The sequence below is a fragment of the Haliotis cracherodii genome, unplaced genomic scaffold (assembly GCF_022045235.1).
Source record: "Haliotis cracherodii isolate W230 unplaced genomic scaffold, xgHalCrac1.p SCAF_10, whole genome shotgun sequence".
Classification (NCBI taxonomy): Eukaryota; Metazoa; Mollusca; class Gastropoda; order Lepetellida; family Haliotidae; genus Haliotis; species Haliotis cracherodii.
In genome coordinates this window covers 33,745,932-33,818,020 of record NW_027266265.1, presented here as the reverse complement: position 1 = coordinate 33,818,020, position 72,089 = coordinate 33,745,932, and the positions used below count along the sequence as shown (strand labels likewise).

General features: G+C 41.3%; 3 protein-coding genes across 4 annotated transcripts in view; all 3 read right to left on the bottom strand.

The window, feature by feature from the left end:
- The window catches only part of LOC139449540 (eukaryotic elongation factor 2 kinase-like), an 8,753-nt gene extending 3,971 nt beyond the window's left edge, over positions 1-4,782 (bottom strand). The window contains exon 1 of the mRNA XM_071230983.1: positions 4,676-4,782. The gene's annotated coding sequence lies outside the window, so the exon portion shown is untranslated. The remainder of the gene's footprint in view (positions 1-4,675) is intronic.
- Positions 4,783-15,018: 10,236 nt separating this feature from the next.
- Positions 15,019-18,702, bottom strand: LOC139449527 (alpha-protein kinase 1-like). Of its 2 annotated transcripts, none has more exons than XM_071230961.1 (2): positions 18,481-18,702; positions 15,019-16,656 (listed from the first exon to the last, which is right to left on the bottom strand). In XM_071230961.1, exon 2 carries the CDS (start codon positions 16,344-16,346, stop codon positions 15,402-15,404), a length of 945 nt encoding a protein of 314 aa, XP_071087062.1. In that variant the 5' UTR covers positions 16,347-16,656; positions 18,481-18,702; the 3' UTR covers positions 15,019-15,401. The 2 variants fall into 2 exon arrangements, with proteins under 2 accessions (XP_071087062.1, XP_071087071.1); XM_071230970.1 differs by lacking the exon at positions 18,481-18,702 and adding an exon at positions 18,175-18,247.
- Positions 18,703-45,488: 26,786 nt separating this feature from the next.
- On the bottom strand, positions 45,489-47,870 carry LOC139449518 (uncharacterized). Its single transcript, XM_071230948.1, has 2 exons — positions 47,816-47,870; positions 45,489-47,340 (listed from the first exon to the last, which is right to left on the bottom strand). The coding sequence occupies exon 2, from the start codon at positions 47,328-47,330 to the stop codon at positions 46,296-46,298; it is 1,035 nt and encodes a 344-aa protein (XP_071087049.1). The 5' UTR covers positions 47,331-47,340; positions 47,816-47,870; the 3' UTR covers positions 45,489-46,295.
- Between the last annotated feature and the right edge of the window lie 24,219 nt (positions 47,871-72,089).

Below are 72,089 nucleotides of genomic sequence, written 5' to 3'. Positions count from 1 at the left end.
GGGTAGAATAGGTCTTCAGCAACACATGCTTGCCGTAAATGGCGACTGTGCTTGTCGTAAGAGGCGACTAACGAGATCGGGTGGTCAGGCTCGCTGACTTGGTTGATGCATGTCATCGTATCCCAATTGCGTGGATCGATGCTCGTGATATCAATCACTGGATTGTCTGGTTCCGACTAGATTATTTACAGACCGCCGTCATATAGCTGGAATATTGCTGAGTGCGGCGTTAAAGAACAAAACAACCAACTTGAAATCAGGAAAGGATGGGGTATCATAATGGCCCTATTGGCCTTTTTGAAAACTTGACATTTTAAAGTTGCACAAAACATTGAAATATTGATATAAACATTACAAGACAACTAGCCTTTTTTCCTTCTTACACTTCCACTTTTTTTACTTCTGGTATGGCCAAATACTGGTATATAACACAGAATGGCCAAAATGAGAGAGAAAACTCGATGTTTAGAACGTCTGGAAAAAAATAAGTGTAATCAAATCTGTGACCAAATATGAATCTTGTACCACATGTTTGTACCAACCTTTTCCATATCCCAAAATAAATAAAAGCGAGAAAACACGTTCCATATGCAAAAGAAATCTCCGTCAAAAGCAGAGTTGATTGTACGATTTCGACTACATCATATCATGGGTTTTTTTATGAATCACTATCAACTCGTGATGATACCAGGTGTTCACGCAAAAGTGAGTTTATCCTGCCACATACATGCAAAGTCAAGTCAATTGTACACCTGGAAAAACGCGAGAACATATGGTACACTTCAATATATGGAACTATATTTCAGGGGTCATCATTTTTGTCACTGATGCGTCAAATTTGGAAATGCCCAGACAAATCAGCCAGGGTCAGAGACTTGCTCTTGTTCAAATGTTACAAATAGGTTCCTATGACCCTCGAAACTCAGCCTCTTTAACAAAGTTAATCTTATTGATTGTTGTCATAAATCGGCCCTGCCGCGTCATACCTAAAAAACGTTAAAATATGGTACGTGTTGTTACCCTGTCTGGCGCTCGGCATTAAGGGGCTAAAACAAGGACTGGTCGGCTTGGAGTCAGTATACTGTGTCTGAGTGGGGTATTCATGTTAAACTGCGGCATGATATCTAAGTGGGCTAGCTCTATAAATCGGCATCAGTCCGGACTAGTACAAGCAGCCACGCAAACAAACACACGTACATGCACGCCGCTATATAAGTGCAATAATCTTGGATGCGACGTTGAACCCAATTTCATCTCACCTCACCTCATAAATCCGAAGCGTGCAACAGTAAAAATGAACACACTTTACTTCCCACTTACAGGAACTTAAATAATGATTTGAACATATTTTCCTCCTGTCCTGAATTATGCATATATCGTGGGCCAAAATGGGCCCAAACTTTGCCCTTTAAAGCTACATTTTCTATGTTTTATCAGAAAAAAAACCAGAATAAGTTAGGAGTACCTGTCCCTTTTCAATAAATGCTGAAAGTTCCTCGCCAAGGCTTACTTCCTCTGAAAAGATAATCTGTAATTCCTCGAAGCACGCAGGGCTGAACAGTTATCGACGTCCTAACATTACTGTAAATATCCTATACAATAATTTACAAAGTGTAGGTTAGACGGTATTCTGATGAATGTTGATCAGACTAATAGTACAAAAGTAGCCTTGCATTGATTGCTCTTGGAACGTTCAAACGCTCTTTCAGAGAAGACCATTAGGTTTTCCGGAAATCTTGTTTACTATATGACGCATCCTTCTAGCGTGTAAATACACGCACGCAATACCTGTCAAAACGGGCATTTCGAAAGTATTGATCAATACTCTAGAATGTGTAGGCTCTCATTGTAAATGCGTTAACAGTAAAAACCCATATTTGACTGTTCATTCATGCCCATTGTCGTTACATATTGTAAGGGGAAAATATTTTTGAAACCCTATTCATTCTGTACCTGACAAAAACATTATATTCTCTCGTTTACGACTGTACGTTTTAGTGCTTTAAGTTATATGGAGAATTCTAAGCTAAGAGTTCTGGTCTGAATCTTCGGACCCGTGAAGATCCGGAGTAGAATAGGTAAAAGGCAGCTTTGCTTGTCGTAAGAGGCGACTAACGGGATCGGGTGGTCAGGCTCGCTGACTTTGTTGAATAATGTCATCGATCCCAGTTGCGATCGATGTTCATGACATCAATCACTGGATTGTCTGGTCCAGACTCGATTATTTACAGACCGCCGTCATTTGGCTGGAATATTGCTGAGTGCGGCGTAAAACAACAAACAAAACCAAATCTGAATCTTCGACTGGTAGGAGAGGCAAGATCTATCCACCAAACATTTTGACTGAAATATTGTCAGTTTCTAATTTCAAGAAAACTTTCATGTGACTGTACTATGGTTTTATGATAATTAATCATGATCAGGGATAGTGGATATATGTCACATACATCAAGTACTTCAGTCTGTAGACAAATGAGTTAGGACCATTTAAACCATGTTTGCTTTAATAAATTGTGTAAGACAATTAAAGTCAAGTATTCACTTATGAACTACGTTTAACAAGCAAGTGAATACTAAACAATAATAAGATTAAATAAGAAGCATACATGTGTATGGAGTATATACGAGTGCGTTGTTTGTAAGAATGCTTTGAACCGTATTTCCGTCATATCACCGCGTGTTTAATAGGAAGGGGGAATGGTGAGACGTTGACCACGTGTGTGAAACCTCGAGCTGACATGACAGGGTAAATCTGGGATTCGAACCCACGAATTGTTTGTTGCATCAATTGCGGCGCCCGAGACCACAGTGCTTTTCACACTAACTGTAGTAAATGTAGTAGAAATAATATGTAATCGTTATCAGTAAGAAATTCGAAAATACCAGCATGATCAATCCAATTTAAAAAAAACGGAAACGGAAAAAAATAAACGCTTCTATTGCAATAACCATGTTATGAACAGGAAAATAAAATACATGAAAGGAAAATCGTCAATAGACAGACTAGTTTATCAGTTACCAGTTTTTCAATTTAATATTCATGTCGAATCTATATATGTAAGTCATTTAGTCGTTTTTCAATTCACCTTGAGGTTTCACTCAACCCTATTGAACCTATTGAGATGCCAATCGTTCCGTTAACGTCATATGAATAACGACTAGTATTCATTGAAAATATTACTTTCAATAGAACGATATGTCAATAAAATGCTTATGGCACATGTTGATTTTCCGTTTTGTGCATGAGTGTAATAATAACAATAATAGTATGTTCATTCATACTGTCATACGATTCAACAAGTGGATGTTCATGGTGCTAAATCATTATTACCCCGGTCACTGGATCAGTGTGCACTCGCATTTCATTCTCTCCTGGGACGTATACAGCACATGTTAGGTTAATGGCGCTAGAAGGTTTACAGCCACATTCTACCGGGTACCCATTCATTGCTGGGTAAATAGATGCAAACAAAGGTTTTTTCCTGTCGCTTATCTGTATTTCAGTGTGGGGCAGACCAAAGCCTCAGTAACTCTAAAAAATCAACCGTGCTGAAAATGGTCACCCATTCATCTTTGACAAAAGTCTATTTCAAATAGTTTTCGCCTTTGTCTAAAATGTTGTGACCTTTCAAGATTTAGATTTCCATTTTAAATAATAACGGAAATAAACCAGCTATTTGATTCTAACGCTTTAACATGCAGTGTTGGTTACCAGAACACTTGAAGTTTGACGACCGCGTCCGTGGTCTCCTGGTAGAGCGTCCGCCCGGAGAGCGGAAGGTCCGGGGTTCGATCCCTAGCCGCGTCATACCAAAAGACGTTAAAAGATAGTACTTGTTGTTTCCCTGTCTGGCGTTCGGCATTAAGGGGCTAAAACAAGGACTGGTAGGCTCGGATTCAGTATACTGTTTCTGAGTGGGGTATTCATGTTAAACTGCGTTCATGGTATCTCAGCGACCTAGCACTATAAATCGGCATCAGTCCGGACTAGTACAAGCAGCCACGCAAACAAACACATGTACATGCACGCCGCTACATAAGTGCAATAATCTTGGTCGCGACGTTGAACCCAATTTCACCTCACCTTACCATGAAGGTGCACAAGGCTCAGGTAAATTATCAGTCCAAGCATATTCGATTCAAATCCCAAAACATCACTTTGTCTACTCGTTCAATGTTGATGATGCATGTGTATATCAGTTTTGGGTTTTAATTACAGTGTCTAGAACTGGACATAAATGGGCTTTAGACGATAGGTCATTAACACCCTGCGATAGAAATGTTTGTCAATATACACACTGAAACAGTGTAGGAGTCTTCAAACCTACAACACTCAACCACCTGTCCCTAGACTCTCGCCAAATAACACCCACTACCATTTGTCAATGTAGTAATTCATGTAAAAAGAAAAACGAAAAGCCAAACGTAATCTCAAGTATCAGAAATATTGCAGCAGTCTTCCCAAACCCACAATACTCAACACTTCTCCAATAACACCCGACGCCTTTATCTATGAAGTAATTCGTGGAAACGAAGAGAGAAACACCAAACGTAATCTCAAGAATTCTAAGACACATCTAGAAGTACAATGCAAGCAGTTCCACAGTTATGTTGATATTGTTTAATATATTAAGTATTACCTTTAGTAAAAAATTAAATTTCGAAAAAAACATACCTCTGTCAAGGAGTTGATCAATTAAAGAACGTCCAAACAGCATACCAAGGTGTTAACTGGTTTGCGATCTTTGATTTTCTCAAGCTGTCACACTCCCACCTCTCTTTCTTACCCTGCCCAATATACTGACAAGCTAAACCCTACCGCGGTGTCTTATTCAACGGATTTCAATGGAATCTCGGGAATCAGGGATAACGGTATATCCCCAACAACAAGGTGTTGTGTACCGAATGAATAAAGCTATCTATTGATTGCATACATTAGCGTTTTGTAAAGCGAGAAGTTATAAAAAGCACAAGTGTTAAGATTCGCCACAGACCGATATTATTGTCATGTACACGCGTTGCACAAAGAGTTGCCACCTCAGAAGAATGTTTGTGTTCGAGACGTTAGAAGATTAGATCTTCGTTCCATGGAATGGCCATTATCTGTTCTTGTGGTAGGTTAAGCGCCACCTTTGCTACACCTACGGCTCCCTGATGAACAGGCTATGCCATTGCAATGGGACACCGTGCTCTATTGACGTGATCATGTTTTATGTTATTAGGTCACCATTCATGGTTTAGGACATTGGTATTTATACTTGAACGAGTGGTATTATTGATATATCATTGTCACTTAACCAATGAATTCCTTTTTTATAGCGCTGGGATGAACATCTGATAGATCCAATACTGCTGTGCTTTATACGTATGTTAACGCTGTCTCATACAACCTGGCTTCTAAATAACATGGCTCTTGGTAAACACGAGTCATGTCAGAGTTAAAACTAACCAATTCTCTTCATATGGCACTAATCTTCTCATAAATCTATGTATTACTGAAATTGATAATAATTTGCAGGGTTGATAAATTATTTTACGTTCCTATTTCTACTACTATGTGTCAATGTCCGATTGTGTGTGTCTAGAATGTATGTTGGCTCCGTCTTGTCAACCTATACTTTTCTGACATATCACTGCCTTTCTATTGTGTATGTACACTATGGACTACGTGACACCATGTGAAAATAGGCTATTTTGGTTATAACCTATTTGGAACTCCTCCGTGGTCTAGTGGTAGAGCGTCCGCCCAGAGAGCGGAAGGTCCGGGGTTCGATTGCAATATCGCGAGGAAACTAGTCTGTGTACTGAATTATGAATCAATTATCAATTACATGTTTTTGTTGTAGTTCATTTACTTCTGAAGATCTGGGGGTTTTTAATTTTAATCTGCCTTTTTGATGTACATTTTTTATGAATGCATTAATTCTTCTCGTCTTCGTATGGCCTCGGGTGTCAAATTGCTACGACATCATTTCCAATAAATATACCATCGTGGTATCTCGATGAACGGTTTTGTACGTGAAGATTCGGATGAGATGGTCTTCAGTAACCCATGTTTGTCGTAAGATGTGACTAACGGGATCGGCTGGTCAGGTTCGATGACTTGGTTAGTGCATGTCATCGTATCCCAATAACGTAGATCTATGTTCAAGATGTCACACACTTTATGATCTGTTCAAAAACTCAGACTGCTGTCATACAGCTAGAATATTGCAGAGTGCGGCGTTAAACAACAAACAAACATTTATTTACACAGAGGCAAATTCACAGTTTAACGCAAAAAAAAGAAACTTGAACGTGCATGCATCTTGCTAACGCATACATTTCTCTTAGTCAACAGAATTATTGTATAAAAATTGACATTGGAAATAAAGACTTCTTGTAAGAAAACTCTTTGTACCAGTTCAGTATTATGCAGGGACATTTCCAAATAGGTCAAGGTGTACGTGATGCTGCTATGTACTGTCTCCATTGACAGTCCACTTAATCATGTTCCAATTATTTTTTAAAACACAAACATCTCCTATACATGTCATATGCCAGTGTTGTTTATGACGTAGTAATATCACATAAATAACACATACTTAATTGACACACATTTTGGATGTACGATGTAAGAGGTCAAGTATGTCTAGACAGTTACAAGCATATATTTAGACACATATGCACGTTCCTGTATCTCATCGATGGCATACAGAAGAGGTTTACAACCCACTATCTGATACTAGAGAGTGAACGATTGTTTCTTATCCAGAAAACTCTTGAGCACTCTTAGGTAGGTCTCAAGCACGACTCAAGTTCTGGTTTATGATGGGTCAAAAACGTTGAAATTAAAAGTCAAATATTGTTAAGCAGTTGGAGAGCATCCACTCCTACCTACTAACATACAATTCAGATATACAGACGTATTGTCCTCACAAGAACGATGGGTTTTGACCTCCATAGAAGTATACAGCGAGGGTATCGAAATGGCTTATTTCAAAGAGAAGAAGGGTCATCATATGCATCTTGTTGGAACAACTCACACAAACTAAATGGTTGTCAAAAGGACATAACGATCGTTAAGGTTGCTTTGAACCTTTATTATTGGAAATGTTGTTGTATTTCTTCAATGAATAACCAACTGGGTAGATAAATGATGTTTTTTCATATATTTTGAATCCTTGACGTTTTCACGTTGTGAAAACGTCAGTTACTGTAAGAAATATTCTCTTTTACTCTTTTGGACATAAAACTGTGAAAGGAAACTTTGGATAAGATTGTTTAACAGTTAGCTCTATGTTGCACAGAAACAAAGTCCCTGAGCTCCACATGCATATATATATATATATATATATATATATATATATATATATATATATATATATATATATATATATATATATATATAAGAGAGAGAGAGAAAGGGAGAGGGAGAGAGCACATTTAAGTTCTAACTCTCAGGTGGAGTAAGATTGAACACAGTTTTAATTGACTAGCGCTTTCGCCTAGTACAACGTATCAGGCCATAACTGAATAACGGGAATGAAGTAGTAACATATAGTTACGTGACGTCATAACATTTAGGAGAACTATGACGTCACAATACCAAGGTAATATATATGTAAGTATTGTGAAATATTGTACATAGTGGGATATACTGTTTCGTTTGTTGATGCACTAGCCCGTCCATCTATTGAACAGCAGCCTGTATATATGATCGATTCTGGACCAGAAAAACCAGTGATTGATATTATGAGCAACGTCCTACGCCGCCGACGTACTATTAGTGCAGCCGTTTTGTGAAAAATTGTGTTTGGTGATAAAAGCGTGAAACGCATGCATGTCTTTCTTTTTCGACATACCTTTAAGACATACATCATAAAAGCGAAATAGTGAGTGAGTTAAATTTAACGTCACATCGGCAATATTTCAGCCATATCGTGACGAGAAGTTGCTATATATTATCAATAAATTGAACCGAAATAACAACACCAATTTTGTATTCTCATACGTTAAATAACAGAATGTATAAAGAACAGAATTTGTTTGACTGAAACATGCTGTACATGGCTAATGGTTTGGCTTTTGACACATAAGTGTGGTGTACAATTAGTGTACTACGTGAATATGGCACAACACAGACGCGCCCTACGCTGCAACCTCTCTCAAGCTTACAACTACATCTCAGATGCTATTGCCATGACTTATAAGCCCATGATAGTGTAGTCCAGGAAGGCTCATAGCTATGTCCTACTGATATTACCCATCGGCATCCAGTCTTCATCCCCACCAGCGGCCTGAAATGCAGCTCTTTTGGCATGTTGGTAAATAGCAGCTGATGGAGGAATGGAATCAATTGCGCTACCTTTCTAAGATCATAACCTTTTGTGTGTCTCATTAACTCCTGCTGGTCCGACCATACATTAAGTCCATGATGACTGGCATCACGTTCATCACATTCTGTTGGGTTGGTACGTCCCAAATATGGCCAGATATCTAAATTGTTTGTCAGTTCCAAAAACTATCCAGAGGTGAGACACTATCTATACTGTCAAACAATTCAATGGCAAGGATAATGACATCAGTACCAACCGTTCGAAACGAACCTGTCTGGCGAGATTTGACATGTGCAAAAAGAGTTTTGTGTCAGTTTCTTTATCTGAACACGGATGCAGATCATTGACAACACTATTGTTTTGCACAAAACCTGTTTGCTGTGTGTGCTTATAATTTGTTTATAATTTATACCCACATTCAAATGAAATACTGTGTTCAAGTTCTGTCTTGTTCTCGTCAATTCTCAGAAATACCTCCCATGTGTGAATAATTTTGCTGTTGGTTGAACGTAGCGTCTGATTCCTTTTCCTTATTTGCTTCTGGCTCTTGATGTGAGACTGTACACTCATCCCAAACAATGTCATCTCTGGATACAATCTCAAGCTGTGTTTGTGCAAATGGAATAACGTCTTTTAAATAATCTTCAAAATTCATATCCCGCTAGGTCTTAGCATGATCGCCACTGCCGTCCCATCTAATAGCAGTGTATAAAACTCTGGGAGATAATTTGTACTGTTGAGAGTAAATGCAACAATAGGGATGATGGGCTGCTTGTTATATTACTTCTTCGGAATTATCTTACCATGACCACTGATTTTGAATCATCCGAAACATCCTACTGTGCAAGAGTAATTCAAGAAAGGTAACTGTGTTGTGTAAAATAAAACATAGCAAATCGATCAAGCACATGATCAACACAACAAATGCGGTGGGTAACAGAGAATTTACTAAGAGATTTACTGAGAAATAAATTAGGACCAGATGTTAGGCATCAAGAACAGATGAGAACTGTTCAACAAACATTCAAAAGACTTTGAGATGTATTTGAGGATATGGGTAACCCCTTTCTGGAGGATAGCCATAGGCTATTGGTGTTAGATATGAAAGACGTCATTGCAAATAATACAGTGGACACATTTCAAAAAGTAGAAGAATGTGTATGGCAGTTTAGCAACTTTGGAGAGGAACGTCTCCATCGGAAAACTGGGACCCTTTATGAACCAATCTCAAACTCTCACTGTTTATGTGCCCACATCCATGAGTCATAGCTAAAACCAAACAAGAAATTGGCCGTCAAACACGCAGTGGCTAGCTTGAGTACTTTAAACTCATGAAAATTAAACCTGTCCACCATCAGTTTCAAAGTTTGACAAACAACGGTCTCACAACATCTTTAGAAACACTCTTTACAGGAACGAATATGCACTACTCTTGGAGGAGGCGGCAGTAGTAAACATGCAGAAACCTGGTAGGACAGGCATGACTTCTGACCATTAAAAGACGTTTTCATTCTATTTTTCCAAAAATAGCTTGAGAGTGTGTCCAGAGTTGACATTGTTTGGGATGAGTACATAATCCGACAGTTTCAAATCAACAGTAAGATGTTCAATCAAACAGAACTGGGAAGCATTTCTGAGAATTGACATGAGCTGAACATGCTATTTTATTAGAATTTTGGGATAAACAAATTATAACCTCTTACTGTAAACAGGTTCTGTGCAACAAAGGTCAGAATTTGTCATGGATCTTCACCTTTGTTCAGATGATGAAAATGACATGTTTGTATCAAAAAGTGCACAATTGGCCCAAGATTTGTCACGAAACTGTTGCACTGTATGGCATGCATTCAACCAAGAGGAATGACCACAAGGTTTATCGTATCTAATCACGATAGGCGTTATGTGTCGATTCCCAAATTGAAAGAATATATTAACCCAAAAATCTGTACGTACAAAAACCAAGTTTGAAAGCGAAAAACAACCAACAAATTGTATACAATCAACAAATGTATTACAAAATTCAATAGGTTCACAAATCAATACAACTTAATGCACAGCATTTACAATGGAAGTACACAATAGAGTGGTAGTACAATATTCAATGGCAATAAATAATATGATAGCAGTGGTCAGTATCAAATACAAAAATACAGTCATGAAAGCAAAAGTCAGGGATAATAATACATGTTCACACAGCGACGGCACTGATCAGGCTCCCGAGATGGGCTAGGCAGGAATCAGGGATGATGAGCGATCCTCACATGAAAGCTGGTTCCGAAGGGATTAAAAGCGTTAGAGATACGTAAACTCGCTTTTATCCCATTATATACAATCTACCCAGCGACTGGAAAGTTCCACACAGTGTCCTCACCACTAGAACATTAAAGGCATTTCCATAACATACTATCCCTTTCCGCGGTATACCGGACAGAAATTTACACACCACACTAGCATCTAAATATAGTAACTTCCTGATGACTGATCATTGAACACAATGTAATGAGCGTCTACCGAATCCCAACAGAAACAATGCAACACATCTTCAAACACTGCTAAACAATAAAATACACTTCCTTATAACAATAGGAATGACACGAACTACAGCACTACCCACACTACATACGCCTATGCAACCAGAAGCATAATTTACTACACATTAACATGATCTCCAGCACATTGAAAAAAGAAACTTTGAATATTCACTTTCTGCCTGAAATGATACGAGGTACACAAGCGATTCTATACTGTTTAATTTCAACTCATGTGACCATATGTTTAAAGTTTGGATATAGATCATTTAACATATTTAAAACATGTGGTATTGGTATCATAGATCGCTCTAATGTAGGCGTGTACAAACAAGATACTAAGAGATAAGAGTGATTGATACCGGTGAGAATACGTATGTAGAGCTTAATCTTAACGTGGGCCGCCAGTCTCAGCATTTTTTTCCATACACAAGTGATATATAATATTACATCAGATTTCAAGTCATAGAGATAAATTGTAATCTGTATGTATGTTTTACGCCAAATTTCGTAATATGTCCCTAACCTTATAACACACCAAACAAGCGCTGTCATTCCCAACATCGTGTATCCCATCAGGCATCCACCGACCGGCTTGGTTTTGGATAGATAATGTTTTTCATATGTTAAAGCTTGAATTTGAATTTGACATTAATTAGACATTTTGTACAATATCATGAAGAGTCTTAAAAGAATATTGATGAATCTACAAAATCGTTACAATGTTGGGTTTTGTCTTCGCAGGTTTGCAGTAAGATGTTATTGTGAAAGATATATGAACATACTTATACCTGCTAAATGGGGGCGTTGTGAATGTCGTTTCTTAAGGGTGTCTACTCCAACTGTCGTGAATTCGGAGTTTGTTATTCTGGTGCCAAAGTTGAAACTGTGCAGCTGAGTAGCATAGACGAAAAGTACTATCGTCACAGAAACAATAAGTGAAATCATTCCCAATTTACGACATGTCGCGAATGGCTTACGGCACAAGAGAATGACGTGCAACGTTCTTTAAACTGTGACGTCGATGAGTTGTAATATCGCTGCTTGGCGATTTTTCGTTTGCATTTGCTGAAAAAATAGCATACTAACCTGTAGAAATATCGATGTTGTCCTTCAGATGAACGTTTATTTCAGAGTGTTTGTGCTATATGCCTCTAAAGTGTGGAGTAGTTTGAAAGTACGCCGAGCGCAATAAAACGCACACGAATCACATTCGTTTTATATTTTTCAGGTATAGATTTTGAAAATACTCAGAAAAAGTATCCCACTTGCGTAGATCGATGCTCGTGATGCCTTTACTGGATTATCTGGTCAAGACTCGATTATCTACAGACCGCGCCACATAGCTGGAATATTGCTGAGTGCGGCGTTAAGCAACAAATTAAACAAATATACATGATGATGTATTATCACGCATGGGACGAAGAGGTGCGCACGAGTATGTAATCATGTTATGTCCATCATATGCGAAGCTGGGTCAAGAGGAGGTTGCTGACCTCTCACAGCTCTTTCCGTCGGTTTACTGCTCTGGCTTAGTTCATCGAGTACCCTTTCACAGTCACGCACTTGTTATTCGAATTGTTTCCCCTATGATGGTCAAGTGAGATAAGCGTGAGGTCTGTGATCTTACAGTTGTCTTACAAACACGACTTAAAAGCACAGCAGCCATAGTAAATAGTAGTCTAAGAGTATATGGTGAGTGAGTGAGTTAGATGTATCGCCAGTTTGAACAGTATATCCCGCATATGACGACGTGTCAATTTAATAGTAGATCAATAACCAATGTGATGCATATCTTCGACTTTCACTACCGTGGAGAAATCTAAAAACACGGGTATGGTGCTGACAAACCTAAATACATGATCAGGGCGAATTGGGGATTCGAACCCACGAACATAGGTTTCTGGTACACCACACACACACAAACACAAACACACCACACACACACGAACGCGCGCACATACACACACACACACGAACGCGTGCACACACGCACGCACGCACGCACACACACGCACACACACGCACACTAACGTGCGCACGTACACACACCACGCACAGAGGAACGCACGCACACACGCACACACGCACACTAACGCATACACACCACACACCACACACACACAAACAGACGCACACACACAGACGCAAAACACACACACGCGCGCGCACGCACATACACACGCACACACATGTTGTGCAATGTAAAGCTGCCACTTCTGGTGTAATCGTCCTCAACTTGTTTATGAAAATGGCAGGAAGTATTTCGTCTGACATTCTTGTCATATTCAACTCAGATTCAGTGTATGACTTGTGCGGAAGAGACCCTCCTTTATCGAATCCATTGTGATGAATTCTGTCTGTGTTTTCAATGAACTGTTGTCGGTCACTATTATCAGGTACCGAGAACTTCGATCGTACTAAAATCTGACTTAAAGGGGCACCATGCACATCACGCAGTCAAGACCATGTTTAAGAGAGACAATGATCCATAGCCGGGAGACAATTTCCAGTCTCGGTCAAAACGTTGTTACTAATGACTTTCGTTAAACTGAGACAGTGTAACGCAGAACTCAGTAATATTACAGTAATATGACGTGGTCTGTAAATAATCAGATCTGGTCCAGACAACCAGTGATTGATATCATGAGCAACGATACGCGCTGTCGGTTGCACGATGATATGCAGTCAACAAAGTCACCGAAACATCAGGTAGTCTCCAATATCCTTGGTACATGTAATGTGTGTCTGTTGCTGTGTGTGTCTGTCTGTGTCTGTCTGTCCTTGTCTGCCCGTGTCTGTATGTCTGACTGTGTGTCTGTCCGTTCGTGTCCGTATGTTTATCCGCGTCTGTCTGTGCCTGTGTCTGTGTGCCTGTCTGTTTGGCTAAGTGTCGTGTCTGCCTCCGTGTATGTCTGTGTCTGTCTGTCTCTCTCTCTACGTCTGTGTGTCCGTATGTCGCTGTGTATCTGTCTGGCCCTGGGTCTGTTTGTGTCTCTCGGTGGGTTTATCTGTATGTATGTGTGTCTTTTTCGCGGCCTCTCTGTCTGTCTGTATCTGCCTCTGTGTATCTATGCAAACTAGTGATCAATAGTATGAGCAACGATCCACGGTGTCGTGGTACGATGACACGCAATCCAGGAGTCGCTATATAAGTACAATAATGTTAAAGGTGTCCGTGCCTGTGGCTGTTTCCCTATGGCTGTGTCGTTCTGTCTGCGTGTTCCTTTCTGGGCCCCTGTCTCTCTGTCTCTGCCTGTTTGCCTGTAAATGTTTCTGTCTGTCTGTGCCTGTGTCTCTCTCTGTGAGTTTGCTCCAACAAAGTGGAATAACTTAAATCCCAACTGCTAGTACTGCATCACCCTGGTGTAATTATGATAATCATTAACTGGTATAGTTGTTAAAATTTGTGCTCAATAAATTTTGAATTAGCAAACCAACAAAGTGTTGACTCAAACGTGCCAGACCTGCCTACTGACCTGAGCAATGTAACCCTTAAAATCAAGCACTCGCACAAACTGACAACAATTTAATATCCTCATAGCCTAAATTGAAACGAATTTTAAGAATAAGATACGTCCTTGTCCCATCCTGACTATATATGCTGATCACAGCAGGGGATTACTATTAACGATGGAAGTCCTTTCACTTCATAAATTAAAAAGCATTTGCCTTCCACAGAGCAGCATTAGCTTGACTGCTTTCGCTCAACGTGACGAGGCGCAAGGTTCGGTGAAGAAACAGCGCATTTTTGTGAACTCCCTCACGTAATAATTATTATTCAGCATATTTCAGTACATAATACTTTAATGGGTAACAAATGGACATTTATTTATCTCAACGTAGGCAGTTAGTGCATTTAAGGAGGATGTTATAACACAATACCAACCGTGTATAAGTTGTCTCTTCTATTTTCATTGCTTGTAATTTACGAAACAGAATTCATTATTCATAGCTACCCTTACAGTGATAGTTACAGCGTAATGGCGTGATGTATATCTGACCTCTACTCAAGGAACGTATGCTGTACACAGACGGGTCATTGTCTACCTAATTATGCTCGAAGTTGGGTTGTAACTATAAGAGATAGCATCTACAGATGCTGGGAGTGAAGCAATTGCCATTGGAAACAAACAGAGCGTTGCTTGGCGCATAACAGAATACATTAAAGTCACATCTTGTATTCAAATGTTTTATATATGGCTATACATATGTTTCATGTCTTTTTTGTAACAAACAAAGATCTAGTGTTCGATCAAAAAAGCAGAACATAGGTTAGTCAGTCAATGCTTCAAAAGCTTCTTGCATGTACATGATATGTTAAGGTGTTAAGAGATCCAGGTGCAGAACCGGTCCATTTTCAACACATGACTTATTTTGCGTGGTAGTATGTTGATTATAACAACATGGTGTTGTCCTGTGAATAAGAGAACAGAGCATTTTGCACAGAAGCTGAATCTATGTGGAACCTTATAGTTCTTAAGCGCTTGTAATTATAACCTCTACTTATCCTCCATGTACAATTCCAGCGTTCGTAACGCTCGTGTTGGAATGTTTATTTCTTGAAAAAAGTTTCATCATCACAGCTGCCGAACGTTCCCGGATCACTCAAATAAAAGAATGTTTGTCCCATGTTAGCAAACGGTTGCTGGAAGTAGGGAGGGGGTGAAGGCAGATAGCCTTGCATCATGGGAGACAAAGGGTCACAGAACACTTCCGGGTCAAAAGGTGCACTTGGCTGTCTCTGGAACATGGGAATCGGTGAACTTCGGTTATGTTCAAGTCTTGGACTCAGTTCACCAACCGTCATTCTTTGAGCCAGGTTTGGTAGCTGCATCCCCTCGCAGATGTAGTTGCATTCATGTCTACTAAACACCTGCATTATCCCACTCTCACCACAGTCCGACAAGCCGTACTCCTGCTTAACAGAATGGATGGTGGGTATCTTCAATGTCCACCCGGCTTCATCAGCAACACCTTTGAGTCCACACACCAAGAGATCCCCACCAGTGTGATGGTAACTGAAATGCATAAACGCGGGTAGCAACGGATGTATGGTCCTGCTTACTTCACCGTGGCGTTTCACAAACACTTGGAACCTCTTCCCCATGTTCTGTTCAATAAGCACCCACTCTCTACCACTGAGCCTTCTGCGGCTAAAGGAAAACACGTCAATCAAAGCTATCTGATCCATAAGCGCTTTCAAAGGTTCTGCAAAGGCGATGTTTAGGTTGTTTTCGGAGAATTTCCTGTTGAAAATCTTTGCAAGTTCTTCAGCCTTTTCAGACTTGGCTATTTCTGTATCACATCTGCTTTGTGTTCCTGGTTCATTCCTAAATGCTTTAACTATGGCTTTTTCACCAGACCTAGGTCCCATTCCGTTAAGAATTCCTTTATGGGCGTGGGAAGTAGACCCTTTCGCGAAGGAAGAGTTCGAGAAACTGACCCAATACCGATGACCAGTTTCATCCAAACTTGACGACAACGTCTGGGACTCCATTATAGTTGAACGTCGATAATTTTGTGAACAGATTAAGACCACATGTTGACGAGAAATAACACACTGTACGAGGTGCACACGTACAAATAATTCAATAACATGACCATTGGGCAAACACTTGAAATACGACCTGTCTTCGTCAGAGTTCACACACTGAAACCGATGTTCAGTTTAGATCAACAACAAGCGATGCCGTCAGAACCTCCACATTAGCATTTTGTCCTCAGCTAGCGGTTGCTCCCCTTTGTCCCCAGTTCACCATCTGTCATCACGGTCGACGGCCGCTGTGGTGTACGGGCTGGTGATTTGTCTGAAATGACGGAAGTAAATCAACTTTAAGCGGACACCTCTGTTTCCCTTTTCCCGATGAGGACTGGCGTTGTCAGTAGACGTCCAATTAGGACAGCAATATTTTGTTTACGCTGTTAAGCTTTCATCTATCAAAGTTTTTTTATTTATCAAATGTTAGGCTCAATTCATTTAATGTATGTGTATTAGTAATTCACTATCTATTTATCAGAAAATCAAGATTTAAATTAATAATGGTGCAATTATATTTTTTGTTGGTTGTTTGACTCCGCAGTCAGCAATACTTCAGCTATATCGCAGCGGTCTGTCAATACTCAAGTCTGGATAATATACCCGAGTGATTGACAGCATGCGCATCACCCACACAGCCTGACCACCCTATCCTGTAGGTCCCTTATACAATAAGTATAGTTTGTTGGAGTACATATTGCCTCAAATGGATTCCCCACTGGTCGATTACATGCTGACACAGAAATAACTTCATTATAAAACAATGAATAATCTACTATTTTATGACGTGAAATATATATATATATATATTACACACAGGACAATGAAAGTGGTACTTTATATATTTTTTTGTATTTATTTTAATTGGGCTGTCATAGTTACATGCACGAAACTAAACAATGGATTAATCTGGGGTTTTCGACACTGTTTTCACACAATGAAAACGGAAGTAGCGATTGCGTTACCCAACACTGAGTGGCTTTCCTATATTTGTCAGATAAGTACAAGCACTCTGGTGAACGGAAACCATTGCATTTTGGACCTACCTATACCTTCGAGTAAATGAGTGAGCGAGTTGGTTTAACGACGCTTTCAACAGTATACCCGGCATATCACGACGTGTCAGCCTACTGTGGGAGGAAACCCCGAAGCGTCTATTAACAACTTTGGTGAAACCCACGATCACAGTATGGTGCTGACAAACCGAGAAGCATAATCGCGGGGTACAGGTATTCCAACCGTCGACCAAAGGTTTCTTGCGTACCCAGGGACGCATCTTTACAGGGAATTCAGGCCCCCTAGACGACTGGGCCACCCGCCTCAGAGCCAAACGGACGTGTATAAGATCGCAGCGAGATTTGAAAGAGGACAGATATGTTGTATAATCGATAGCCAGGCAAACAGCCAACACACGGCCTAAAATGTATACTACACAAGGAAAATTAAAGAATAGTATGCCGTATTTTGAGTAGTATATGACAAATCAAGGTAACCCCACCTGACCAAATTGGAGGCAACAGTGACGAGAAAACGATGTCCGATTCCTTATTTTAATCCGTGGTTTGTTTTTTAGGTGAATATTTTCCTTGCCTTTACATGTGTTTGTGACGGGTGAGACGAGACATGATACGCTCACGTTTTGGGGAACATTTGGTATTATGACTAATTGAAACTTATTCTTAAACACATGAAAAATGATACAGTCGAAAACGTACAGTGGACTCTGCTATAGCAAACATTTCTTTTGATAGTGGAAATGAGTGTTTTCGCTTTTATTTCCAGCTCTTACTTTTGTAATGGCTCGTCGATGCGGTAATCCGGACGTGTTCACTGGTAAGAGTCCAGATTAACGAGGTCTCACTGTAATTTGCAACAGCTATTGAAGGGTTGCGTAAAACAAAACGTTAACGAAAATGATTTTTAAATGACAACGGAACCCAAAGTTCATACTTTAGGACTGAATCATGGTTACTATGACATACCTAACTGAAATTCTAATTTCTCTTGGTACAGAAACATCCACTTCCATAGAATATACAAACTTTTTCAACAGGAGATATATATATATATGAAACCGCACAAGGAACTAACTTACCTGATGGCGGCTACTGCTGATGTTTCTTGGAGAGTACGAACACAAAGTAAAACCAGCTCAAATACAATCTGTTGCAAACACGATAAATACACATCTATGAAACAAAGTTATATACGATAAAATACATTCGCTGTGGTTACAGCGAGACCGCAAACCAGTCCTTGTGAATTAGGGAAATGAAAAGCTATCGCAGACGCGTACGGTTCATAGTCAGTGCCCCGTTCAAACATTAAGCCAAGCTGCGGACTAGGGGTATCGCGGATTGTTAAAGGGGAGCAACTCTCTCGATCTCCGCCAACAATGTTCAGATCACTATGCACTTAGCTAACAGTAACTAAACTACTGCACCTCGAGTCTACAGGTCATATTCGTCTCTGATTTTAGGATACACGTGTTCAGTGCGTTGTCATCTATTTTGTCATGTTGAGATGACTTGTAAATACATGGAAACCCGTAGTACATCGTCAAAGTAGACGTGCTATTACATATGATCATAAGATTACCTTAGCGTACTGTTTAAATTAGATATTGATCATACACACACATAACCTATTCAAAATCAGATTTGTTAAGCGAGTTGGATTGTAGGTGTGTACGGGGAAAAACCTGTTGCTGTGGTTTATTTACAAGATGTCAAGATTATTGCACACTATCTTGACTCGAGGCTATAAAACATTGCTTTTTCCTCATGTTTCCAAACAGCATTCACAGAGCCACGCTGGCGTGGGATTTCCTTATCAAAATGGTCGTGTAATAGTCACTGTAGTAATAGTTGTTGTTGTTATCATTATTATTATTATCGTTGTTGTTGTTAATAGGCATACCCATGGTGCTATATACAATTGCTATCCCGGTCAACAGGCCAGTGTGTATACATTTTCGATAATCAGTTCCCCGGGAACCTGCAAGTTATGCGTCAGAATGTTCACATACAAAATTCCATTCTCAAACTACCGGGTACCCATTAACTGTGCTTAAGCAAAGTTCGACCAAGAGGACACTTGTGGTATAGCATGTGAGTATAGCCATATCGTGACGAGTGGTATAGCATGTACGTGTGCTCAATACGGAGCAGGGCCGAAGCGGTAAGATCTTGTTTATTTCATTTTGTTTTTAACTCTGCTTTCAGCAACATTCCGGCCATACGGCTGCGGTTTGCAAATAATCGCGTCTGGGCAGCTAATCCAGTGATTGACATCATGAGCATCGATCTACACATTTGGGATACGATGACATGCTTCAACTAAGTCTGACCACCCGATACCGCTGTCACTTCTTACGACAAGCGTGGGTTGCTGAATACCAATTTGAAGCTCCTGTATCTCTCGGAAGACATTCTTGCCCTGCCGCCAGCGTGCCATAACTAGATTTGCAATCAGAACACCAGGCACGGGATCACGTGCCGTCACAGTCAAGAATGATAAGAGCAGAATATCAGCGTACCGTTTTCAAACATCATCTCTTCCGTGAATTCTGGGTGCAGCTTGAGGTTCGGAGTAAAGGTACGTGTATGTTTTCAAGGCGAAATCATGATGCATATTCATGGGTCTTTGCTTGTTTGTTTGTTTGTTTGTTTGTTTGTTTGTTTGTTTGTTTGTTGTTTAACGCCAGAGTCAGAAATATTCCATCTATATGACGACGGTCTGTAAATAATCTACTCTGGACCAGACAATCCAGTGATGGACATGATGGTGAGTGAATGAGTTTTGGTTTTACGCCGCTTTTAGAAATATTCCAGCAATATCACGGTGGGGGACACCAGATATGGGCTTCACACATTGTACCCATGTCGGGAATCAAACCCAGGTCTTCGGCGTGACGAGCGAACGCTTAAACCACTAGGCTACCCGGCCGCCCCGATGGACATCGTGTGCATTGATCCACGCAATTGGGATACGATTGCATGCATCGACCAAGTCAGCTCGCATGCACAGTCGCCTTTTACGGCAAGCATGGGTTGCCGAAGACCTTTTCTACCCCGGAACATTCACGGGTCGAGTCTACGCATTAATGCGGAGCATTTAAGCATGCAAAACTGAAGGACACTCGGATCTTAAATTCATATTTCTGTATGTATTTGGCTGAAAAATGAAAATAATGTTTCATGTCAATGTTTCCAATAAACTGGAGGAACAAGAAAAAAAGTATACTCGTATGTGTTAAACGTTAAAGGGTTAAACGTTTCAAATAAAATCAAGTGGCCTGACACCGCTTGTAAGCGTCACCAGTTATCACTAGGTTGAATAAGGCAATAAACCCTGAGTGAACATCCCCAATTTTATACCACAATACATGCAATGAAAATAGTGCTCCAACCTGTTTGTGCATGTTTAGTGAATACTCGTTTACTCGACCGGCAGTAACTCGTTATGTCATTTAAGTCGATGTAAATGAATGGTTGTGGCAAAATCCGTATCGGCGTTGTGGTCTCATACTTACACTCCGCTTATCTCGAATTCCGCATACAAGTAACTCGAGTCTTTATGGTGTCTATGACTGCAAGTTATAGAACTATTACAATATGTGGTATTCTGCTATGGGAACGAAACGAACACGTGTAACTACATTGTGTGTGCATAGCTCTTAAGAACAAATATTAATATTGTCCAAGCTATATTATTATTTATTATTCTATATTTAATTTCATTCATTAAACAATAAAATACGAAGTGAAATTGAAAATAGGTGTCAATCACGTCAAGATCTAAAGATGTTTTTGCTCTTAATTCTATAACATTTACAAGAATTTGTACGACTGGCTACACCACAGTGGAGATTCCAGGTTAGAAATGGTCCCAACAACAGAGCCATGTCGTCCGGGTAAGACGAGGCCGAGGAAGGAAGTGAGGATGGAGTGGTCGGGTTCGGTGACTTGCTTGGTTGCATCTCATCGAGTGAAAGAGCGGGTGGAGGGAGAGAGCGGAGAGGGAGAGAGAGGGAGGGAGAGTGAGAGAGGGGGAGAGAGGAGAGGGAGGGAGAGTGAGAGAGGGGGAGGAGGGAGAGTGAAAGAGAGGGGGAGGGAGAGAGAGGAGAGGGAGAGAGAGGGAGGGAGAGTGAGAGAGGGGGAGGAGGGAGAGTGAAAGAGAGGGGGAGGGAGAGGGAGGGAGGGAGAGTGAAAGAGAGGGGGGAGGGAGAGAGAGGAGAGGGAGAGGGAGGGAGGGAGAGTGAGAGAGGGGGAGGAGGGAGAGTGAAAGAGAGGGGGAGGGAGAGAGAGGAGAGGGAGAGAGAGGGAGGGAGGGTGAGAGAGGGGGAGGAGGGAGAGTGAAAGAGAGGGGGAGGGGGGGGGAGGGAGAGTGAAAGAGAGGGGGGAGGGGGAGAGAGGAGAGGGAGGGAGAGTGAGAGAGGGGAGGAGGGAGAGTGAAAGAGAGGGGGGAGGGAGAGAGCGGAGAGGGAGAGAGAGGGAGGGAGAGTGAGAGAGGGGGAGGAGGGAGAGTGAAAGAGAGGGGGAGGGAGAGGGAGGGAGGGAGAGTGAGAGAGGGGGAGGAGGGAGAGCGAGAGAGAGAGCGGGAGTGAGTGAGAGTGAAAGAGAGGGGGAGAGAGAGAGGGGAGAGAGAGGGGGAGGAGGGGGAGGAGGGGAAAGAGGAAGGGAGAGAGAGAGAGGGAAAATGGGAGGAAGAGAGAGGGAGGAGGGGAGAGAGAGCGAGAGTGAGAGAGAGGGAGGAGGGGATGAGAGAGAGAAGGAGGAGGGGAGGGAGAGTGAGAGGAGGGGCAGGGAGAGTGAAAGAGGGGGGTGAGGGAGAGCGAGAGAAATGGGAGGGAGAGTGAGTAAGAGAGAGGGAGGCGGGGAGAGAGAGGGCGGAGAGGGAGTGAGAGAGAGAGGGAGCAGGTAGAGAGGTGGAGAGAGAGAAGGAGGGAGAGAGAGTGAGGAGGGATAGGGAGGAGGGTAGAGAGAGGGGAGTGAGAGAGGGGGAGATAGGGAGGAGGGGACAGGGAGGAGGGGGAGGAGATAGGGAAGAGGGGAGAGAGAGGGAGGAGGGGGCATGAATGCCATAAAAATGTGATCCAGGGTTCGAATCCCAGATTGTGTTTCTCGGCTTGTCCCGTTTCACCAAAGTGGTAAACGCCTAAGACCGGTTCCTGCATCACTTCGGGATTTCCCATCACATCAACCACTGTATTTTACATGGAAATACCAGCTGGATAGCTGGCGTTAAAGGTGAAAGAACATCTACACCCTAATCGATTTCATGCGTGAACCTCTTACAGAATCCACGTGGGAATAAACCTGTTTCTCAAGTTCAATCGTTTCATCTTTCATTCTCAATAACGTCACGTCTAGTGCATGTTCATGTATGTACTGAAACACGTCCTTTGCTGTGAAATGTGGAACAAGGCCACACCAAGATAGCGATCTAGAAACCACATCTACCGTGACACGAACACAATGAAGCTGAACAATATCTCTACCTACATACATAATATATGTCGTTAGAGCGACGGTTCTAATAACTTAGTTTTTGACACGTGTATGCGCTGACGTGAAATGAATTGTTTCCTAGGCTGATGGGGTCAGCGGTGTGTGTATGTGTTTATGTGCGCGTGTGTGTGAGATTGAGATTGATTTAACACCTCTTTGAGCAGCATTTCAGTTACATCATGACGTGGCAGCTTAATGTGAGAGGAAAGCCCAAAGTGATGCAGGTCTCAGACGTTTACCACTTTGGTGAAAACCCAAAAGCATGGGTATGGTGCTGCCCGAACTAGAAACATAATCGTGGCGAACCGGGATTCCGATCCACAATGATAGGTTTCTGGCGCATCCAAGGGAAGCAACTCTGCACAGCGAATTGCGGCGCCTTAAACGACTGGGCTGCACTCGTAGAACCAAATAGAATAACCTTACACAAAGTCATTACCATTAATCAAAGTTAAACGTTTATGGCTTGTATGAAATGTGCATCCTAATCTAATTGTGAACGCTTTACGAACGCCCTATCACGGCCTCTGTCACTCAAACGGGCTATAACAACAACTTTACTCGCTCGTTAACAATGTCCTGTGTGTGACTGTATAAAGATGGCCTTGTATAAACCTACAAAGGTTTCTCTTGAACCAAGTCATCTTAACAATATAACCCTGGTTTCAAGTGACAAAGAACCACACATGAAACACAATTCACAACAATAGGGTCTTGAAAACAACACAAGACAATCAACATTGATGCATGTACAGCCATCCCTTGTTATAATGCCAACCTTCGTCTTGAAGGAAAATGGCATTATAACCAGGGTGGCATTATACCAAGGAGGTGAAAACCTCTTTTGTGCCGCACACAATTAATTAATAAATTTGTGTTCAAATATGTCGTACTGTCCTGAATTTACAACACTTCCACTGACAAATTTGAAACTATTTTGAACCCCATGCCGTCCATATGCTAAAGGTACTGGCGATATTGGAATGTATTTAAGTCTTATCAAATAGGTGTTTACTTAATGGAAGGTATGTCTACTAGATGATATAAAACGTTTGGTAATATCCTACTACATGTCAGGCAGTGGCTTACTGCTTACTGCATGGCTTCATAGTGTTGTTCCTAAGTCCATCGATCACAGACCATCGTGTTCGGGAAGTAAATTATAGTTTACCGACTGTGAGTCCATTTCAAACACATATTATACTTTTGGCATAAACGACAACCCCCCTACATACAACAAGTGCTGCACAACGACTTGCATTCAAACACTGTCAAACCTACAATGACGTGAAGAATGTTATTTTCTACCCTTTATTTTACCCTATTTCCATAATGTTTCAAAGTTTAGGAGCCGGGAGCATCCGGGTAAGAATAGGCCTTCGGCAACCCAAGCGTTTCGTAAGGGGCGACTAAGGGGATCGGGTTGTCTGGCGCGCTGACTTGGTTAATGCATGTCATCGTATCCCAATTGCGTGGGTCGATGTTCCTGATATCAGTCACTGGATTTTCTGGTCCAGAGTCGATTATTTACATACCGCCGTCATATAGCTGGAATATTGCTAACTCCGGCGTGAAACAACAAACACACAAACTTTCCAAGTATGGAAAGGGAGTGTTTTGTTTCAGTGATGCAGTCCATTGATTAATGTGATATACCAACTCGACGGCATTTCGTGGTTAGGGTATTTAGTATGACAACTTTCCAAAAAGCATTTTCAAATATGAGTGGCTGAGTTGGGATTTAATGCTACTTTGTTCAGTACTTCAGTGATATCACAAACCAGGCGGGATTTGGGATTAGAAAAGATCCCAGCAACCTAGCTTGTCGTACAAGACAACAAAATGGATGGGATCAGTGTCTTAATCTTCTCAAAAAACGTCTTTCTTGCTGGTTCGTGATTTTGTGCATTAGCGTCTGTGAACAGCCTTACGTCTGAGCAGCTTAATGTGTTGTTTTAAAGTGAGTGAGTGCGTGTGGTTTTACGTCGCTTTTAGCAATATTCCGGGAATATCACGTTGGGACACCAGAAATGGGCTTCTCACATTGTACCCATGTGGGGATTCGAACCCGGGTCTTCGACGTGACGAGCGAACGCTGGTAATTTTCAGACTTTAAAGAGGACCTTTGTTCCACTCCCTTGCGTCTGTCCAGCCGAGGTCCGGTCGTTGTAACCTATGCTCTTTACCAATGAAGATTCCAGGTTAGAATAGACCACCCGGGTTCCGTTATACAAAACAATCTTAGCGCTACGACTGTCGTAAGTCTATGATAATGTATGGGAGTTACGATCACCTTACCGCTAAGATGGCTTTTGTACAACGGCACCCTGTGCTTATCGTACGAGGTGACCAAATGGATAAGCCAGTGGTTTAGTTGATTGCGTATCATCGTACCCCAGTGACGTTGGACGTTGTTCATACTAACACTCAGTGGTTTGTCTGTAACTAGTCGCGTGTGGCCCAGACAAACCAATCACTGATATAATGAGCAACGTCCAACCCAGTCGAGATATTATAACATGATATGAACCATGTCACCGAATGTGACCACCGGATCCATTTAGTCGCCTCGTACGACAAGCATACTAGGTTTCTGGGGATCTATACTCACACGCAAAAGAAACGCAAGTCGAGTATGCAGTGTACATGTTATTTATTTTCACCAGTAAAGACAAGAAATACTAATAGGGTAAGATTGACAAAAAATTGACTGAAGACAGTTTAATGGATTTAAAGGCAGATGGCATAACTGTTTTTTTTTCAAATGTTAAGGGCTGACACAGTTTCGGGTCAGTACCAAAAATGAAAGTTAATACCTGGTGTGACCACCATTAGCATTGATGACTGCCACACATCTCCTGTACATTGAGTGGACCAGACGATTTGTGAAGGCCCTATGGATCCTCCTGCACACATCCGGAGCAGTTGTGCGTAGTTCATCGGCAGTTGTAGGGACTGGGCGCACATTGTGCAGACGCCTTTGAACCTCATCCCACAAGTGTTCGATGGGGTTCAGATCAGGGCTGAGGGCTGGCCACGGTAGAACACGGATGATGTGTTTTTGCAGAAAGGCCATGGTAGGTCTGGCAACATGGGGACGAGCGTTGTCCTGCTGGAAAATGTGTTGTTGATGTTGTGCAAAAAATGGAACAACATGGGGTCTGATCACTTGGTCGATATACCGCTGAGCAGTGACGCCGTGTCCCCGACATTCAGAAGGCACATGGGTCCAAGTCTCGTATTAAGTCCAATCCCTGCCCATATCCTGACGCTAGGTCCACCCCATGGATCCCTTTCCACAACGTTTCTGTCAGCGAAACGATCACCTCTACGCCGCAAAATTCTGACTCTTCCGTCTGCATGGGAGACACAGAAGCGACCTTTATCAGAGAAGATGACACGCCTCGAATCACGATGATGCCATTTGTGATGACCCTGTGCCCACTGAAGTCGTGCTTGTCGATGCCATGGTTGGATAACAGGACGACGTGCTGGTCGGCGACATCTGAGGTTGTTGGAACGGAGACGTCGGATCACAGTGTCCCGGCTAATGTGTCGATTATGTGTTCCTATGGTCTGTCGAGCACTTTCACTTGCATATACTTGGGCGGTTCTTTGTATGTTTAAACGTTGCTCTATAAACTGAACGCAGCATGCATTCTAAGATAAATCTCAAATTACACAAACGACTTCAACAGACACAGTACATTCAATTGCCTCATCATAGTGCCCTTTCACAGCAATTGTAAAATACAGGATATAAGGTTTTCGAATGAGTACAGAAATACAGACAGCTCATTTTGAAACATCTTTATAGTTTTCGAATCATTGATGGCACATTTGACAGCATTTGAAAAGTCCAATGCACATGTGCAATGACGTTGCGCCATGTTGTGATTTAATTTGTACAAAAAAACATCTTTTTCAGTGCTCCCAACTACTTAACCCACACTTTCGATAAAGTGCTTGATTTATGTTATTCTCATAAAAGGTTGTGTAAAATTAGTCCATCCCTGTGGATACAACATTCCTTGTTCACCGTCACCTGCAGGTAGAAAGGGTGGTATTTTGTATAATGTTTTAAATTATGTGCAAGGCACCATTTAACTATAGTAAGGCATGAAGATTAGCATTAGATTACCATGATAATAACCATCTTCCCGAGGCAAGCGTGTCCACTAGTCTATATCAAAGTGTACTTTCTAACCTTGCCACATCAAGGCCACTTTTCGTGGCTCGACCATGGCGCCACCACGCGTAGATCATGAGCTATGCGATATCCAATCAGATCGCTTTTCCTATCTCATTTAGGCCATTTCACCTCACTTTTTAATTAATGAATTTGTGTTCAAATATGTCGTACTGTCCTGAATGTACAACACCTCCATTGACAAATTTGAAACAATTTTGAACCCCATGCCGTCTATATGCTAAAGGTACTGACGATATTGAAATATATTTAAGTCTAATCAAATGTGTATTAACTTAAGGAAGTGTACTTTCTACCCTTGCCACACCAAGGCCACTTTTCGTGACTCGACCCTGGCGCCACCAAGCGTAGATCCTGAGTTGTGCCCCTTGTTATGAAAACGCGATATCCAATCAGATCGCTGTTCTAATCTCGTATGGCTTCACAACGATGGCGACTGCGACGAGCAAGTCGGTCAGATGACGAAAACATTCGCGATTTTACCAAACACAGGCAACTGCTGAGATGGAAAAGATATATTCATGTCAACAAAGACAGGCAGCGGTAAATCACTTACGTACGAATATGTACAAGTCTTGGATGTTGATTTTGTGAAACGTTCTCTGATTGGATTATCAATATGTGCGATAGTCCAGTCATATTTAGCACAGGAACGTGGGCTTGATGTGGCAAGAGTGGAAACAAGACTTTGATAAAAAGGCTAGTGGGCGCTTTTGCCTCGGGAAGATGGACAATAACATGTAACTTTCTATGTCAGCATAAAGTACAACTTGTACCGAGTAGCACTAAACACTGGAATTTGTTGATGGACCTATGCTGGTTTTCGTTTCAATGACCGATCATTTGTGTGGTGTAGGTGTGGTGGAGCTTTCAGAAAATCAGTTTTTTTCCGGAAGATACGGACTTAATATAACTGGCCTTAGTTTTATATCCACAATGATAAATTAAATCGTACACTGGACTGGTGTCTCATTTCCCAAAACTTTGTTAAACTACACCTTAAACGAAAACAATTCTTGAATGAGTGATTGAATTGGGTTAAACGCCGCTTTGAACAGTATTCCAGTTACATCACGACGTGTCAGCTTATTGTGGGAGGAAAGCTCCATGTGACCTTGGTGAAACCCACGAGCACCGGTATGGTGCTGCCAAAACTAGAAACATGATGCGTTCGGGATTCGAACCCATAATCATATATTTCTCGCGTGCCCTAGGATCGCAACTCATAACAGCGAATTGCGGCGCCTTCGTCGATTGAGCAGTTACCGCAAATATTATTCATCTTTAAGTTTAATAATACTATTTAGTCACATACATCCGGTTTACAATGTTTGTCAGCACTATTCACGTCATCACGGTTTGAGACAAGTCTGACTTTTCCACATTATTCTTTCATTTAGATACACGTAGCTGAAAAACTGTTTGTTTGTTTATTTGTTGTTTAACGCCGCACTCAGCAATATTCCAGCTATATGACGGTGGCTGTAAATAATCGAATCAGACAATCCAGTGATTGACATCTTGAGCATCGATCTACGCAATTTGGAAACGATGACATGCATCAACCAAGTCAGCGAACTTGACCACCCGATCCCGTTAGCCGCCTCTTACGACAAGCATAGTCGCCTTTTACGGCAAACATGGGTTCCTGAAGACCTATTCTATCCCGGATCTTTACGGGACAATATACTGTAGGTAATATGTCACATTGGTCAAGCGCAGTCTTTCATTCCATATACCAACGGTGGGGATCCATTGGTAAGATATGTCCCCAGTAACGCATCCTCGTTGCATATGTCATATAATTGCGACGAGGGGGTCAGACGTTTAACGTGGATGATTTATCATAGCACTAGGGCGTGGGACGGTGTTCCTTCAATTAACCACATGGTGTTCTGACCTAGATTCGATTTAATATGATAAAGGTCCTCAAGATACCTAACTACGGCGTAAACCACCCGACGAGCATGTTGTAAAATAGAATTTCGTAAAATTGAGAGTCCCAAACTGGATAATAATTCATTCAGTCATCACACTTTTCTGAAAACAGATTGACTTATAACAAATGTTAAACTGTATACACTTACATAAAAGACACGGTATAGTACAGCGTTCGCTTGTCACGCCGAAGAACCGGGTTCGATGTGAGAAGTTTATATCTGCGTCATTCGCCATGATGTTGCTCGAATATCGCTAAAAGCGGCGTAAAACCATACTCACGCACTTGCATATGAGGATAAACGTTCACAAAAGGGGAGTTGGGTAGTTGGGTGATTGCAACGCAGGCACGTCACATGGGTGTAACTTTTGTCATGGGCTCAATGCGTGGGGTCGTATAGTGTGTGTCCCCCGCCGTGATTTTGCTGGTAGCCATGCACGTTCGCTCAACTGTAACGTAAATAAGGAGTATATGACTCGAAATATTGTGCTCATTTCGCAATAACTAGACACTTGCAGCCTCCCCGAGGGGATGAACTTCGTATGTGCACTTACGCCTGAACTTGTGTGTTGAAACGAAATGTAAGGGGCTCCCCCCTAGCTAGCCTGGCCCCTAGCAACAACCATTATTTCACCGAAACCGTCACCTGGATTCTGTCACGGTGTTGACAAGGAAATATAAATTTTCCACAGCTTGGATTGTTTGCTAACACAAGTAGGTCATGTTTATAATAATATCAAGGCTAAGTAATGATCACATCTCTCTATATATATGACCTCCCGTTATGGTGTTTCTGTGGTGTCATCACCCCCATTAGTAGTAGTAATAGTAGTTGTAGTAGTAGTAGTAGTATTTGTAGTGACAGTAGTAGTAGTATTTGTAGTATTTGTAGAAGTAGTGTAGTAGTAGTATTTGTAGTGATAGTAGTAGTAGTATTTGTAGTAGTAGTGGTGGTAGTGTAGTAGTGTAGTAGTACTCGTAGTAGTAGTAGTAGTAATAATGGCAGTAGTAGCTGTAGTAGTAGTGTAGTAGTAGTATTTGTAGTAGTAGTGGTGGTAGTGTAGAAGTGTAGTAGTAGTGCAGTAGTAGTAGTATTTGTAGTAGAAGTAGTGTTTGTAGTAGAAGTAGTGTTTGTAGTAGAAGTAGTGTTTGTAGTAGAAGTAGTGTTTGTAGTAGCAGTAGTGGTAGTGTAGTAGTAGTATTTGTAGTGGCAATAGTAGTAGTATTTGTAGTAGTAGTAGTAGTGAAGTAGTAGTAGTATTTGTAGTGGCAATAGTAGTAGTATTTGTAGTAGTAGTAGTAGTGAAGTAGTAGTAGTAGTAGTAGTAGTAGTAGTAGTAGTATTTGTATAAGCAGTAGTAGTATTTGTAGAAGCAGTGGTAGTAGTAGTATTTGTAGTAGTAGTGTAGTAGTAGTACTAGTAGTAGTAGTAGTAGTACTAGTAGCTGTGTTGCTAGTGTAGTAGTGTAGTAGGAGTAGTAGTAGTAGTAGTAGTAGTAGTGGTAGTATTTGTAATAGCAGTGGTAGTATTTGTAGTGACAGTAGTAGTAGTAGTATTTGTAGTAGCAGTGTAGTAGTGTAGCAGTAGTAGTAGTAGTGTAGTAGTACTAGTAGTAGTAGTAGTACTAGTAGTAGTAGTAGTAGTAGTAGTAGTAGTAGTAGTGTAATAGTAGTAGTGGTAGTATTTCTGGTAGTATTTGTGGTAGCAGTACTAGTAGTAGTAGTAGTAGTAGTAGTAGTAGTAGTGTATAGTAGTAGTATTTGTAGTGGCAGTATTAGTAGTATTTGTAGTAGTGTAGTAGTAGTAGTATTTGTAGTAGCAGTAGTATTTGTAGTGGCAGTAGTAGTGGTAGTATTTGTAGTAGCAGTAGTAGTAGTAGTAGTAGTAGTAGTAGTAGTAGTAGTAGCAGTAGTAGTAGTAGTAGTAGTGTAATAGTAGTAGAAGTGTAGTAGTACTATTTTTATAAGCAGTAGTAGTATGTGTAGTGGCAGTAGTAGTATTTGTAGTAGTAGTAGTGGTGGTGGTATTTGTTGTTTTTTGTAGTAGCAGTACTAGTAATTGTAGTATTTGTAGTAGTATTTGTAGTAGTAGTAGTAGTAGTAGTGTAGTAGTACTAGTAGTAGTAGTAGTACTAGTAGTAGTAGTAGTAGTAGTAGTAGTAGTAGTGTAATAGTAGTAGTGGTAGTATTTGTTGTAGTATTTGTGGTAGCAGTACTAGTAGTAGTAGTAGTAGTAGTAGTAGTAGTAGTAGGGTAGTAGTAGTAGTGTATAGTAGTAGTATTTGTAGTTGCAGTATTAGTAGTATTTGTAGTAGTATAGTAGTAGTAGTATTTGTAGTAGCAGTAGTATTTGTAGTGGCAGTAGTAGTGGTAGTATTTGTAGTGGCAGTAGAAGTATTTGTAGTGGCAGTAGTAGTGGCAGTAGTAGTAGTAGTAGTGTAGCGGCAGTAGTAGTAGTAGTAGTAGTAGTAGTAGTAGTAGCAGTAGTAGTAGTAGTAGTAGTAGTGTAATAGTAGTAGAAGTGTAGTAGTACTATTTTTATAAGCAGTAGTAGTATTTGTAGTGGCAGTAGTAGTATTTGTAGTAGTAGTAGTAGTAGTAGTAGTAGTGTAGTAGTACTAGTAGTAGAATAGTTGAATACGCAGTGATTTTACTTCGAGACAACCGCAAGTTCGACACGGTGTTTGACTGTGTAACTCGTGATGTTAATCATATTGACATTGAGTCCGTCAAACGCGACGTCAGACCCCATTTCACCTCACCTCTTAACTTTATAATATAAAATACTTAATTCAACGTCGTTTTCACATTTTCCTTTCGCGTAACATTATAGTCACATATGATGCGTTTGATGCGTTAATGTATCTCGCCTAACAATGGCGTTTCACATGGTCAAAGTATGTATTAATTATTCAATCAATTAACTCTTTTTTATCTCCTTTTATTTCACCCACTTTCACTTCTCAACATCTGTCTATTTACAGCTGTCTTAAAAAAGATCTCACTCATTGTTGGAAATTTCCACAACGACTGTCCTGTACAAGCTGTGTATAGCTCGCCACAGGGCATGAGTGAGTATCATTTACTGATCAAAGGATGTATGTTTAGCTGTGGCATTACCGTTGCTCTATAGATGTGGAGTAATTCTATCCTTAGAAAAAAGGCAAGGCCAGATAATCTTAGGACGCCAGTCCTTTATGAGGGCAACTCGTTCTTGTTATGTATAATTTAAACATTATGACTTAAACTGGTAAGTATTGCCTCAGAGACTTGTGTGCAAGTCTGCCGTGTATTATACATCATAAAACGAAGGGGAGAGTATGCTGTATTCTGATTGGTTCACTGCGTATGATAACATTTCTTGATGAGTATATTTTTTTCTCAATACCAATTCTAACAAAAAGTGTCATTCGGTTTGGATTAATGGATACCACGTTAATAAAATATTCTGCATGACAACGTAGTGCACGTCGCTTAACGCTAAACGCGATGTAAAACTCCATTTCACCTCATCCCACTCAAAGGCATGGCCATGGCGCAGATTTATTATGCCTTCATAACACAGTCCGATTTCTGGCTCCAATCCACTTTTTACTGTAGTTCCGGTCTGGTTGTCTTCAAATGCATGAATCACAACAGTTACAAAATCAGTTTACGGTCGGCTTCAGATTCATAATACAAGAAGATATGACCCTCCTCTTCGAGACCTGTGATTTCCGCGAACTGCATACACCCGAGGAATCTGTATGATGTGTACACATTAGCTGTATGCATACAATGTTTCTTGCTTACCTGTGATGTACATATCTATACGTGGTGGTGGTAATATGAGCTCAGCTTAACACATGGTAATTGAAATATGTATAAAGAGTTTGCTTCAGAACATGACCGAACATTGTTTGTTTGTTTGGTTGCTTTTACACCGACACATTTCGAGCCTTGTCGGAATTTGCCAACTTCAGATACTACGATAAAAAGTTTGTTTGTTTGTTTGTTTGATCCACGCCATCGACTGAGCCACCCGACCCATATGGTCTCCTCTTACAGTCGGCGGTCGGGAAGTCTAGTGGTTAAAGCGTTCGCTAGTCACGCCGGAGGCCCGGCTTCGATTTCCGACATGGGTACAATGTGTGAAGCCCATTTCTGGTGTCCCCCGCCGTGATATTGCTGGAATATTACTAAAAGCGGCGTAAAACCATTCTCACTCGCTTACTCCTCGTACGACCTGCATAAGTTGCTGAGGAGTCTATTCCAACCCGGATTCCCACGAGATGCAGCCGTCATTTAATTAAGCGTAGTATCATAGAGTAGTATAGGGTTGTTTCGAAGCCAGCAACATCCCAGGTGTATCATTACAATCGATTATTGACCCGGGGTCAGACAAAACCAGTGATTGGATTTATGAGCAACGATCCAGACTGTCCGGTGGTGTTATGGAAATGACATTTGATAGTATGGTTATGCTTTGCAACCGTGATGTGTGTGTGTATGTGAGTGTGTGAATATGTTTATTTCACCTCACCTCACCTCCCCTTATCGATAAGGAAACTACTCACAAATCAATGGACCCGTGAAGATTCCGGGGTAGAATAGGTCTTCAGCAACCCATGCTTGCCGTAAAAGGTGACTATGCTTGTCGTAAAAGGCGACTAACGGGATAGGGAGGTCAGGCTCGCTGACTTGGTTGATGCATGTCATCGATCCCAATTACGTGGATCGATGATCATGATATTAATCACTGGATTGTCTGGTCCAGACTCGATTATTTACAGACCGCCGTCATATAGGTGGAATATTGCTGAGTGCGGCGTTAAAAAACAAACCAACCAACCACAAATCAATTTTATATTACAATGAAGACTCTGGGTGCTCAGTCAATGGGTGAGCATTTCCGAAAGGGCCAAGGTCATTTAGTAGAGAGTGGTGAAGTTGGTTTGAGCTAGCACCGTGTTACAGCTGCACTGACAACGTGTCAGCTTCATGGGAAAGGAAAGGCTAACGTTCTGCAGGTCATATAGAGCACCAAGGATGATATCTAGACGAATGTTGGATTCGAACCCACGACCCTGGCACGGCTAAGTGATGTAGTTAACGTATGAAAATATGGAACGTATATATCGGTTTTAGCCTACCATGTCAAGAGACATGAACGTAATATATAACATATCGTCGCATTTACAAAACTTCTAGAAAGGTAAACACTCATTTCATACACAGAACGTGAAAATAGATCACTCTCGAGTTTGGTGCGGCGGTGTCCTCAATTCGCGTATTAACGCAGGTGTGAAGCGAAACAAATAACTTTGCAGTATAAAAGGGAGCACAGCTAGTCATTTCTTTCAATGCCTGCGTTGTTAAGCAAATGCTGTACGACAATGCAGACGGTTGACAAGCATATTCAAAGAAGTCTATTTATGTAATCATTTCCCGGAGAATGATAAAAATGTTCACATGAATCATATTGCTATACAAGTCACCCAACCACCACTACCACCCAAACAACCTCCCCCCCTCACCCCCTCCCCCCCCCCCCCCCAACGACCCCCCACCGTCAGCCTCACCAGCAGCCTCCGAAATACTGTCGTCCTGGTGACATGTGTTATCCTTAAGTCATACTCGACTTTGACTTTATCCAACATCGTTTCATCCGATATTTTAATTTTATGTATTTTCGTTTTCTTTGACTTTATATCTTTGTATTATGTCCATCTTTATCGTATTCTTGTCTCGGTCTATTTCCGTCTTTGTCATATTCTTGTCGCTGACTATGTCTATATGGGTACAAAAGCTGCAGTGCTGCAATTGCTTTGAGCAATTGTGTTTTGATTATTAGACGCTAAAAGACTGCCACCAATATGCTCCTCGTCACACATTATCGACAAACTTAAATTATAAACCTACTACAACGTTTGCCTATCGTACTGTACTTTATCGTACTGTACTTTATCGTACTTTGCTATCTAAAAGTAACCTTGTGAGAGGTACTACTTTCACGTGAGACCTGCTGAGAGGTTTTACATTGGAGTTGGAAGAACTGTTTGGAGGATTACATGAAAGAGAAATCTGGACATTACATGATGTCATAGAAGTAGATCCACAAAAACCTGAACCCATTGAGCAAATTGTTTCGCTCTGAAGGTCAGTAAAATATGCAGGGGTCTGTGACCTTCGGAAAATAGATAGACTTGAGGAAAGTACGGTTATCAAGTACTTAGCAAGCAGAAAATGGGCTCAACGTCAAGAGTTGAGGCGAGCCAGGGAGAGCTTTAAAGACCTCCCCTGTCCTGGAAGGCCTGTGAAGGCAGCAACACCAGAAGTGACATTGTAATGATCGACCGGCGTCCTATTGCTAGACATTTTCTAGAAGAGAATGCATTCCTTTATCACTGAAACTTTGGCAAAGACGACCGCATCAACTATTATAGGTGTGCCCCAGATCTTCTCATAACAATGTGATAATGAAAATAAAAGTGGTCAAACCCTTTCCATATTCATAAAAGATCTCTGCCAAAGATTTACAATGTACGATTCCGACTGTATAATGAACATCAAGTAGTGATGATACCAGATGTTCACGAAAAAGTTAGCGTATCCTGCCCCACCGATGGCACCCGTCACATGCAAAGGCAAGTCAATTGTTCACCTGAACGCGAACAGATGGTGAAAGTCAAAATAGGGAACTGCGTCGGACATATTTTTGTCACTGGTGTGTCTAATGTCCTCCTTATGTCTACCTTAACACATTTAAATAGCTTTACTGGGTCCTTTAACGTTTTAACTTTGATCAAACAACTTCTGAGCAAAATGTAAATAATCGAGTCTAGACCAGTGATTGACATTATGAGCATCGATCCACGCAATTGGGATACGATGTCATGCATCAACCAAGTCCGCGAGCCTGGCCACCCGATTCTGTTAGTCGCCTCTTACGACAAGCATAGAGAGCTTGGTGGTTCGATCACACTAGAAGACGTTGAAAGATGGAATTCCTTGTTACCCTGCCTGGCACACGACATTAAGGGTATAAAACAAGGTTTAGCCGACTCGGAGTCAGTATAATGTGTCTGAGTGGGGTATTCAAGTTTAACTGTTGTATGATATGTCAATGGTTAAGCACTATATAAGAGACAGAAGTCGGGACTAGCATAATCACATTGCTACATACATGTAGGGGCGGTCGGGTAGCCTAGTGGTTAAAGCGTTCGCTCGTCACGCCGAAGACCCGGCTTCGATTCCCGACATGGATACAATGTGTGAAGCCCATTTCTGGTGTCCCCCACCGTGATATTGCTGGAATATTGCTAAAAGCGGCGTAAAACCATATTCACTCATACACATGTAAGTGAAATAATTTTGAACGTAACGTTAAACCCCATTTCACCTCACCTCACCTCACCTCCCCTTATCGATGAGGAAACTACTCACAAATCAATGGACCCGTGAAGATTCCGGGGTAGAATAGGTCTTCAGCAACCCATGCTTGCCGTAAAAGGTGACTATGCTTGTCGTAAAAGGCGACTAACGGGATAGGGAGGTCAGGCTCGCTGACTTGGTTGATGCATGTCATCGATCCCAATTACGTGGATCGATGATCATGATATTAATCACTGGATTGTCTGGTCCAGACTCGATTATTTACAGACCGCCGTCATATAGGTGGAATATTGCTGAGTGCGGCGTTAAAAAACAAACCAACCAACCACAAATCAATTTTATATTACAATGAAGACTCTGGGTGCTCAGTCAATGGGTGAGCATTTCCGAAAGGGCCAAGGTCATTTAGTAGAGAGTGGTGAAGTTGGTTTGAGCTAGCACCGTGTTACAGATGCACTGACAACGTGTCAGCTTCATGGGAAAGGAAAGGCTAACGTTCTGCAGGTCATATAGAGCACCAAGGATGATATCTAGAACGAATGTTGGATTCGAACCCACGACCCTGGCACGGCTAAGTGATGTAGTTAACGTATGAAAATATGGAACGTATATATCGGTTTTAGCCTACCATGTCAAGAGACATGAACGTAATATATAACATATCGTCGCATTTACAAAACTTCTAGAAAGGTAAACACTCATTTCATACACAGAACGTGAAAATAGATCACTCTCGAGTTTGGTGCGGCGGTGTCCTCAATTCGCGTATTAACGCAGGTGTGAAGCGAAACAAATAACTTTGCAGTATAAAAGGGAGCACAGCTAGTCATTTCTTTCAATGCCTGCGTTGTTAAGCAAATGCTGTACGACAATGCAGACGGTTGACAAGCATATTCAAAGAAGTCTATTTATGTAATCATTTCCCGGAGAATGATAAAAATGTTCACATGAATCATATTGCTATACAAGTCACCCAACCACCACTACCACCCAAACAACCTCCCCCCCTCACCCCCCCCCCCCCCCCCCCCCCCCCCCCAACGACCCCCCACCGTCAGCCTCACCAGCAGCCTCCGAAATACTGTCGTCCTGGTGACATGTGTTATCCTTAAGTCATACTCGACTTTGACTTTATCCAACATCGTTTCATCCGATATTTTAATTTTATGTATTTTCGTTTTCTTTGACTTTATATCTTTGTATTATGTCCATCTTTATCGTATTCTTGTCTCGGTCTATTTCCGTCTTTGTCATATTCTTGTCGCTGACTATGTCTATATGGGTACAAAAGCTGCAGTGCTGCAATTGCTTTGAGCAATTGTGTTTTGATTATTAGACGCTAAAAGACTGCCACCAATATGCTCCTCGTCACACATTATCGACAAACTTAAATTATAAACCTACTACAACGTTTGCCTATCGTACTGTACTTTATCGTACTGTACTTTATCGTACTTTGCTATCTAAAAGTAACCTTGTGAGAGGTACTACTTTCACGTGAGACCTGCTGAGAGGTTTTACATTGGAGTTGGAAGAACTGTTTGGAGGATTACATGAAAGAGAAATCTGGACATTACATGATGTCATAGAAGTAGATCCACAAAAACCTGAACCCATTGAGCAAATTGTTTCGCTCTGAAGGTCAGTAAAATATGCAGGGGTCTGTGACCTTCGGAAAATAGATAGACTTGAGGAAAGTACGGTTATCAAGTACTTAGCAAGCAGAAAATGGGCTCAACGTCAAGAGTTGAGGCGAGCCAGGGAGAGCTTTAAAGACCTCCCCTGTCCTGGAAGGCCTGTGAAGGCAGCAACACCAGAAGTGACATTGTAATGATCGACCGGCGTCCTATTGCTAGACATTTTCTAGAAGAGAATGCATTCCTTTATCACTGAAACTTTGGCAAAGACGACCGCATCAACTATTATAGGTGTGCCCCAGATCTTCTCATAACAATGTGATAATGAAAATAAAAGTGGTCAAACCCTTTCCATATTCATAAAAGATCTCTGCCAAAGATTTACAATGTACGATTCCGACTGTATAATGAACATCAAGTAGTGATGATACCAGATGTTCACGAAAAAGTTAGCGTATCCTGCCCCACCGATGGCACCCGTCACATGCAAAGGCAAGTCAATTGTTCACCTGAACGCGAACAGATGGTGAAAGTCAAAATAGGGAACTGCGTCGGACATATTTTTGTCACTGGTGTGTCTAATGTCCTCCTTATGTCTACCTTAACACATTTAAATAGCTTTACTGGGTCCTTTAACGTTTTAACTTTGATCAAACAACTTCTGAGCAAAATGTAAATAATCGAGTCTAGACCAGTGATTGACATTATGAGCATCGATCCACGCAATTGGGATACGATGTCATGCATCAACCAAGTCCGCGAGCCTGGCCACCCGATTCTGTTAGTCGCCTCTTACGACAAGCATAGAGAGCTTGGTGGTTCGATCACACTAGAAGACGTTGAAAGATGGAATTCCTTGTTACCCTGCCTGGCACACGACATTAAGGGTATAAAACAAGGTTTAGCCGACTCGGAGTCAGTATAATGTGTCTGAGTGGGGTATTCAAGTTTAACTGTTGTATGATATGTCAATGGTTAAGCACTATATAAGAGACAGAAGTCGGGACTAGCATAATCACATTGCTACATACATGTAGGGGCGGTCGGGTAGCCTAGTGGTTAAAGCGTTCGCTCGTCACGCCGAAGACCCGGCTTCGATTCCCGACATGGATACAATGTGTGAAGCCCATTTCTGGTGTCCCCCACCGTGATATTGCTGGAATATTGCTAAAAGAGGCGTAAAATCATATTCACTCACTCACTCATACACATGTAAGTGAAATAATTTTGAACGTAACGTTAAACCCCATTTCACCTCACCTCACCTCCCCTTATCGATAAGGAAACTACTCACAAATCAATGGACCCGTGAAGATTCCGGGGTAGAATAGGTCTTCAGCAACCCATGCTTGCCGTAAAAGGTGACTATGCTTGTCGTAAAAGGCGACTAACGGGATAGGGAGGTCAGGCTCGCTGACTTGGTTGATACATGTCATCGATCCCAATTACGTGGATCGATGATCATGATATTAATCACTGGATTGTCTGGTCCAGACTCGATTATTTACAGACCACAGTCATGTAGGTGGAATATTGCTGAGTGCGGCGTTAAAAAACAAACCAACCAACCACAAATCAATTTTATATTACAATGAAGACTCTGGGTGCTCAGTCAATGGGTGAGCATTTCCGAAAGGGCCAAGGTCATTTAGTAGAGAGTGGTGAAGTTGGTTTGAGCTAGCACCGTGTTACAGATGCACTGACAACGTGTCAGCTTCATGGGAAAGGAAAGGCTAACGTTCTGCAGGTCATATAGAGCACCAAGGATGATATCTAGAACGAATGTTGGATTCGAACCCACGACCCTGGCACGGCTAAGTGATGTTGTTAACGTATGAAAATATGGAACGTATATATCGGTTTTAGCCTACCATGTCAAGAGACATGAACGTAATATATAACATATCGTCGCATTTACAAAACTTCTAGAAAGGTAAACACTCATTTCATACACAGAACGTGAAAATAGATCACTCTCGAGTTTGGTGCGGCGGTGTCCTCAATTCGCGTATTAACGCAGGTGTGAAGCGAAACAAATAACTTTGCAGTATAAAAGGGAGCACAGCTAGTCATTTCTTTCAATGCCTGCGTTGTTAAGCAAATGCTGTACGACAATGCAGACGGTTGACAAGCATATTCAAAGAAGTCTATTTATGTAATCATTTCCCGGAGAATGATAAATATGTTCACATGAATCATATTGCTATACAAGTCACCCAACCACCACTACCACCCAAACAACCCCCCCCTCACCCCCCCCCCCCCCTCCCCCCCCCCCAACGACCCCCCACCGTCAGCCTCACCAGCAGCCTCCGAAATACTGTCGTCCTGGTGACATGTGTTATCCTTAAGTCATACTCGACTTTGACTTTATCCAACATCGTTTCATCCGATATTTTAATTTTATGTATTTTCGTTTTCTTTGACTTTATATCTTTGTATTATGTCCATCTTTATCGTATTCTTGTCTCGGTCTATTTCCGTCTTTGTCATATTCTTGTCGCTGACTATGTCTATATGGGTACAAAAGCTGCAGTGCTGCAATTGCTTTGAGCAATTGTGTTTTGATTATTAGACGCTAAAAGACTGCCACCAATATGCTCCTCGTCACACATTATCGACAAACTTAAATTATAAACCTACTACAACGTTTGCCTATCGTACTGTACTTTATCGTACTTTGCTATCTAAAAGTAACCTTGTGAGAGGTACTACTTTCACGTGAGACCTGCTGAGAGGTTTTACATTGGAGTTGGAAGAACTGTTTGGGGGATTACGTGACAGAGAAATCTGGACATTACATGATGTCATAGAAGTAGATCCACAAAAACCTGAACCCATTGAGCAAATTGTTTCGCTCTGAAGGTCAGTAAAATATGCAGGGGTCTGTGACCTTCGGAAAATAGATAGACTTGAGGAAAGTACGGTTATCAAGTACTTAGCAAGCAGAAAATGGGCTCAACGTCAAGAGTTGAGGCGAGCCAGGGAGAGCTTTAAAGACCTCCCCTGTCCTGGAAGGCCTGTGAAGGCAGCAACACCAGAAGTGACATTGTAATGATCGACCGGCGTCCTATTGCTAGACATTTTCTAGAAGAGAATGCATTCCTTTATCACTGAAACTTTGGCAAAGACGACCGCATCAACTATTATAGGTGTGCCCCAGATCTTCTCATAACAATGTGATAATGAAAATAAAAGTGGTCAAACCCTTTCCATATTCATAAAAGATCTCTGCCAAAGATTTACAATGTACGATTCCGACTGTGTAATGAACATCAAATAGTGATGATACCAGATGTTCACGAAAAAGTTAGCGTATCCTGCCCCACCGATGGCACCCGTCACATGCAAAGGCAAGTCAATTGTTCACCTGAACGCGAACAGATGGTGAAAGTCAAAATAGGGAACTGCGTCGGACATATTTTTGTCACTGGTGTGTCTAATGTCCTCCTTATGTCTACCTTAACACATTTAAATAGCTTTACTGGGTCCTTTAACGTTTTAACTTTGATCAAACAACTTCTGAGCAAAATGTAAATAATCGAGTCTAGACCAGTGATTGACATTATGAGCATCGATCCACGCAATTGGGATACGATGTCATGCATCAACCAAGTCCGCGAGCCTGGCCACCCGATTCTGTTAGTCGCCTCTTACGACAAGCATAGAGAGCTTGGTGGTTCGATCACACTAGAAGACGTTGAAAGATGGAATTCCTTGTTACCCTGCCTGGCACACGACATTAAGGGTATAAAACAAGGTTTAGCCGACTCGGAGTCAGTATAATGTGTCTGAGTGGGGTATTCAAGTTTAACTGTTGTATGATATGTCAATGGTTAAGCACTATATAAGAGACAGAAGTCGGGACTAGCATAATCACATTGCTACATACATGTAGGGGCGGTCGGGTAGCCTAGTGGTTAAAGCGTTCGCTCGTCACGCCGAAGACCCGGCTTCGATTCCCGACATGGATACAATGTGTGAAGCCCATTTCTGGTGTCCCCCACCGTGATATTGCTGGAATATTGCTAAAAGCGGCGTAAAACCATATTCACTCATACACATGTAAGTGAAATAATTTTGAACGTAACGTTAAACCCCATTTCACCTCACCTCACCTCACCTCCCCTTATCGATGAGGAAACTACTCACAAATCAATGGACCCGTGAAGATTCCGGGGTAGAATAGGTCTTCAGCAACCCATGCTTGCCGTAAAAGGTGACTATGCTTGTCGTAAAAGGCGACTAACGGGATAGGGAGGTCAGGCTCGCTGACTTGGTTGATACATGTCATCGATCCCAATTACGTGGATCGATGATCATGATATTAATCACTGGATTGTCTGGTCCAGACTCGATTATTTACAGACCACAGTCATGTAGGTGGAATATTGCTGAGTGCGGCGTTAAAAAACAAACCAACCAACCACAAATCAATTTTATATTACAATGAAGACTCTGGGTGCTCAGTCAATGGGTGAGCATTTCCGAAAGGGCTAAGGTCATTTAGTAGAGAGTGGTGAATTTGGTTTGAGCTAGCACCGTGTTACAGATGCACTGACAACGTGTCAGCTTCATGGGAAAGGAAAGGCTAACGTTCTGCAGGTCATATAGAGCACCAAGGATGATATCTAGAACGAATGTTGGATTCGAACCCACGACCCTGGCACGGCTAAGTGATGTAGTTAACGTATGAAAATATGGAACGTATATATCGGTTTTAGCCTACCATGTCAAGAGACATGAACGTAATATATAACATATCGTCGCATTTACAAAACTTCTAGAAAGGTAAACACTCATTTCATACACAGAACGTGAAAATAGATCACTCTCGAGTTTGGTGCGGCGGTGTCCTCAATTCGCGTATTAACGCAGGTGTGAAGCGAAACAAATAACTTTGCAGTATAAAAGGGAGCACAGCTAGTCATTTCTTTCAATGCCTGCGTTGTTAAGCAAATGCTGTACGACAATGCAGACGGTTGACAAGCATATTCAAAGAAGTTTCCCGGAGAATGATAAAAATGTTCACATGAATCATATTGCTATACAAGTCACCCAACCACCACCCCAACAACCCGGTCTATTTCCGTCTTTCTCATATTCTTGTCGCTGACTATGCCTATCTTTGTCATATTCTTGTCCTTGCAATGTCCATCTTTGTCATATTCTTGTCCTTGACAATGTCCATCTTTGTCATATTCGTGTCCTTGACAATGTCCATCTTTGTCATATTCCTGTCTCTAACAATGTCCATCTTTGTCTTTTTCGATCTTTGATTTTGTCCATTTTGTTATATTCGACCTTTAATTTATGTCCAGCCTCGTTATCTTTGACCACAACCAGCTTCGTTACATCCGATTTGTTACAATATACGGAATCGTTATATCCAGGGTCGAAATATGTCCTATTCCCTGCGTACTTTGGGATATCACAAGCTGCCTATGGTGTAAGGCATTGCTGCTGGTATAAATAATCTCTGTGACTACAGACGTTAGTAACATAACGATTTATATTTCTGAAATTCCTATTCTTTGTAAATGTAGACCTCATTTCATGCTAAAGACATCCACATTTCAAGGATTGTGGCCTCTCTGTGTACAGTGAAGCCTTCTTTATCCGGAAACCTCGCCTTCCTGGCGATTAACGTTGGGGGCGATAATTTGTTTTCAGGGTCATGTGCTACGTTTTTATGGTTAGTTGAGGTGAGGTGAAATGCCATTATGGCCATGCGCATGTGTGTATGCGTGTGCGTGTGCGTGTGTGTGCGTGCGTGCGTGCGTGCGTGCGTGTGTGTGTGTCTGTCTGTGTCTGTGTGTGTCGTGTGTGTGTGTGTCTGTGTCTGCTTGTACATGTCCAGACTAATGTCGGTTTAGCAGCGCTCGCCCACTGAGACACCATACCACATACACAGTATACTATGAACCAGTACTTGATTTATTCCCTAAATACCGAGTCAGGCAGGGTAACAACAAGTACCAACTTCTAAGCGGCAGGGATCGAACCACCGACCTTTCGTTTACCCGGAAAGACGCTCAATCCACTAAACCACCAAGACGACCAAAGCGGAAACTCTATCCACTACACCGCGGAAGCTGTCCTACGTATTTATGATCAGTTAATTCTGAAATTTGAAAAACCCGGACGGTTTCTCCAGGGCCCCGTTCCACAAAGCGATATTAGTGCTAAGTTGGTCGTAAATCTATGATAAAATATGGGAGTTACGACCAACGTAGCACTAAGATCGCTTTGTGGAACGGGGCCCAGGAACGGCACCATCTGGTTAAGAGGAGTGTAAGTGTAAGTAGACACTACTAGCAGTAACCGTCCAGAACGCGAGGTTTTAACATTGTTAATGTCACATTTACCTAGTTTTACCGGATACACAAACATGCAGGTATTATAGTCGCCCATTCAGCCGTAATGGGTGTGGTATGTATGATTATAATACAGCGTTCGAGATAACCAGGCTTTATCTAACATTATGAGGACAGTGGCCCAAGCGTCTGAGGCTCACACATCGCTGTGCTGAGTTGCGTCCCTAACTCGAACCAGGATCCCCTTATTGCGGGTTCGATTTCCAAAAATAATGGAACAGAAATAAAATGTAATCATTATCCTTGAATGCAAAATATGAGAATACATACAAAACACAGAATAAACTTTCATTGTATTTATTGATTACACACTTTATAAAAAAATGTATATTCATAACATACCTTGTACAAAACAAAACAACAACAAAAAGCACCATATATGTTGCACATACATACATACATACATACATACATACATACATACATACATACATACATACATACATACATACATACATACATACATACAAATACTTCATGATCAACTGATACAAATTATGTATTTTGATTTTCGATAACTTTGGAAGAAATTCGGATTTTGTAGGCAAGTGCCGGAATGTTTAATAACAATGTGCTTTTAACCACTTCACAGCTCAGAAAGCCTTATCACAGCTAGGCTTTAACAATAACAAATCAATAAAACATTTCGGAGAAGTGATAAATCATGATACATGACAAAGAGATTCATTTCAAGTTTTGATTTCCGCAACGAACTCAAAAAGGGTTGTTAAAGGATATGCTTTATGACAGGAAACCTCAAGTGATTCAAGGGGCAAAAAATATAATCCCCAACATTGTCTCAGATATCCATCTACTTAGGCCCACGTCCTGGTTTCCCTGTAAAGACTCAGCCACTCAATGTGTTTTAGGAAGTATGTTCATTTCACATTTTCCTATTTTCTATCAGTGGAATAGTATCTTCAGTGCGACTAGAAATGTATTGCATCTTATGCATCGCATTTGTCCTCGATGCGCAAGGTGGAGATAATTTGATTTCTTGCTCGTCTAAATGGATGAGTATTTTTAGTTTTGATTTTGTGGCTTCAGATTTTGATTTTCCTGTTAATGGTGAAACCGTATTCTATGTTATTAACATCTAGACGAAACGTTTTCTATTCAATCCGGTTTTGAACTACACACAGAACAGAACCAGAATAGATCATTACATTTAGCATGCTAACAACCTGGTATGAAAGAGCAAAAATGTATGTTCACACTCATATTACATCTCAGAACGAAAATTCTCCTTTGTAATAGAAATAAAAAATATACATTCACATATGCTCATCTCCTTACATTCTCAAACTGCGTTTAATAATATGATATATGTGTAATGAGTGCAGTGGTTTCTACTTTCAACTCCGATATCACACACAGATTACACATATGAAACAGTATTCAACATTGGTGTCCTATTGCTGTCAGCATTTACCAAATTAGCGTAATAATATTACAGTGAAGCCACTCACAAATAAGAATGAGTGAGTTGGGTTTAACGCCGCTTTTAACAGTATTCCAGTCATATCACGGCGTGTCAGCTTAATGTGGGAGGAAAGGCCGAAGTGATGCAGGTCTCAGACGTTTCACAAATAAGAAGCAGAATTACCTAGTGTCAGTTAACATTGGTGCTATCATCACACATTCTACATAGTGGAGCAAAACGTGATAAACAGCTCCGGAACACAATGCTAGTTGAAATTGTCCCTCCTTGTTGGCATTGAATGTGATACCTCGGGAGATTCCGTCCTTACGAAGAGGTGCAAAGGTGATGAAGCGATCTTTAAAGTTATCTGTAAATGTGAATAAACACTGATGCCGCCATCACACCCTCTACACTCTCGAGCAGGATTGATACAGTTCACTAAAAGAAAGGAGTGTTCATATTGGAGGACTGTTGTACGGCTGCACTATCTGCAAGAACCAACACGTTGTTATTGTTCATGTAATCCTGCTTGACGTTGAAGTCACAGCATGGGCCAGGTATGGACACCGTGTGCCCAAGAGGACATGCGGGTGAGTATGGAGGTGGCAACTGAGTGTCCTGAACACCGTCAGGATAGAAGAACTGGTTGGAATCGTCGTATGGGATAGCACAGTACCGGTACAAATTGTCCATCTGGAGCTTGAACTGGAGGTTTCCCTCAATTGGGGAACAGCTTGGTTGGGACACATCGTCTTCACTGTCAGAGTCCAGAGAGAGGGGAGGTGCAGAGGGCATCACCGGAGAATCAGCACAGTCTGTTACAGAAGGGACTGCAAGGGTTCTGTAGCTCCTGCAAATGTCGTTGCACTCGTGGTTGGAAAGAACCTTTCTTTTGTTGTGCTCTTTGTAATGAACACCTGGGCACGACAGTACATATCCCCTCTTTGACTTCGCCCCACGTAGCTTGCTCACAATGAGTTCTCCGTTTGTTTCATGAAACGTGAAATGAACGAATGCGTCCAAAACATCATCAGAACAACGGCTTTCGCCTTGTTTCGTTACAAACATTTTCAGACAGTCGATCTTCTCATGCACCAAAACCCATTCATCTCTGCTCAGCAACCTTCTTCTCCCCTTCAGATTATGAAAGGCGGCTTTTTTGTCAATGATAGCTTTCTGGGGAACAATGACTCTTATTTTAAGCATGCTCTTTCCCAGATGCTGGTTGAACTTCTCTGCCAAATTCTGGATTGTCTGGTACATGTCAATGATGTCATCGCAGTCCTCTTCCTCGAAGTATTCGTCTCTGCATACTTTTATGCAAAGCGTTGTCATCTCGCCATTGACGCCACATGTATACCCCTTGTAGACCTTCCATCTGTCGGACTTTCGCCATGAACAATCACGGAAATGAAGAGCCTTGCAACTGTGCTTGCGTCCCAAAGCGGCACGGTTTTCGACAAATGATGACATTCTTATACATCTGCAAAAGATAATGTATAATTAAAATTAGTATTATTTTTTTCAAACATCCAAAGATGATGTCAGTGAAGCCGAACCATTCAAAACAATCTAAATTATTATATTTCCTGAAAGTTCTGTTCATTTTCATACTTCCAAATAATAAAGGAATGAAAAGTTTGATGTCATTAAATCATTTACAATTAAGAAACGGAAAAAATGATTTGAGTTCAATTTAAACTGTACATTTTATAAAAATTAAATGAAACAACATAACAAAAAAATATATAAGAACGTAAAAATACGAATAATTACACCAGCCAATTTAAAAAAAAAACTATGTAAGGTTGAAATAAGCAATAGTGTGCGAGTGTGCCCCGAATGCTGTACTGGTATTTTGAACAAAGGATATCTGTCACGTTATTTTATACTGAATAGATGTTTGACCTACCCATAGTCTTCCACAAGGTAGCAGAAAATTAAACAGTAAAACCTACCTGAGGCGATAGTCGACCAAAGAAGCAGCGAGTGCAACCTGGCGATGGTACAAGCTTGAGGACTGCTCGCATTGGAAGCTTGCTCGCGTGTTTATACTCCCGCCGCGTCACGAGTGACTGCCTGTCAACACGGAACAAGACTGGTCATATCATATACAGCAACACGTAACTGGGTTTTCCTCTCCTCAGATAACGTGTACTTATTTTAGCCTGGCAAAGCCAACTCAGAAATCGGACATATTACATGTTAAGAACACATCAGGTTTAAGGCAAAGAATGACGTGTGATTGGGGCGGGCGAAAGGGGTTTAACATCAGGCTAAAGATTATTGCACTTACATCGACGTGTGTGTGTGTGTGTGTGTGTGTGTGTGTGTGTGTGTGTGTGTGTGTGTGTGTGTGTGTGTGTGTGTGTGTGTGTGTGTGTGTGTGTGTGTGGTGCGTCTGCGCATGTGTGCGTGCGTGTGTGTGTGTCTGTGTGTGTGTGTCTGTGTCTGTCTGTGTGTGTCTGTGTCTGTGTGTGTCTGTCTGTCTATGTCTCTGTGTGTGCCTGCTTGTACTAGTCCAGACTAATGTCGGTTTTATAGAGCCTGCTCACTGAGACACCATGCAGCAGTTTAACATGAATACCCCACTCAGACACAGACACGACCCCTTGTGTCATGCCCTTAATGCCGAGCAATAATCAGGGGCACAGTCAACACATACAATCCTTCAACGTCTTATGGTATGACGCGGCCGGGGATCGAACCCGGCTCTATTCACTTCAGTACAGAGGAGGTCGATATTTCGTAATTCAAAAGTGTTTAAGAGTATTTATTTCGTTGCTTCTTTTTGTGTATGTCATTGTATTTGGGCCAAAGTACACAAGTGAGTGTTATTCGTTGAAAAATAGCGGAACGCTCAAATGATATGTGTTTTCATGAACATAACATGACAACCTTTTACGCTTTTCGTAATAATCCCACAGTGGATACGTAACTCAGAAACAAGGTTATTTCTGCATTTTAATGTAAGGCCCTGTGCTCCTTTGGCATATCAGTATCGCGGGAGCCTCATAATGCAGTTGTCGTACGATTTCCTTCAAAACCCAGAGTGTTCTGTTCAGTGGGCTCTGTGGAATGCAAGATTTCAGATAGACAGGAACGTACTTGCATAGGTGTGCGTTATCGTGTTTTCAAGTACTGACTGATCACTGCACTGGTTGGAAACAAGATTATTCATAACGATATACTTACACATTCTGATACTGAGGGACCAAGCATATAAGTGTGAGATATTGTGGGATTTATTTTCAGAATATTTCTGCAAGAATATTTTCGTGTCTTTTGTATTATAAAACGTGAGTGAGTGAGTACGGTTTTACGCCGCTTTTAGCAATATTCCAGCAATATCACGGCGGGGGACACCAGAAATGGGCTTCACAAATTGTACCCATGTCGGGAATCGAACCCGGGTCTTTGGCGTGACTAGCGAACGCTTTAACCACTAGGCTACCCGACCGCCCCTTTATCAAACGAGAACACTCTTTAGTTCGGACTCCGTTAGTGTGGAAAACCCCATTCCGGACAACTCCTTTTAGGAATGTCTTTGTATGTTCAAATGACACTGCTCCATAACAGTGATCGTTGTAGACATTTACACGAGGTACATTTCCGCCAAGATTAATAAGAGTTAGTTAGAATCACTTTTTGACCATAATATATCGAATCTAGCTCATAACACGACGGTCCACGGTTATTTTTTAAAATTAACTCGGCTCACATTTTTTTAGATGATATTATTGAGGAAAATATATAGATATAATAAGCTTCCTGTTGTAATTGCACTGCAATATTTAGGTGCATTTCGTTACTATGGTTACCACAGATACCATTTCAAACAACAGCGGTACATAGATACCACCTGTTTGTATTTGTATATTTAACTGTTTACTTGCATGCAGATGTAAGATTAGTATCGGTCATAGTTACCATAGCAGCGACGAAGGAAAGAACATGCTCTAACACGACTACTGGAACTGTCTGGAGGAGATCGAATTAACCCTTACTCATTATATGCCGCCACCTTCGACTCGACTCACTCACACATTTAGGGCGTAAAACAACATTCACTCACTCACTCACTCACTCACTCGCGACCGATATTGGTGACTGGGGCATAAAACAACTTTCACTCATTCACTCACTCACAACCGATATTTGTGACTGGGGCGAAACACAACACTCACTCACAACCGATACTGTGATTGGGGCGTAAAACAACATTCATTCATTCACTCACTCACAACCGATATTGGTGACTGGGACGTAAAACAACACTGACTCACTCACTCACAACCGATATTGGTTACTGGGGCATAAAACAACATTCACCCATTCACACATACACAACCGATATTGGTTACAGGGACGTAAAACAACACTCACTCACAACCGATATTGGTGACCGGGGCGTAAAACAACATTCACCCATTCACTCACATACAACTGATATTGGTGACTGGGACGTAAAACAACACTGACTCACTCACTCACAACCGATATTGGTGACTGGGACGTAAAACAACACTCACTCACTCACTCACAACCGATATTGGTGACTGGGACGTAAAACAACACTCACTCACTCACTCACAACCGATATTGGTGACTGGGACGTAAAACAACACTCACTCACTCACTCACAACCGATATTGGTGACTGGGACGTAAAACAACACTGACTCACTCACTCACAACCGATATTGGTGACTGGGACGTAAAACAACACTCACTCACTCACTCACAACCGATATTGGTTACTGGGACGTAAAACAACACTCACTCACTCACTCACAACCGATATTGGTTACTGGGACGTAAAACAACACTCACTCATTCACTCACTCACTCACTCACAACCGATATTGGTTACTGGGACGTAAAACAACACTCACTCACTCACACACTCACAACCGATATTGGTGACCGGGGCGTTAAACAACATTCACCCATTCACTCACTCACATCCGATCTTGGTGACCGGGGCGTAAAACAACATTCACCCATTCACACATACACAACCGATATTGGTTACTGGGACATAAAACAACACTCACTCACTCACAACCGATAATGGTGACCGGGGCGTAAAACAACATTCACCCATTCACTCACTCACAACCGATATTGGTGACTGGGGCGTAAAACAACATTCATTCATTCAATCACTCACTCACAGCCAATATTGGTGACGGGGGCGTAAAACAACACTCACTCACAACCGATATTGGTGACTGGGACGTAAAACAACACTCACTCACTCACTCACTCCCCAATATTTCGACAGGTAATATATGCACCCAATGCTACGGACTCCACACTTCTTTATTCAAATAGAAAGTAACATTCTGTCAAAACATATATTATTTTAAATAAAAATAGAAAGTTAATTACTCTGAATACGAACCAGAGCACCAGTGAACATCCTTGTACGATCATAACGATCATAAATTATCACACTCGCAAGTTTACTTAGCTGTAAAATGGTTAAAGTAAACTGTTCTAAATTTAATTACTTGTCGATGATAAGAACATAAATCAGGATGGCGACACGTCACAACAAGCCCCAAACTGGCATAATTGTCATCATTGTTATGTGAGCATGGCATCGGGAACAAAGACACAGTTGGCCCTTTTCGGGTCGTCAAGTCGTTACCTTGCATTTTGTTTATACAGTAACAACAAACAATGCTATTCACGGCGATACAGTGACGAGTGTCAATTCGGGTAATCTTTGTCACAAAGTCTGTAATTTTCCATAGGAGGGTGTGAGTTTCAATGTATATAATACGCCGCAAAACGACAGGTTTTCATCTCAAGCCGAGCGTGGAAAAAATAGGGCCCCCTGTGGCAATCTTTAGATGGTGAAATTTACCGTGAAAGAAGAATTACCTGTTGGTGTGTTCATCTTAACTTTTAACCTATACGTACATGCATATATATCAGTTGCAGAAATTCTAGTCTGTTATATTCAACAGAAATGCTTTTTGCACAATAGCTGTATATTTTCTCAACATCTTGGATAATGCATTTAACGTAGCAAATGATTTTGCGATGTGCACTACTCCAAAGACGCTTAAGATCATCCGTTTTAATTGCCAAGAACGATTAGCTATGGTCATATGAAAAATGGATGTTCTTTAACTTCTTGTAATTGACGTGAGGTGAGGTGAAATGGGGTTTAACGTCACGTTCAAGGTTATTGCACTTATATAGCGACGTGCATGCGCGTGTGTATGTGGCTGTTTGTACTAGTCCGGACTGATGCCGATTTATAGTGCTAGCACACTGAGATACCATGCCGATGTTGAAAATGAATACCCCACTCAGACACAGTTTACTGACTCCGAGCCGACCAGTCCTTGTTTTAGACCCTTGATGCCAAGCGCCAGACAGGGTAACAACGAGTACCATCGTTTAACCTCTTGAGGTATTACGCGGCCGGGGATCGAACCCCGGACCTTCCGCTGTCCGGGCGGACGCTCTTCCAAGTCGTATATATGGGCACATAGTTGGATCCTCATTTTTCCTAACCGAAACTCCTGATTTCAGGACAACTGCGTTCGTACTCTGACTCAATAAACAAGAAATGTGTTAATCGGGACATTTTCATTCGATTCAGCGCCGTCGTATTAACAGGGCTTTACTGTACCAATGACGTGTAAACGCTGTTACTGGTATATTCGGGTATCCATGGCTCATTGATCCTCGACATTAACCATATCGTGGTAGCGTGACATACGCGGTACATTGGCTTTCAGCGCCGTGTTAAATAAATAAAATGACTTGATTACATAGATAAATGGTGGAGTTTCCCAAATCTCGATGACTGGACACGAGTGGTATAATTAACACCAATCAGTTAAAGAAAAACGCATACATTCAATCTCCTAAATCTGTGTTTATGTTTTGGATTTTGCTGGAGATTTTATCCTTAATTTACTGTGCATATATGTTCCGTGTATGTCTCTAAATGATATAGTGTTTTGTTTAACCTACAGTCCGGACCTTGTTTTTTCTGTGTTTTGCTTGGTGTTTCTTTTTAACGGTGCAATATTGCAGCTATATAACGGCATGTAACTAAATGAGTCTAGACTGAATAATCCAGTGATCGATATTATGACCAACAATCCTTTAAATATACTGTGTGAAAGTAATCCACACAAATTAGAACTTGCTGTCATTGAATAGCCTTGCTGTAGTTTATCACATGATCATTAGTAAACAAGTTGCCATGGTGATAAAACGATCCCAACACGAACAAATTAAACAGGAACTGTATTGTTGGCCTTTTGTAGCCTAATAATTCAAAAGATTCGCGTTTCTGAACCAAATATTCACCAACTATCGGGGTATGCATTGTCAATGTGATTTATCTGGCATTAGAATCTAACATCACAAAATCTGAAATCTATGTAAAATTTGTAAAATTTGACAAAGCCGACGGTTTAGAATACTCGATAATGCGGACACGTTTGTCATGTGAATACATGTCTTTCAATACATATCGCGTTAGTGAAGTTCAACAATTGAGTATACAATTCTTATCGCGGCATTCTTTGATACGACCCGCGTGGGGAATCATGGTTGACGTTCGTCCCCAGCGACCTATGCTCGTCAGAGGTGAACAAATGGTAGGGTGGTCAGCCTCGGCGACTCCGTGGATAGCGTGTCAATTAACTTTCCTCGACGGAGTGGATCGTTGCTCATAATATTAATCACTGGCTGGTCCAGGACCGATGATTTACAGACTGCAGTCATGAAGTTGCATAGTTGTCGAAAGCAGCGTTTAGCAAATAATAAAAAAAACAAAGAAACTTCCAACGGGAGACCAGGGTGACACAGTCGTCACGTTTATTTCAGTCTAAGGACCGCCGCTGTGGTCTACTGGTAGAGCGTCCGCCCGGAGAGCGGAAGGTCCGGGGTTCGATCCCCGTCTACGTCATACCAAAGGAAGTTGAAAGATGGTACTTGTTGTTACCCTGTCTGTCGCTCGGTATTTAGGGGCTAAAACAAGCACTTGTCGGCTCGGAATCAGTATACTGTGTGTAAGAAGGGTATTCATGTTAAAACTGCGGTACGATATCTCAGTGGGCTAGCACTATACATCGGTATTAGCACTGACTAGCACACACACCCACCCACACACACAAGTGCTTGCACGTTGCTATATAAGTGCAATCTTGGGCGCGACGTTGAACCCCTAGCCTTTACACCTCGCCTCACCTCACCTCACCTCACCTCACCTCACCTCATTAGCAATTAATGTTTAACCTGATTTTTTTTAAACTGACGTGATTGTAATTCATTCAGGACAACGAAGATCAATGGCTTACTGCACAGACACAATTTCTGGGAAATACAGTTATAAGTAGACAGGTGCTCTGTGTTATGCATAATTGCGCCATTTCCATGACCTAAAGGTGAGGTGAGGTGTAACGTCGCGTTCACGATTATGTCACATGTGCGTGTCTGCTTGTACATTTGTACCAGTCAATTCTTAAAGCGCCGGCAAGCTTTTCCTGGTTTGGTGGGGGGTGTGGACGTCTTCGGATCTGACGCTTCAGATGATACCACGAGTGTTCTATTGGGTTCAAGTCAGGTGAGGGTGCTGGCAATGGAAGAACGTTGACGTTGTTCGTATTCAGTAAGTCCTGAACGAGCCTTGCAGTGTGTGCTCTAGTGTTGTGATGCTGCAGGAGTGTTCCCTGTTGCTGTTGGCGACGGAATGGAAGCACCACGGGATGTATCATCATCTCTGTATCGCTGGCCGCTGAGGTTGCCAAGGATGATGACAAGTCTCGTCCGTTGGTTGCCACAAATTCCTCCCCAAACCATCACACCACCTCCACCATAAGAATTACTTATTAAGTACAGCCTGGCACCAAACGTAAACTACGGTTATAACGAACACGCTTACATCGAACAGACGGATATAACGAACTTTCTTTTTTGGTCCCGACTATTTGCTGTAATTATGCTGTATATATGCTTACAACGAACTACGGTTATAACGAACTATAATTAGTAGTCCCCTTGAGTTCGTTATAACCGTACTTTACTGTATTTGTATCTGAATACAATCGGTGTTGATAACAGTGATCTGGCCTATTCAGATTCTGTAGCAAAAGCTGCACACGGCACACAGGGCTACGTGCGCGTTCCACTGTCACCAGGATATACCCATCATCCCTGTGGATTTAATTCCATGTTATTTTGTAAATGTCTTTTAGGTTACAGCTAATGACCATACGTCTCTTCTGTCGCAGATAAGTGTCAAACCAAAGGGGTTGGTATGTTTGATGAAGAACAACGGGAGGCTAACACAGACGCGACGTCTTACAAAGGAAATTCAAAGGCGTTATGGGTACTTGCATAAAGTGATCACGTTGGTTGATTGGTTGTTTTGCGCCGCACACTGCAATAGTCCAGTTATGTGACGGCGGTCTGTAAATAATCGAGTCTGGATCAGACAACCCAGTGAATGACATCATGAGCATCGATCCACGTAATTGGGATACGATGACATGCATCAACCCAATCAGCTAGCCTGACCACCCGATCCCGTTAGTCGCCTCTTACGACAAGCATAGTCGCCTTGTACGGCAAGCATGGGTTGCTGAAGACCTATTCTATCCCGGATATTCACGGGTCAGAATGAACATGTAACACGATAAAGCAAGGTGTGTTTAATGACATCTATTTCCCACATAATAATTTGCAATTTCTTTGCGTTAAAGAGTTAACTTTGGTTTAACGCAGCTTTGAACAATATGTTTGTTACATCACGACGTGTCAGCTTGATTTAAGAGAGTGAGTGAGTGAGTTGCGTTTAACGCCGCTTTTAACAGTATTCCAGTTATATCACGGCGTGTCAGCATAATGTGGGAGGAAAGCCCGAAGTTATGCAGGTCTCAGACGTTTGCCTCTTCGGTGAGACCCACGAGCAAGGGTATGGTGCTGACCAACCTAGAAACATAATCGGGGCGAACCAGGATTCGAACCCACAATCACAGGTATCTGGCGTGCCCAAGGGACGCAACTCTGCACAGCGAATCGCGGCGTCTTAGACGACTGGGCCACCCGTGCCCCTGATTTAGGAGAAAAGGTTGTAGATGCTTATCTCTTTCGTGAAATCTACGAGTAGGGGTTTGAACATGACTATATGAATAATCATACGTCTCCAAATTAAACTGTTTCTATATTGCGTGCACGCTTGGGGTATATGAAATTAATGAGTATATAATTATTAAATATGTGTGTCTTACATTATTGAAAAAGGGACAGCTGTACAATCAGAAATTCTACCTTCTTCAGCCTAGCTGTACTAAACTTGCATAATATAAATCACTGTTTCTAGTCGATGTTCAAACATAAGGCTAGAATCATGAAAACACAAACAAATGTCTTTGTAACTTGATTTACACTTTATAATGTGTGTCTTCGATTAGTTGTTGACTGAAATTCAAGTATGACTCTCATTCATATATGCACTGATAACTTTCATAACGATTTCTAAAAAATATTTTCCATTGTTTACATACTACTCAAAAGAAGTTAAAGAGTTAAAGATTTTTTTTTTAATGTGACCATATGAATGACCGAGACAGAATAATTACAGTCATATGAACAAAACGGGTTTTCTTCAACTTTTTTTGAGTAGTTTATATGCATGTCTAGTGTGCTGTGAAAACGTCATAAGTACTTTATGTAACGTCCACCCCCTTAACGTGTTAAAGCTTTAAGGTCTTTCAGCAGTTCCTTGTTTTACACTGAATGTGATCCTAAATATCCTTCACGTGGTACTCCTAGACGCTTGTATTACAACGCATGCAGGATGCGACTCCTAATAAGTGAGTGAGTAGGTATGGTTTTACGCCGCTTTTAGCAATATTCCAGCAATATCACGGCGGGGGACACCAGAAATGGGCTTCACACATTGTACCAATGTCGGGAATCGAACCCCGGTCTTCGGCGTGACCAGCCAACGCTTTAACTACTAGGCTACCCGACCGGCCCTACTCCTAATAAGGAATATATATATTATATATCTGTACAATAACGCGCACAGCAACGAATTCATTGACTAAATAGCCCAAGGGATGTTTTACAGTTCACAGAGTGTCTTGTGTGTCCATGTTTCAGTAGTGTAAAACGTGACTCACTGGCCATGGAAAATTACTGGTTACTTGGCATGCGAGTTCGTATGTCTCATTAAAAACATATTACTTCGCAGATACCGCCAAATTAGATATAAAGGTAAAATTGTGAATCAGTGCTTGGGCGTGTTTGCAGTCGCAGCTGGCGAGTGTGATGTACGGTGTAGTTTCATAAACGAGTGAGTGAGTTAATGTTGTTTTACGCCCTAGTCACCAATATCCCTTGCGAGTGAGTGAGAGTAGGTTGGTAAGGTGGGTTGGTTGAGTGGGTGATGGAGTGAGACAGCGATTGAGTGAGTTGGTAGGGTGGCTTGGTTTCAGTCAGTCAGTGAGGGATTGTGTGGACTACATTGGTTAACATAACCTGAAATTCGAACCCCCTGCTAGTTGATCCTGGAATGGTTAAGGGGCGCAACTCTACACGGTGAATTGTGGGACGTTAGTGAGTGAGTGAGTGAGTGAGTGAGTGAGTGAGTTATAGCGCTTTGAATATATAACTTTACAGTGCGACAAATAAATGTGGGAGAAAAGTCATGTCTTCGGCGTGTATCACTTTGTTGACTGGCCACTATTCATAATCAAATCGAATCTTGGATACGATCCCAACATCAAAGATCCTGGTACATTAAAGGCAAGCAACTCTTACTATGAAAAGCGGGCTATGTAAATAGTTAAATCTAGACCAGACAGGTGTTGTTGGCACAAGTTCCGATCCAAGCATTAGGATACGATGACACAAAAGCAGCCATTATGACCACCTGATCCTCTTACAGTATCCAAAGGTGCTAAGGGTCTATCCTGCTCCGGATTGCCAAAGTTGTCTGACGTTGTTGTTGTGAGTGCGTTACACAGTCTAATCAAACAGTTTTGTTACATTTGTTTAGTGTCAAGCTGTATTTTTGTTTGGGGTATTCAAAGCACAATTTTGGATACATTAATGTGTCCATTTTCCAAAGGTCACATACCCCTGCTTATTTCGCTGACATGTCACAGCGATACAATTTACTCAGTTGACTCAATTTTTCGTGGATGTAAACTGAGAGGCAAAAGACACTTCACCTTCCAGTTGATTTTATCATATGTTTACTTTTCAATTGAAAATATCTTTGGCGATATTATGACCAAGGAAAATGAACTGTACTGGCACTCAGCAATACACAAAGAATTTTTTACATGGCTTTACCTTTTTTTAAACATGATAGATTGAATGAGCACTTGTAAAAACTGAAAGAAATCCACATTATATACAAAGTTCCGCTGATGGGTATCGTACAGTTATTTTCTTTGAACATCAATAAATTTGCTTGTATTTTGTCCAAATTTACAACATTTCCAACATGTTAGGGGTCAAGTAGTTGCAAATTCATATCTTACTCCAATCGTCATTGAACGAATTTATTTTTGCACAAAATAACGCAGCCACGGATTACTTTTTATAAACTGTTGCAGGAATGAGTCATGGTTAAACGGACATAATGAAACTTAACAACAGTTTATCAAAAACAAATTCGGTATACTTTCTTTTGCCCCTCAGTTTACCTCTATGACATCATACAATGTGTGATGCTTTAAACTTCGTATTGAGCTCCATTAATTCTGCATTGCCACGTTGGAATTGCTGCCCGTTGTCACGCCCTGTCTTACAATTTAAGATACTTACGTTGTATCACATCGTCAATTAGCAAAGCTAAATAATTAAGAGAGTTGTTTCTTGAAGTGTTACATGGTACATTTGAATAAATAAAACATTTTTCCCCTTTTTTGTTCAGACGCTGCCAAAACAATAAACAAAACAAGATGGACACACAGGCATCGCTATACACATATTTAGGCAATTACATAATATGGACATACATAGACATAGTAACATTATTATATATAGACATAAACACATGAATATAAACAAGCATATACAAGTGAACATTCGATACCATCTACACATGGGTTTACACAGATATATATACACATGAGTTTACACAGACATATACACATGAGTTCACACAGACATATACACATGAGTTTACACAGACATATACACATGAGCATACACAGACATATACACATGAGTTTACACTGACATATACACATGGGTCTACACAGACATATACACATGGGTTTACACATACATATATACATGAGCACATAGACATATACACATAATTTTACACAGACATACACACTTGAGTTTACACAGACATATACACATGAGTTTACACAGACATATACACATGGGTCTACACAGACATATACACATTGGTTTACACATACATATACACATGAGCATACACAGACATATACACATGAGCATACACAGACATATACACATGAGCATACACAGACATATACACATAATTTTACACAGACATACACACTTGAGTTTACACAGACATATACACATGAGTTTACACAGACATATACACATGGGTCTACACAGATATATACACATTGGTTTACACATACATATACACATGAGCATACACAGACATATACATATGAGCATACATAGACATATACACATGAGCATACACAGACATATACACATAAGTTTACACAGACATATACACATGAGCATACACAGACATATACACATGAGCATTCACAGACATATACACATGAGTTCACACAGACATATACACATAAGTTTACACAGACATATACACATGAGCATACATAGACATATACACATAAGTTTACACAGACATACACACTTGAGTTTACACAGACATATACACATGAGTTTACACAGACATATACACATGAGCATACACAGACATATACACATGAGCATACACAGACATGTACACATGAGCATACACAAACATATACACATGAGCACATAGACATATACACATAATTTTACACAGACATATACACATGGGTCTACACAGACATATACACATGAGTTTACACAGACATATAAACATGGGTCTACACAGACATATACACATCAGCATACATAGACATATACACATCAGCATACATAGACATATACACATCAGCATACATAGACATATACACATCAGCATACACAGACATATACACATCAGCATACACAGACATATACACATCAGCATACATAGACATATACACATAAGTTTACACAGACATATACACATCAGCATACACAGACATATACACATGAGCAAACACAGACATATACACATGAGCATACACAGACATATACACATGAGCATACAAAGACATATACACATGAGTATACACAGACATATACACATGAGCATACATAGACATATACACATAAGTTTACACAGACATATACACATGAGCATACACAGACATATACACATGAGCATACACAGACATATACACATGGGTTTACACAGACATATACACATGACCATACACATACATATACACATGGGTTTACACATATATATACACATACATATACACATGGGTTTACACAGCAATATACACATGAGCATACACAGACATATACACATGAGCATACACAGACATATACATATGAGCATACACAGACATATACGCATGAGCATACACAGACATATACACATGAGCATACATAGACATATACACATAAGTTTACACAGACATATACACATGATTTTACACAGACATATACACATGAGCATACACAGACATATACACATGAGCATACACAGACATATACACATTCGGACTCACAAATGAATGTACATATGCATACAGAGCATTATACACATTAAACTATACACAGGTATGCATGTCAATACATATACGACCATATGTATCGGCACGCCAGCTAACATCGATATCGTGTAACACGATATATCCACGATATCACATCAACACCCTGTTCACTGCATTACCTCACGCCTATTGCAGTGGGTTTTCCCAACGAAACTGCGTTGTTTTGCACGGGGAAGTACCACTTGTCCCTGCGATGAGTTTACATATTCTAATTATTTAGAAAGCATGTCGAAGGCACAATGTTAATATTGCCTTATGCGTGGACACTTGATCTTAAATAAACCTGTCATGAAGGCGCATGTGTTGAGACTTACAGGTTCATATTGTCAGAGGCCCTTGCAGCACACGGGTTGGTTGACGAAACGTTGAAAATAGTTACCTGTCATGTCTGTAAAGGATAAAACACACCTTTTTGATTGAAAACACGAGTTAGAGCGAATACGCCCGCGGCTATTACCGACCACGAGTGTTTTCAACCAATTTCGAGGATAAGTGTTTTATCTACCTGAGTGCAAGAATTACCAAAATCATTTCTTTTTAAACCATAGGGATATATCTTATAGCGAAGCAATAGCGTAGTCGCGGTATTAAACGAAACCGATTACACCAGGCGAGAGAAAAAACAACTGAAGTCGGTGACATATGAGACTAAACCCCCTTTCACCACCTGTCCAGGTGGCTCTGTGGATTACAACCCTAAATATATGTGAGGTTGCGGGTTCGATTCCCGTCAAGGAAGTTTCATGCGACACATGTTTTAACTCTTAAACTGCAAAATGATGCATATTAAAAGATTGTTTACGCAATTCAACTGTAAAACTGTAAACGTTCTGAGCCTCACATAGCAAGACATCAAAACTATTTATTTTTTAACGCAATCCCCTTCCACCATCGATAAACTTAAACATCGATAAACATAAACATCGATGTTGAAGGTATTTTATCCCAGTTTCGTAGAAGTCCTTCTTTTGTCTGTCCGAAAGGTTCGCCACTGATGCTATGACGTCATCGTCCGAGTCGAAGGTTTTCTTCATGTCTTTGGACAGATGGAAGTCTGCCAGAGTCGTATCAGAACAATGAGGTGGGTGCTGAAGCAGTTCAAAGCCCCCACCAGTGGATTGTAGCCATGGTGATGCCTGATTCGTATACTGAGGCAATGTCCTGATGTGCGACCACATCTTTTCTCAGCTTCCCACGTCTCTTCGTCTTACTTTCATCCCGTTAATTGCCTCATTTCAGTATGATATGCAAAGTAAACTTATTGTCTGACCTTTTGATCTGAGCCACACACATGGATTGTAGCAATGGCAGTGACTGAGTTATGCATTCGGGCATTGTCCTGATCAAAGGGCACACCTTTCTCGACTTCCAACGTCTCTTAGTATTAATTTCATCCTGTAACTGCCTCAGAAGTGCAGCATCATATGACCCGTTTATTGTCTGGCCGTTCGGAACGTAGTCCACACCCTCGACTTCCCAGGACACGGAGCCCATAACCATCCCACCTGACCAGGCATTCTCTGTCTTGGTGATGTCCACTTCCACTGCTTTGATTGTTGTTTGGACTCAGACAGGAAGTGGTCAACCCAAGTACATACATAGTCACAAATCGTTGCAAGTACCTTTCTGGATCAGCTTCAAACAGATCTAGATTATCACGGGATATATTTTGACTATGGCGTTTCTTATCAGATGTGACAAATTTTGGAACCCAAGGAGCTAATACTTTCTTCATTGTCAAGGTTTCTGTGGTGATAATGTAATGTACTCCCCTCTAGTAAATGCCTAATAAAATATCAAAATGAAGCTCAGTCGTTGGTCATCACCACATCGAGAATGCTTGGGATCAGTTCTGCTGTCGACGCCGTGACGGGCTTTGCTGAATACTGTTGCTCACCTCTTTACGGTGGTATAGGATGATCACCCTTCCCTGGCACTGTACTCATAACTTCATGGATGGCTTTTGGTGTTATAAGCCCTTTTTCTGCAAGTATTTGATCACTCCTCAAGTTTGTCCATTTTCCAAAGGTCACGGATCCGGCTTATTTCACTGACTTGTATCATAGAAACAATTTGTTCAAGAGACTCAAGTGTTTGTGTCATACCTCTATGACATCATGTTATATCCACAATAAAATATTTCAACTCTTCTATGTGAGGTTAGGATCTAACAAATTAACACTCGTAAACCCTCCAAGCAGGTCTTACAAATCACATGTAAACCCTCGCGGCAGGTGTCACGAGAAAGAAGTACCTCTCATAAGTTTATTATGACAATGCAAAATGTCTACAACGGGATAGTTAAGCGTGACAGAAGGTTTATAACATGTGTGTGTATAACGTATTGGTGTTAACCAAATTGGTGGCAGTCCCTTTACGCTTTGTGTTATCAGGACATTTTTGCTGCACAAAACAATTTCAGCTAAAACTTTGATAAATCTGTTCTGAAGTAGGAGAGAGCTAAAATTGATTTGTGCAACTGGGTCCTAAATGGATAAATTCGTAAAGAAAAAAGAAAAAAACATTAAAAGGGGAAAATGAACGTGTTCGCAAACACACGCACGCACAAACACATTTGAACACAGATATGAGTATCGTTTATCACACACATCACGGTTGCAAAGCATAACCATACTATCAAATGTCATTTCCATAACACCACCCGACAGTCTGGATCGTTGCTCATAATTCCAATCACTGTTTTTTCTGACCCAATAATCGATAATATATGGACAACACTAACTTACTATAATACTACGTTAAATTAAAATGTTCGTCAATGGCTTTTGCACCTCGTGGGATTCCGAGTTAGAATAGATCCCACCAACCTATGCTGGTCGTACGAGGAGACTACATGGATCGGGTGTCAGTCTCGGTGTCTTAGTCGATGTCGTGTCATCGTACCCCATCGGCGTGGATCGTTGCTCACAATATCGATCACTTGATTGTCTAGCCAAAACTCAATTATGTACAGGCCGCTCGTCATGTAGCTGCAATATTGGTTAGATAGGGGGTAATCAACAAACACACAATGGATGTTGCCTGTTTGGGTGTGCGCTGAAGTAACACTGCGTGTTTGACATACCGTGTTTAGCAGAGTGAGTGAGTGAGTATGGTTTTTTCGCCGCTTTTAGCAATATTCCAGCAATATCACGGAGGGGGACACCAGAAATGGGCTTCACACATTGTACCCATGTCGGGAATCGAACCCGGGTCTTCGGCGTGACGAGCGAACGCTTTAACCACTAGGCTACCCGACCGCCCCTGTTTAGCAGAGATCATATGACCACCATTACGCGTAGGTGGGTGCATCACATAAATATATGGTTACCACAGTCACTATGTTCTCATCATAGAAGATTCCCCAGACGTATGCAGTTCGTGGAAATGACTATTCCTGTTAACATATTGAATTTTTTTATAACTGAGGTGATTGTTATTCATTCAGGTCAACAAAGATCATTTACCTAACTACACTGACTCCATTTCCGGGGAATACAGTTTTAAGTGGACTGGTCCGTGTGATCGGTCTGTGTTATGCTTAATTGCGCCATTTCCATGACCCTAAAGGTGAGGGGGGGGGGGGGGGGGGGGGGTTAACGTCGCGTTCAAGAATGTTTCACTTATATAGCAACGTGCATGCACATGTGTTTGGCTGCTTGTACCAGTCTAGTCATATGCTGGCTTTATAGTGCCAACGGAGAAAAAAAAGAAATTACTCTCCTTCCTGGTAGGTTGCACGAAGATGCTGAAGATTAGTATATATCACTTAAATTAGTATAATTCCATTCTTAAACCACACTGTAAAAAAAGTGTTAAGAATTGTAGAACACACACAAGACATGTTGAGGAATGTGTTTCAATACATAATGGTATGCGCATTTTAGGGTTTAAACACATGACAAGAGCTATCGCCTCACAGCCTAAACGTTAAGGAAGAGTTTGAACATGCCAAGAGTTTGAACATGCTTATTAAAGTGCATATCGTCAATCAGTAGGTCAAATATGGATAAGATGTATAATATAACGCGGCCAGGGATTCGAGATGCTCTACCCAGTACACCACGGGGGCGATCCCACGTACTAAAGCATGATCACTCTACATGATTGTGTACCAGACCAATGGATCAGTTTGCACTTAAACAGCACTTTCAGTTTCCTGAGGAATATACACAGAGAAAATAGGGGTGTGGTAGCTGGTTTGCAATTGCTGCAATGACATAACGATGTGTAATAACTATATATATGAAAATATAATGGCGCCACACAAGCGGAAAACGAAAGTACGTTTAATTACAGAAGAACACTTTAATGCCTGAATAAATGTATACAAAATATTTTTAGTTACACGTATAAGTACTAGTATGTAACAGATGTGGATGGACGCAAGTGAGCGGAATGTTGTTAAAGCCCCATTGATATTTAAGCTATGCCATTTAAGCTATGACAAGCCGATGGTTGATATTATGACAACGATCGGTATACTATTACACACAATAAGCCAGGTAATACATTGTACCCGCCTGGAACTATTACAATAAGCCAGGTAATACATTGTACCCGCCTGGAACTCGGTAGTAACAAAAGGTGTGCTCAAATTGTCCTTCGGCAAATATAAGATTCATGAGCACAGGTCAAAACTTCTCTGCAAATTTTAAAGTTGACCCAACGCAGAAACTTCCGCGAAACAATCCGTGCAAGAAGAATTGTATTTACTGGCTTTGAATCAAAGTTGAAACATACGTTTCATTGTGAACACGATAACGGTGTACAGTGCAGAATCAAAGATAGTGACAACCAGTGAAAGGTCAAACACATAAAACAGTGACGTCATCACGTCATAAACATGCACACAAGCACACATACACATCCATCACAAACGGGGGCACGGGTGGCCCAGTCGTCTAAGGCGCCGCGATTCGCTGTGCAGAGTTGCGTCCCTTGGGCACGCCAGAAACCTATGATTGTGGGTTCGAATCCCGGTTCACCCCGATTATGTTTCTAGCTATAGGTTTGTCAGCACCATACCCATGCTCGTGGGTTCCACCGAACTGGTAAACGTCTGAGACCTGCATCACTTCGGGCTTTCCTCCCACATTAAGCTGACACGCCGTGATATCACTGGAATACTGTTAAAAGAGGCGTTAAACCCAACTCACTCACTCACTAACTCACTCACTCCATCACAAACAGACACTCACTCAAACGCGAGCGTACACACATTCCACACAAACAAACATTCACTCAAACGCGAGCGTACACACATTCCACACAAACAAACACTCACTCAAACGCAAGCGTACACACATTCCACACAAACAAACACTCACTCAAACACGAGCGCACACACATTCCACATAAACACTCACTCAAACGCGAGCGTACACACATTCCGCACAAACACTCACTCCAACGCGAGCGTTCACACATTCCACACAAACAAACACACACTCAAACGCGAGCGTACACACATTCCACACAAACAAACACTCACTCAAACGCGAGCGTACACTCATTCCACACAAACAAACACTCACTCAAACGCAAGCGTACACACATTCCACACAAACAAACACTCACTCAAACACAAGCGTACACACATTCCGGACAAAGAAACACTCACTCAAACGCGAGCGTACACACATTCCACACAAACAAACACTCACTCAAACGCGAGCGCACACACATTCCAAATAAACACTCACTCAAACGCGAGCGTACACACATTCCACACAAACAAACACTCAAACGCGAGCGTACACACATTCCACAAAAACAGACACTCACTCAAACGCGAGCGTACACACATTCCACACAAACAAACACTCACTCAAACGCGAGCGTACACACATTCCACACAAACAAACACTCAAACGCGAGCGTTCACACATTCCACACAAACAAACACTCACTCAAACGCGAGCGTACACATATTCCACACAAACACACACTTAAACGCGAGCGTACACACATTCCACACAAACAAACACTCACTCAAACGCGAGCGTACACACATTCCACACAAACAAACACTCACTCAAACGCGAGCGTTCACACATTCCACACAAACAAACACTCACTCAAACGCAAGCGTACACATATTCCACACAAACAAACACACACTTAAACGCGAGCGTACACACATTCCACACAAACAAACACACACTCAAACTTGAGCGTACACACATTCCACACAAACAAACACACACTCAAACGCGAGCGTACACACATTCCACACAAACAAACACACACTCAAACGCGAGCGTACACACATTCCACACAAACAAACACACACTTAAACGCGAGCTTACACACATTCCACACAAACAAACACACACTCAAGTGCGAGCGTAAACACTTATGAAAAACACTGATAATTGAAGGGATTGCCTGTGTTTACTGTGTTAGTTGAGTGTGAGTGAGTGAGTTGGGTTTAACGCCGCTTTTAACATTATTCCAGTTATATCACGGCGTGTCAGCTTAATGTGGGAGGAAAGCCCGAAGTTATGCAGGTTTACCAGTTCGGTGAAACCCAAAAGCACGGGTATGGTGCTGACAAACCTAGAAACATAATCGGAGCGATCCGGGATTCGAACCCACAATCATAGGTTTCTGGTGTGCCCAAGGGACGCAACTCTGTACAGCGAATCGCGGCGCCTTAGACGACTGGGCCACCCGTGCCCCCCTGTGTTAGTTGAGCATGGAGATGAAAAACAATGATATAATAAAAGGGATTGCCTGTGTTTACTGTGTTAGATGAGAATGGAGATGACAAACACTGATAATAAAAGGGATTGCCTGTGTTTACTGTGTTGGTTGAGCATGGAGATGAAAAACAATGATAATAAAAGGGATTGCCTGTGTTTACTGTGTTAGATGAGAATGAAAATGACAAACACTGATAATAAAAGGGATTGCCTGTGTTTACTGTGTTAGATGAGAATGAAAATGACAAACACTGATAATAAAAGGGATTGCCTGTGTTTACTGTGTTAGTTGAGCATGGAGATGAAAATCACTGACACTAACATGGATGGCCCAGCTAGCGCTGTGCTTGATGTGTCAGTTGAGTGTGGTGATGAGAAACACAATAATATGGATGACCTGTATTTTCTGTGTTAGTTGATCATGAAGATGAGAAACACAATAATATGGATGACCTGTATTTTCTGTGTTTGTTCATCGTGAAGATTAGAAACACAATCATATGGATGACCTTTTTTTATCTGTGTTAGTTCAACGTGAAGATGAGAAACATTGTTAAGTGTATTGATGGCCTGTGTAACATTGGCCGACATTTATGCCACAATAAACAAACACGTACAGACACATGGCAGAGAGTGGCAGTTAAGCTATCATGTTTTGAGCAAACTGAAATGGTATGCATATTATTATATACACATCAACATGTGTTGCAGGCCGAAAATAGAAACCATAGGAATATCCATGTGGCGACCTCAATTTCATGTGTTTGAAAATAGCAATGAATGGGGATGTGCAATAGTATAGATATTTTTAGTTCACTATGTCGATTCGGGGCACGACTTGTGAAATACAAAAAAGAACCCTAACTAACTTACTTCTACCTGCATAATCTTCGAGAATATTTCGTAAATATTCGTAATTGATTTGCCCACTTTTATAAATGACCAGCTGATGCATTTGAATTGTGTGTGTCTGGGTGTGGTATGTCTGTTTGTCTGCTTGTACTTGTCCGTTCTAATGCCGGTTTTATAGTCTTAGCCGACTGAGATTCCATACCTCAGTTTAACATGACTACCCGATTCAGACTCCGAGCCAACCAGTGGTGATTGTATCTCTAAGTGCCGAGCGCCTGGCAAGGAAACAACAAGTACCATCGTTTAACCATCTATGTCACGACCGGACTTCCAATCACAGACCTTCGGCTCCCCGATCAGATGTTCTGTTCATTAGAACACGGGGCGGTCCGTATGTAAAAAGACATTCATCATATTCATACAGCGTGAAATCGTCTCCGAATGACGTGGCGAATGTATGAATTTTCTTTCATAGACCCGTGGTCTAGTGGTAGAGCGTCCGCCTGGAGAGCGGAAGGTCGGGGGTTCGATCCCCGGTCTCGTCATACCAAAAGACGATAAATATGGTACTTGTACATACCCTGCCTGGCGTTCGGCATTAAGGGGCTAAAACAAGGACTGGTCGGCTCGGAGTCAGTATACTGTGTCTGAGTGAGGTATTCCTGTTCAACTGCGGCATGGTATCTCAGTGGTCTAGCACTATAAAACCCGCGTCAGTCCGGACTAGTACAAGCAGTCACACACACACGTACATGCACGTCGCTATATAAGTGCAATAATCTTGGACGCGACGTTAACCCCATTTCACGTCACCTCTTTCATAGACTGACTTACGGTAGTTGTATAATTTGGATATACGGATGCGATCTCTTTAGGTTTTCTCGTATGTTCAGCTAACACACCGTGACAATTCGAATGAGTGAGGGAGTTGGGTTTAACTTCACTTTTTACTCAAGAAGAATCCGTTGAACATTTCAACTGGAAAATGTAAGAAACAACCTCATGCCTCATGAATATTAACTGTCTTCAAGTTGGATATCTCAAATAGAACATCTCAGATTCCTACTTTTACATATCTCAAATAGAACATCTTAGATTCCTACTTTTACATATCTCAAATAGAACATCTCATATTCCTACTTTTACATATCTCAAATAGAACATCTCATATTCCTACTTTTACACATCTCAAATAGAACATCTCGTATTCCTACTTTTACAGAACCTTGGTGCTTTGACATGAACAGCTAATTTTCTGCTCTACCTACATTCATGACCGCTAAAACATCAGACAATGACAAGGTGATCTTCTAAAATATCCTCCTCGTCTGTCTTTATGGGCAACGACGATCCATGCAATGCAACCTAACTGTCAACTGCGCCAGCGGTAACAAATCGTGGCGCACTAAATATACAAACGTGCCATCTTTTGTCACCAGGTAAATGAGGACACTGAAAGGCGATCTAACCGTTTATTGAAACTTCCTATTGTGTGTGATTTAAATCAAGCATTACCACAAAGCACTCATTGTATCCCAACACCATCCAGATGTCCAACCTAGATGTGTTGTCACACTTAAGTATCAACAGGTTACACACTGAAGTATCTGGTTACCTTTCACTGTAAATTGTAAAATGAATGAAGTTACGTTCCTGCACAAAACTCGCCCTTTAGACAGTGTGCATGCATATCTCAAGAATGTCTTTGGTGCTGGTTACCAGGTGGTATGCATACTCACCCTCATTATTGAAGGGTCACCTTGGTAAGTAGGGTGTGAAACATGTACATATAGGTCTGTGTATGTTCAAAATGTGATTAACAGTTGAGGAACATATTGTTTATGCCTCTGTCACACTGATTGCATGTTTATATAAACTGAAAAAAATGGACCACCATTAAAAACATTGAAAAGTGTAAGATTGTAGGTGATGGAAAAAGCTAGCCAAAACATCGCCTGAACCATGGTTCAGACCATGTACGTGCAATACATGGCAACAGCCAATTCGGAAAAAACAATGGTTCATTCGTGACCCCTCAATAATGACGCTGAGAATAATATAATGTAATGCGTCTGAGAGATGATCAGTATCTTAAATCATGACAAAATACACTTGTGACTGATTCTACGTATGTCTGAAAGAGATCTGATCACTTCCTGGTTACCTGTATCGACGCATGAACAGCCAACAACTCTTATTTGAACTTTCTGTCATATTTATGAGCATGTTTGTAGTTGTCTTTGCCTTGTGGCAACGCACTGATGTTGTTATTTATAAGAATTCACTAATTGAAAAGGAGGAACCAGAATTGGCATAAATCCATTCTGTACCAGCCAGTTGCCATCCAAAGTCTGGCTGTCCTACATGAAAGATTTATATATGTTGTTCATACTGACGAGGCCTCAATCAACATAACGATCGTATGTAAGAATCAGGGAACTATGTATAAGTGACATATCAAGTTATGCTACCTATCAGGCCAGTACCTTAACTTAGGGAGACGGTAAAACGTGAAGACATGTCCATTCCTCTTTTATACTGGATTCCAAAGCTCCATAAATGTCCGGACAAAGAGAGGCTTGTCGCTGAGTCCAGCAAATGTACCACAAAATCCCTGTCTCAAAGATTACAATAATCCTTAATAGAAATTAACTCAAGGACGGACTTTCTTTTTTGTACTGAAAGTATAAGGAACAAGTTGAATTAATATCACAAGGATTCTCAAAAACATGGGAGTTGCATGAATTTGTGGAAACTCATTTTAGAACCAAGTTCATTTACTCTAAAACATTTGATTTTTCAACTTTGAAAACCACTATCGCACACGACTAACTAAAGGAATAACTTCATTTATTTATACATGGAGCATGTGTAGTCCTTGATACATAGAGCATGTGTTACTAAACGTGGTGGCGCTTGACATAATTACATTTCTGTCTGCATTATTTGTAAAAAATGAAAGCAAATGTCATCTGAAGTTCGCAGAGATAAAAAAAATATGTGAAATGCTGGACTACCTCATTGATAACGTCAATCTGACACTTAGTTATTTCAGCAGATCCAGCCTCAGGCATCCAGATTGCAGAACTTTTGAGGTACAATCGAGAATGCTCTTTCTACAAAGATTACAAGGAGCTTCATGCGACTCTATTTTCCTAATTCCCTATTATGACTTGTACCATATGTTCCAGTGTTGTTGTTTGTGTTGAGGGTTGCTTGTGACGGGTGCCACTGGTAGGGCATGATACACCTGTTAGCGAACGCTTCGTATCATCACTATTTGATAGTGATTCATAAACACATGCTTATGCTCGGAATCGTACAATTGATTCTACTTTGAAAAGAGATTTCTCATCATTATAGAATGGGTTTCTCGCTTTTATTTATGATACTTTGGGCACTAATAAAGATGTATCACGGCAGGGGCCCACCAAGGATTAGTTTCACACATAATACACCATGGGAATCGAACCCCAGTCTTTCAGCGTGACGGGACAAGTTCTTTCACCACTACACTACCCCACTGCCACAATGTATTTATACATGAGAGTTTCCGTACGATTTGTCTTTGAATAACACCGGAAACCATGAGTACATGTCCAAGTGAGAAAGATAGTCACCATTATATTGGATTTGTCAAGCATGTTGAATGCCTCTTAGATTTAGGTAGAGCGACTGGAGTGGGGGATTGGGAATACTATTAAAATGGCCTGCCACAATGGACCTTGTTTGTGTAGGTATTACGAAGAAAGAAATTAATGTTTATTTACATCTAGAGACACGTTTACACGAGACAAGGAAGTC

What these genes read in the sequence shown, in the direction of transcription:
- LOC139449518 (XM_071230948.1), bottom strand. Translation starts at nt 47,330, where the DNA reads ATGTCATCATTTGTCGAAAACCGTGCCGCTTTGGGACGCAAGCACAGT.
- LOC139449527 (XM_071230961.1), bottom strand. Translation starts at nt 16,346, where the DNA reads ATGGAGTCCCAGACGTTGTCGTCAAGTTTGGATGAAACTGGTCATCGG.